This window comes from Phasianus colchicus, chromosome 15, assembly GCF_987193195.1.
Source record: "Phasianus colchicus chromosome 15, bPhaCol1.hap1.1, whole genome shotgun sequence".
Lineage (NCBI taxonomy): Eukaryota > Metazoa > Chordata > Aves > Galliformes > Phasianidae > Phasianus > Phasianus colchicus.
This window is the reverse complement of record NC_143450.1, coordinates 668,286-738,474: the sequence shown is the minus strand read 5'-3', so window position 1 is coordinate 738,474 and position 70,189 is coordinate 668,286. Positions and strand designations below refer to the sequence as shown.

Sequence of the window (70,189 nt, the reverse complement as noted above, 5' to 3'; positions counted from 1 at the left end):
TCCCGATATCCCTGTCCAGATTCATCTCTGATAGGGCTTTAGCTTTCCTTCATCCCTGGGTGCTCAGACAGTGTCTCAGTGTTCCTCCCAGGTTCCTCATTCTTTCTTCTATGACTCCTTGTTCATCTGTGTAGCCTTCCTGGCACTTCTGCCTGACTTCCTATTCTTAGGGATGGATCACTCTTGAGCTTGGAGGAGGTGACCCTCAAACATGAACCAGCTTTCTTGGGTCCCTCTTCCTTCTATGGCCTTTTCCAGGCGGACTCTTCTAAGCAGATCCTCAAAGAGACCAAAGTCTGCTATCCAGACATTCAGGGTTGTGAGCTCACTGTGTGCCCTCCTCTTTCCCCTTAGCATCTTAAAGTCCATGATCCATGTCTAACGCTCTTCTGACCTTCAAACTGAGGACTGAAAGACTTCCAACACCTTCCTCCATCTGTCCCTAGAATCCAGACAGTGTATCTCTTGTCCAGTCAGCACTGGACCCTCTACATCTTCTCCTCCCTTGACCCTGAGGATTGTTTTCAGACATCTCACTTCAAGTTGATTGGAACTGAGTTTTTCCTTCTGTTAACTAATCTGGAGACCAAGTATTTCACTTGGTCACATCCTGCAGCCTGTGCCTGCTGCTCCCCAGGTTATCTCTAGCTCTCTTTGAAGGAGGTTCTCAAAAGCAGACTTCACTGAGCTCCTTACAAACTGGGATGCGCCCCTGAAAGCAGCAAGCTGGTTTTGCCCTGCAGTGAAAGCTACAGAGAGCTGTTGTGGAGTGTGATCTTGGGTTATCAGGATGAGAACATACTGTAATTAAGGAGATCAGGGGAAGTCTGGTTAGGCAGAAGTTGCACATCAGTGTGAAGTGCTGCACTGACATTCCATTTCAAAGCTTGCTTTGTAGTTTTTCCACTCTGAGACAGACACTTGATTAGATCTGTCACTGCTAATGCACATATCTGTAGGGATCAGAATGCACAACACACAGCTGTTTTATAGCCTATAAAACCTGTTTAATGGGTGTCAGGTATGTAAACAATTGATCTTAAACTCTGCAGCTCCTGGCAAGCACCAAAGCTCGGCGACCTCCTTCAAGAAGATGTTTAAAAGACATTCATGCCCTGGGAGGCTCCCAGGTTCCCAAACCATATTCACCCACCAGCAGAAGCAGTGGCACAGCCACTACCCAGACTGATTTTCACTGTTCCTATCCTTGCCCAGAGTTACAGGTCCCCTGCACTATGGGGCTTTGGACAGGTTCAGCAGCCCATGTGTGGCACAACCATAGTCATTCAGAAAACAGGCTGGGGACAGCGTGGTTGGGCAGGAGCAAGAATGAGTCAGAAATTGTCACCATCTCCCAGAAGCCAGTGAGGTGGAAGTGATGGCTTGATCTTCCAGGGCTCTGGCTTTCACAAAGTCTCCTGTGCATTTGATGCTCCCCAAGTGAAGCCAAGCCCAATGAAGGGATGCATACTCCCATCTATGAGCTCTATGGATCTGTCACAGGGACCTATTGGCCTTTCCTCCCAGAGCTAGGGCACCGTGCTAAAGAGGTGACAGCAACTGTGGTCAGAGGTCAGAAGTCTGTCTGGCACTATATGGATTGGAAAGCTGGAGCACAAGGCCACAAGAATTATAAATATGCCCTTTCACAACAGAGCTTCTTTGGTCTGTGTTTTACACCTCTGCTCATTGCAAAGCAGTACGTGCCTTTCTCGAAAACTGAAATGAAACCATGGGCAGGTAATCAAAAGATTGCTTTTCTGGACTCCCTGCCACACTGCAGCTCCCAAGCAATGCATCTGTCTTTGTTGCTGTGCTCCTCTGAAGTTCTCTCCAACAAAATACTAGAGCTGTGTAGCTGATGAGGAGATGCCTGTGGGACTGCTGTTCCTCTCCGTGACTCCTTCATCATATGCTCTTTCTGCCAAGGTCAACAATGTCCCCCTGAACTTCATGTCTGGCCACAGATCCATTTTTCCCCATCCCTGAATTTTGATATTGTTTCCTCTGCTCATCCCCACAGGTCCCTCCTAAAGCCCCTGTGCTGTCACAGTAAAAATGCTGTTTTTATTTCCTCCCTTAGCTGTTAGACTTTTTTACATCAGCTCTTTCTTCATTCTTTTATATGCATTTTTTTTTTTTTTTAACATGTAGCAATGCTCTGTAAACCATTCTAAAACACTGCAGTTCAGGGAAAATGCAATGCTCCTGGAAAGAAGCTTGCATACTCACTGTTATTTTCCTCCTGAAATGCAATTTCAATGACTCATCCTGGTACCACACTGCAGTGTACAGCCATTGTGTGGATTTTCACCCAATCTCCAGCAGTCACAATTCACTGCTCTAGTTTTCAGGCCAACTAAATCATTAGGAAAATAAATGTAAAATAAAATCCTCCTGGTAAATAGCTGGCTGGCTGAGCACCACAGCCCCTTGGGATAACAAGGGAAGAAACAGGCATTCAGTGCTTTCAATGGCTATTTGTAACCAATGTGACTGAGCAAGTGGGAGCTCCTATATGAACACAGGTTTCTCTGAATGAGAGCTGAACCCTTCCCATCCCTATTTCCATCCCTTCTCTCTCCTCATCTTTATGTCATCAACAGTTCTTTCTCAATCACACTTCTGCTCCCACCTCTATCCTATCCCTTATCTCTTCACTCTTCATCTCTACATCAAACCCTTCCCCTCCACATCTAAATCCCACTGCAATCACCATCCCTATCCCATCTCACCCATATGCCATCTCATCCTATTCCCATCTCACTCACATTCCCACCCCTGTACCTCTTCCATACCCATTCTCATCCCATTCAATTCCTACACCATTTCCATCCCAACATATTCCCATCCTTCCGTTTTGTATGAAGACCCCAACTATCCACCACTGAAGGGAGAGGTGCCCTGGACTTTTCCAGGGCAGATGACAGTACCAGGCAGCCCCACAGGAGCTGCTGGGGAGCATGCACCAGGACATGGACCAGAGCTCATTTCCATGCTCTCTGCTGCCCCAGGATGAAAAGGCAGGCCCAGCCCAGGGCATCACTCAGAGAACTAAGCCTCAGCCTTGCTTGCACTGTTGCTTCACTGTTCCAGAAACTGTCAGCCCACGTGTATGAGAATGCACATCCCTGGTTTTTCCAGGGCCATTCCCCACTTCCTGCCCAGTGGAGAGAGGCAAGAGCTGCTGATTTTGATCATGACACTGGCAGGACAGCATGAGGGACATTCACTGCCAGTCCAGATATCCTAACTCAAACCCAGGGCACCAAAGTGCAGCATCATCCTAACACAACTTCCAGGAAAGGGCTGACCACAGCTGTGCACTAGGTGCCAAGGATGCTGCTCCCTGGGATGGCAGCCTCACCATCCTGGATCCATCTCACAGAGCAGGGCCAAATTCTGCCACAGTGAGTTTAATTTTGCTGGGCACTCAGAGCCAGGCTGTGGGTACCAGTGGGGCTGTGGGAGCAGACAGAAGACTTTGTCCCAGGTCCGTCTTCCCTGCTGCACTGCTCCAGAGCCTGTGTCATCCTGTGGACGTGCACTTGGCAGAAGCCATGCCCAAACACAATCCCCTTCTGCTGCTGCCTCTCTCAAGTCCCTATTGAGCCCAGGGAGCTGAAGCTGAGAGTCTGGAGCAGAGCAGGGCAGGAGAATAAAGCTTGTGGCTCTGCCTCACTGAAGCCAGTGAGCTGGACACCAGCCTGTGCCAGAACAGAACCAAGCACTTGGGCCAGCAACTCAGCCATCATGGTGCTCCCTGAATATATGTAACTGTGTCATTAGAGGGTGCCAGTGCACGGCCCTGCAGAGCAAGCTATCCCCCTCTCCTGTCCACTGAGTTCTCCCACAGCTGGCCAAGAGCTGGGCAGGGGTGTCTAGGGGCTGTGTGATGCTGCAAGCACAGCCCACCCTTGTAGGTTTCTCCAAAAGTAATGCCTCCTATTTATCCCCATGGGAACTACAACAGATACAAAGAGCACAGTACCACTATTTGTTAGACAAAACTCTCAGCTACAAAACAATATTTTTCAACATAGTCACCACTGTTAGCTTTGTATTTTTGCTAGAAATGAACAAGAGCCTGCGTGTCACACTCATAAAAATCTGTACCAGTAGAGGTGACACCATCCACTGTCTCACTGTGCTTACATTCACTGGTTTCCATAAATGTTCAGCAAGCATCAATGAGTGTCAATGGGTGTCAATTTTTTCAACATGGAGGTATTCAATTTCACACCTTTGCTTCATATGCACTTCCATGTCAGATGGCATTTTGTCAGACTGCCCTTCTACTGCCATCTGTCACAAGGCAACAGAATGTTACGGGATACTGGTGGAAGGTCCAACCTTTACTTCCATCCTACCCCTCTTCCATCCACCTCTTTCATCATGGGCCTGCCTAATGAAATAGGAGGCATTACTTTTGGAGCAACCCTCATATTTTCCTGCCTCAGAAGTCCAAATGCTAAAGTCATGCCAGCTGTGCAGGACTGGGAGCAGAGCCCACTATGACACAGGGATGTGCATGGAGCGGAGCTATGTCAAGGGCTCCAGCACCTGTTGCAGATGTTTCTCAGCCTACTCCATGATAAGATACTTGTGGCTACCAGCACAATAACGCAGAGACAACAGGAACAGTGTAACCCCACCTATTATGACCTGCAGCTATCTCCAGGCTTTCCACAGCAAGCGCAGGTCCGGTGAGCCCAATAAATCTCAACCAAAATGAAATAAATCTCAACTTAATGAAAGTTATGCACAGCTTTCAGGCTTCAGAAGTTCACCAGCAGGCCTCTGGATAGGGTCAAGGGTCACATATCCCACGGCTGTGCAGGATCCAGTCTGGCACTGTCTTGAGGATCTTTATATGTCAGGACCCCAATGGGAGATGTCTTCCAGAACCCCCAGCAAACACAAATCTGCATTAATTCCCCAGGAAGGGACCCCACGAGTTCCAAGATCAGCTCTCTAGAGCTGTGGGGCTCAGCTGGCTGACCAGGTGGTGAGCAGGTGGCCCTAAGCCTAGCCGAGTTTGGGGACCCTGGGGCCACACCAGCCTGGCCACGCAGCCTCATGCAGGTTGCTGCTGTGTGGGAAATGCAGGCTGCAGTGCCAGGGATGGAGGCCTGGCAGGCAGCTGGACAGTGCTTCCAGCATGGCAGGACCTACCCGTGCTCCATGTCCTTTTGGCCATGCTTTCACCACACTCTCCACCAGCCAATGCCCTGCTGGTCCAGGGATCTCTATGACCAAGGCCCGACCACCTGGGCAGCCTTCTGCCACCAGAGAGAAATGGTGGCCCTGTCTCCACCATGAACCATGAACAGCAGGATCATCTGATCCCCAGTACTCTTTGCTCCTGGGAATAGCTCTTTAGCACAAAGCTGTCAGAAGTGGGGACTGGGTATCCTCAAAGCCCAGAAGCTACAAGGTTCTGTCTGGAGCAGCCATGTTCCAGGAGAATGCCTATGGCAGCTGCAGTCTATTCCCACTCTGCTCTTCTGTTGAGCAGAGGCTGAGACCCAGGCTGTGCCAGCAGGCCCGATGGGGTGCTGGCTGAGCTGCTGGGAATGTGGGAGCAGCCAACCCTGCAGAGCTCCAGTCAGCTCCTCCACACACAAAAAACAGCTCAGCTGGCAGCCAAGGTCATCCAGACTGAGCCTTTTCTACCTCTGGGATTTTCCCCAGACTCACAGTACTTCCTAAAATGATTTCAGCCTTTGACTCCTTCCCTTTGATCCCTTTCTGTGCCAGCACCTTACCCAGTAGGAGGATTTCCTGGGCTGCACAGCAGACCAAAAGAATGGATTTTTCATGCAGAAGCTGCCACACCTCTCCAGCATGAACAAGGCTAAGATGATCTGGGTCCCACAGCCAGGCAGTGGAAAGTCAGTGCTGGAAACTAGCACAACACAGCCAGATGTGGGTTTTCCCTGTGCCTTCAAGCTGCTAAGTTGTTGCCGAGGTATCTGAAAGTAAGGTCAGACTGCAGAGAGCTGACATAGCTCTTTACTGGTAGACAGTGGTGCCTACGTGCTGTTCCATGTGATATAAATAGTGTGAGAATGAGATGTGCAAGAGGCCACAGCCAGGGAAACATTCTGGCAGGGTCTGATTTCAGCAGGTCCCGTGGGCCGTGGGGCAGCGCAGGCAGAAGGATTGCAGCAGATCACAACGCTGTGCTGTGAAAGCTGGGATTGCTTGAGTCAAAACCCTTTGGTTTAGTGGCACAGGGAGCTTCTAACATGAGTCACAGGGCTCCAAAGTCATGCAAACATGCAAAGATAAGAGCCCTTGGAGAGAGGAGGTCTGGTGTGGGCCATGCCCAGGTCTTCCATGACAGGGTCCAAAATCCATCATCTTTCCAGCTCTTAACAGAGAAACTCTGAGCAAAATCAAGACCTGTAGAGAACTGCTGCTGAGGCACAAGCTACAGTCTGGTAACTGTTGCGTGTCTCACAAATGGCCTTGCAGAACGGGGGGGTGTGCCAGAGACATCCCAGCTTAGTCTCTTAGCCACACAGCAGCTTAAGGAGGGAGACAAATATTTTTCTTATATGGTGCTGTTTTGAGTTTTGTCTTCCCTCTAACGCTCTTGTCCTGCACCCATAGCTGGCCTGCACCAAAGTGGGGTGCCTACTAATAGCAACCACTGAGTCATTGTTCCCTATAAAATCTCCTCTCTTCCCCTTTCACAGTCATCGTGCCATCAGCAGAACCTTAGGGAATCCAGCAGGATCCTAGGGAAACTCATGCTGAGGTCTTTCTTTGCTCAATCTCATCTTACACCACCTGTTTTCCCCAGATAACCTGATCTCAGAGCACTGTGTCCACATGGACATGTGCTGCCCTCCACACACATCCGTGTCCCAGTGGCAGGGACTGATCCAGGCTCTCCCAGGAACCTCCTGGTCTCCTGGCCAAGTGGGAATGGGTGACAGCCAGCCCACTCGTCACTCCCATAGGAGGTAGCAGGATCCATGCCCATGCTGGTCCTAACACAGCTGGGCCTGCTTAGAGGCTGATTTATGGCTGCTTTGAAGTTCTTTGCACCAGTGCAGCTGAGCAGAGCTGCTCTGCCCTAACATGCTCCAAACATTGTGCCACTGTCCACAGGCTGTGCAGGAGCCAGCATCAGAGTAATGATACAGGGTCCTGATGGAGATGAGCATCCTGATGCCCCATTGGCAGCACCCCCTGGCCCTGTGGCATGGGCCTAAAGCACAGCAATGGCAGAGCATCCCATCTCTGAGGCCCACAGGGACCTGGAGCACAGCGAGGACAGGGTATCCCATCCCTCATTCCCTCCACAGACCTTGTGGTGTTTGCTGCCTGGCCTTGCAGCAGCCAGCACATTCTGCAGGGCATCAATACCTCTGCTGCTGGGTACCCCCAAGGTGACAGTCCTGCATGGCCTGTGCCCACCAGCAAATTCCCCTTCAGATCTCATTCTGTCTGGCTCTGCTCTGCCCGCTCCAGGCCATATCTGCCCCCTCTCACTGCACTGCCCAGGCTTCCCACAGCCCCACACAGCCCGCAGGGCTCCCAGCATTGCTCCAGGCTCCTGGAGAAAACCACACAGCGGCCTTGTGGCCTAAATGCAGGCAAGGTTTCGCAGCCCACATCAGCTCTGCCAAACTGCCATTGATTTCTTGTGCTAGATCGGAGTCAAGCCAGTCCATGAATGAAGTACTGTTGCAGGTTTATTGCTGCTGGTGTCTTGGTTTCCCACAGCTTGAAAGCCTCTGAAGCAGAGTCAGCAAAACTGAAACGTGTGCTACCTCATACGTGCTACCTCACATGTGTGCTGCCCAGTACTCCCCAGGGTAAGAGGATTTCCTGGCCCTAGCAGCTGCAGGATGGCTGCACCATGCTCTTGGGGTGTGCCTGCCCAGCCCCCTATGAGGCAACACCTGGAATGCACTGACCAGAGAGCAAGGTGATCACATTACTTTTTGAATGCAGATTCATTAATGTGCTCTGCTGCATGCCTTCCCCAGTACAAATGATGTCCCTTCAACAGCATGAGTTTTGGTTTTCCTGACCTCCTATGCAAACACTGGTGAGTTGATACCTATGTTTTTGAGGGTGACCTCTGCTCAGCCTTTTCTTGCAGGAAGGAAGTCCGAGGTGCAGCAGAACTTCCAACAGACAGGCTGGGAGTGCAGGGAGCATTCAAGTGTTTGCGATAAAGCTCGAACATTTCTTACCTTGACAGAGGAAGAGAAGAGCTATGGCTATAGTTTTATCTTCCACTGATAGTCCTTGAGACTTGGGCCTTGCCAGGGGACCCACTTTCTTTGTTAGTGACAAGCCTGGCCCACGGTAGTGCTTTATTTCCATGCACCCAAGTAAAACAGCCTTTGTACCTTGCATTCCAGCATAAATCCTGCTTGACTGGGTGGTGAGGGAGCATAAAGCAGGACCAAAAGACACCAAGCAGGATGGAGCATAGAGACCTAGGTCTTCAGGGAGACCTGATCCCACCAAGCAGCTTGGGAAGGACCCAGAGTCCTAGAGCATGTGAGCAGCAGAGCAGATCAGAGCTGGATCAGGCTTTGAGGAAGGAGCTGTAGGTGTCCATTGTGTTCACTGCAGGCAAGTTGGACTATGTGACCTTAAAAGATCCCTTCCATCTCAAACAATTCTAGATATCTCCTTCTAAATCCTTGTGTCTCTCATGCAATGGTCCTGAACATTTAAACTGTCAGTCTTCAGCAGGCAAGGCAGAGAACTTTCCAGTTAGCACAGATGATGCATGAGACAGACCTTTGTCCGGGGCAGGCCCTGAGTTCCAGCACACACAGTGCAGACCTGCCAAGTGTACCCTGCACGGCAGCATTTTCATTCTGAGGTGTTTTATCAATCTGGGTCTGCTTGCCAAGTACACAGCACTGCTGTGTGGGAAGAGCAAAGAAGAGGGCAGGAGTGCTGGACCTGGATCTCTCCATCCGGCACTACTGCAGATAACGATGTCTCACTCCAGCCCTTCTGCCCTCCAGACACCTCCACCAAATCGGATAGCTGGCTGGCAAAGCTGCCTGGCCCTGCCTGCAGCCTCATATAACTGCTCTGCAAGCCAGCAGGGTGTTTCATAAGGCTTTTGCAAGAGGTTTCACCTAATGACTGTGTGGAAAGAGATGGGAAATGCAAAAAGAATGGGGGCAAGCAAACAGCAGCAAGTTCTCTGCACAATGGTCTTGCACTCTGTTTTTCCCATCTTACAACTCATTTTCTTTGCAGTGCTGTGTGAGCTCAGCTTCTGCACTTGTGCTCTACAAGGTCAAGCCATGCCCTCTGGGTTGTATCTCCTGGACAGTAAGATTGAACAAAGTAAACAACAAAGACAAAAGCTGTGATTATAAAGCCTCTGGATTTACCCAGGGTGGGGAGGGCTAGGGATGGTAAATCTTGCTCAACCACAGTTTGCAGGCAGCAGAGTTTGTCCAGCCAGTAAGCTGAATTCACATTTCCTTTCCCCTGTTCCCGAGTAACAGCAGCAGGGAAACGCAGTATACAAGAGAAATCCACTGGTAAAAGAAAGGGGCAGCAGGGGCTGTTTTGGTAGGAGCAAAAGCCTTTCTGTCCTCTAGCATCTCAGAGTGTTCAAGTGGTGACATCAGTGTGTCTCACGAGATTTCTGCCCTCAGCTGCAACTCAGTAGTGCTCACATTGCACGCACATGGGGCAGGAGCCAAACACTCCAGCTATGCCTGCAGGAGGCTCCTGCAGCACTCAGGTAACCTCTTGTGATGTGCCAACAGAGATAGAAACGGGGCAAGCAAACTGCATCTGTCCTGGTCCACCAGGAGTCCCATCTCTTCTGATCCCATGGAGAACTGGGTTGGAGGACCAAAATCCCAATCCGATGTGTGGGGTGAGATGGACAATGTGAAATCCAACCTCGTTTCCAGGGTATTCTCACCTATAAACACAGAATTTCTATTAGAGGGGTTACAGTAGCATTGAAGTCTGGAATTCACTATCTGAAGTGCATGCAAGCTGGGTAATTTAAAAGTAGATTTAAATATCGAGTGTCATCATTTTAATGAAGCTAGTGTTTTTCAAAATGCTTTCTAAGTTAATTTTTAACAAGACAATGGAGCGTGTCCAACGGCACTACGGATCGAGGTGAGTTTAACGTTAACCAGTGGAACAACGTACACTTGCTGAACTGCACAGGCCAGACAGGGCAGGTCGTTCACCAAGGCACACACAAACGCGCAGGGCAGCGCTGGGGGGATTTGCACAGCTTCTCCCAGGCTGAGCCCGTTAGGAGCGCGGCGCTGCAGCGGCCCGAGCGCCCAGGCGGCTGCGGATGGAACTCAGCCCCGCGCGGCGCAGCGCGGCCCCGTCCGCAGCTCCCAGCGCAGCACCGCTGTACCTCGCAGCCCGCGAGTCGCGCTCATGTGACGCTGACCCGTAGTCCTGACCCGCCGCGTTCCTGACCTCGTTTATTTTACACTGCTTTCCCTAGAGCTCCCACGCACGGTTTCCCGTCGGTACAGAAAGCCGTGACGCACTGCGCATTCCCGAGCCCCTGCTGCACGGAGGGAGCTCGGGGACAACGGCGGGCGGCCTGGCGCCGAGCTGCCTGCCGTCACACCGCGCTGCCCGTCCTCACGCCGCGCTCCGGGCCCCCCGCCCGGCGCCCCCCCGGCCGACGCCGCCGTCGCCCATCGGCCCCTCCCTCCGGGCCGCGCCCCCCACGGGGCGGTCTCGCTGCGTGGCACCGCCCCTCGGCAGCGCCCGGCTCCGCTCGGGGAGGGCGGGGGGCTCGCTCTGCTCTCGGTGCGTCACTGCCCGCGGCAGGTGCGGGGCGAGGCGGCGGCGCCGCAGGTACGGCGGGGAGCGGGGTGCGAGCGGCCGCGCGGGGTCCCGATGGCCGCGGTGCCGCCGCTGACCTCGGGCCGTCCCCGCTCCTCCGAGGCGCGGCCGGGCTCCGCGGCTCCGCGGGGGGCGGAGGGGTTGCGCCGCCGGGGGAAGGGCCGCGAGGTGCCGGCGGGCCCGGGGCGAGGGCGGCGCGCGCGGAGGCCGCCGTGGCCACGCCGGATCCGCGCCTCCCCTTCCCGTGGCTCCTCCGGGTAACGGAACGTCGCCGTGAAACGAGAGATGGGGGCGGGAGGCGCTCGGCCTCCCCCGGCCGCGGCCCCTCGGCGACCGTGACGGGAACGGCGTTGGGAGGGACCGCTCTCGCGGGGCCCGGCCCGGCCCGGCCCGATCCGGGGGGGAGAAGGCGGCTTACGGCGGGCGGGCGGCCGGGCTCCGTGCCCCGCAGCGTGCGGTACGGCGCCGTGCGGAGCTGCTCCTGTGCTGGGAAGCGCTTCTCTCAGCCGCGTGGGTTACTGATGGTCGGGGCGCTGCTGCTTGTGCACGGAGCGAACCTCGCGAAGTTGCGATGGGATCTCGGTGATTTTTGGGGGTGGTCGGGAATTGGTGCGTTCCGTACTAATCTGCGGTGCGCACAACGGTATTGTTTTTTTTTTTTTTTTTTTTTTTCCCCCCAAGTGCTGGAACTCGTGCAGCACTAACCGTTACGGACCGCCTCCTCCGTGCCCCGATAAAGGCCGTCTTTGTAAACTACGGGTTTCTCATTTCCCGAAAGGTTTGTGAGCAGAGTGCAGGCGCTGCTGGGTGCTGTCGTCATGGAGGAATGCCCTGGGAGGGAATGAGCTCTGTATGCAGCCTGACCGCGGCACCTTGCAGCCCCCTGGGCTCTGACGGGGCTGCCCCAGCACTGGGCAGTGTTGCACCAAAGCTTGGCTGCAGCATGTTGCTCACAGCCCGGGTGTGCGTGCTGACATGAGGTTCAGCATCTCTGCTTCTAGCATTGTTCTCGAGTGATGATGGGGAACCACCTGGAGGGCTTTGTGTGCAGTTAGCAGAGGAACTGCTTGTTTTCTGGGGTAATTCTTTGCATGTTCAGATTAGTGTTGTGTTTTGTAGCAGGGCAGAGCAAGTTTGTGTACCTCCAGGTTTTCAGCAAACAGGTTTGCCTTCCTCCAGTTACCTGTTGTCTGTGCCCAGGCTGTAAGGGGGCAGGATCATTTGTATAGTGACAGTGCTTGAGCAAGCAGAGCTCACGTATCCCCCTCTGATGTCAGTATTTTTTACTCAATCAGCTATGGGCTGTGCCTCTTCCTGTTTCTCAGCTGAAACCCTGTGGCTCAATGAGCAGAGAGGAGCACTCTGTCATTTTTGGGAAGAGGGGAAGATAGCGAGAAGCCTGAGTCATTCAGACATGCTCGTTACTGCAGCTCTGGCATCCTGCATTCTGCAGCCAGCACATGGGCTGTTGCCTGCCTCCAGCCTTCCAGATGAGGTGCCCTGGTACAGCAGGGTGCCTTTCCTGGCTTTGGGCACACTCCTGCTTCACAACTGCACTGCGTTAGGCTGGGTGCTGGCAGGGTGTGCTGGGAAGGCTCTAGCTTTGCCATAGATCTGGCTGGCTGCTGCCCTTACATCAGTCATTACTATTCCAGTTTCTTTTTGTTGTTTGTCAGAAAGATGTATTCTACATCAATATTATAATGCATTGTAAAGGCATTGTTTAGTGGGTTGTTGATGGCCCTGGGCTCTTACTCTATCATATATTGAGAAGAAGCTGTAAGGCAAAGGCTCTCTTGTGAAAGTGTTGCTTCAGAAGTGCTCGCTTATCCCCTGTGACCAGCAGCCATTAAAGAAGATTCTTGTATGTCCCTTGTAGGCTAAGTAAAGCATTGTGTTACAGCTGCATGTGTGATGTGGAAAAGCAGAAAAAGTGCAAGCAAGAAAGCCTGTGCTATCCAAATTTCCAGCCTGTTACGAAAAGCCATTTTTTGAGGAAGGAGATCAGAGATGTAGGAAATGTGTGCATGACCCTACTATGTTTAAGAAGCCATGTGCTGCCCTTCAGTGTGGTTACTTCTTCAGAAAATGGGATGTTGTCAGGCAGCCCGGGTAGCATCCTCCATCAAATCCACCAGCGTGTCGGTGCTGGGGACTGCTGCTTCATCGCCAGGCTGCTGCCAGGGCACCATCTGAATTGCACATGGGACTGTGTTATCTATCTTAGGTGCTTACTAATCTCCTTGCTGGTCAGGCTGTTTGCTTCTTGTTTTCTTTTTGGTTGGAGCAATAAAGTTTTTTTGTCTACTCTGTAGTCTGGTTTAACTTGACAATCAGATGTTCTCAGTGATTTTTGGTTTTGGTATTTGTTATGCCTTAAAAAAGTCTTAATACATCCCTTTCAGAGCAACATATATACTTACGTATTTCTGGAGGTGTCTCTGGTGTAGCACATTGCACAAGGACCTGAACAACTGCATTGCACAAGAAAGCTTTCAGAGTCTGAAACCAAAGTGCTAACACCTGTATCTGCTGCGTGTTCCATAAAAAGAGCTTTTCTTTTTCACGCATCTTGCCACAGCACAGGGCAGAGCTCAGCTGGTGTGTGAGCACTGAGTGCCTTGGCTTGTAAGGCTGGAGGATCTGTGCTGCACTACTTCTCATCTTCACAGCTGCTGGTCTGTGCTGTTACATCACATGTTCTCAAAACCTTTAATCACATGTCTGAAAAATGTGAAACTTTTTCCTTGTGAGGGTACAGTTCACATGATACCAGAAACAGAACGTTGGATTTGGTCTTCTTTTCCTTTAGCAGTTTCACTGTCAAAACTATACAAGCAGCTCTTCAGTCTCAAGCTGATACTTTTGCTGTGCAGAACATGTAGGTATACAGTGGGCAGCATTTTGGAAGAAGGAAAATTAGGGAGTAAGGGATGAATAGCTTCATTCAATAGATTCTGAAGAGCTTCAAAACAGTTATTGTTGTTCATAACAGGCAGTGAACAAGGCAGTGAAGCTTGTCAGCATAAACATGAAGTTTTGTGGAAGCCCGTGTGTTGCCACTGTGGTTTTGCTAAGAAAGTGTGAGGGGTAAAGGGACCGGAGAGGTGGGAGGGGTTGAAGCCCTCTGTTTGGAAGGGCATGGGAACAGCCTCACCTGTCCCTGGGCAGATCGGGTGCCCCAGTGGGCTTTGAGGGCTCTGCAGAATGCAGCACCCAGTTGGGCACTTGTGAGGGTTAATACTGTTTATCCAAGCCTGAGGGGGTTCAGCCAGCAGAGATGCCTGGTCTGGTGGCTTCTGCCCTTAGGAGTGGCCACAGAGTTGTTGTTTAGGGGAGTTCTGGCAGCTGTTTGGATAAAGATGAGGAAATCCACCTTTTCCTGTTGCACTTAGAGTATCCCCTACCCTCAGAGACCTTCTGAGGAAACTGATTTGAACAAAACAGTGTTTTGAAGCTCTTCTTTTGACAGCACAAAGCTGGGCTTTTCAGTTCTCCCTGTACCTGCGTTTGGGGAAGCAGCATGGTTCTGAGCAGGGCTGTGCAGTGCTGCCATCCTGTTACTGCTGCTGGAGCGGGCAGGAGCCTTGGGAGCGGCCAGGCGAGGAAGAACCGTGCCATTTATCCTTAATGTACCTTTGATGCGGTCACTCTGTGGAGCTTGCATAGAAGCTGGTAAGAGGGAAACACAGAACTAGTGCCATTTAAAAGCCACTTGTACTTTTTTTCATTTGGGTAACGTTCATGTGAAATATCGTTTAAATTCTAGGCTCGTTGCCAAGAGCTGCGTTGTTGATGTTCGATGTACTTTCCATTAGAGCTCTGTATTGGCAAACTGCTTCCTAGTGCTGCAGGCATCAGCAGGGTGGGTCATGCCAGGGTGCTGCGCTGCCCTGCTGGCGCTGTGCCACTCACTGTGCCCTCCATCTCGCTCTGCACGAAGCCTGGCTGGGTCGATACCCACCGCGTGCAGTGTGATTCCTCCTGACCCAAACGGCAGGCGGAGCGTGGTGCTTGTTCTGCTGTCACGAAAGCCAGCTCTTGCTTCTAAGCTTTCTGAAAGCTGGTAATAACTCTTCTTTCCCATACAGTGGAAGGCTTTTGGTCCTCCTTCAGTATGCAGGTCAGACTGCTGTGTCACCCCATTTATACTGCTTTTTACCTACTTGATCTGTTTTCATAGAAGATTGTTTGGAGACTCAGACCTCCAGATGCCCATAAGGATTGGTATTTCTTTGCAGGTGGGTTAGCACCTTTGATGTACCGTGCTGCTCACCTGTATCATGAAAATGCAGATTCTGTGCATACTGTTTTCAGTTTGGTAGAGATGTCAAAATGTCCTCACCACCAGTAATTAGAACATCCATGCTGGTCTCCTTTACAGGGCTAGAATTGTTTTGACTCCAAAAGAGGTCCCTGGAATACCAAGTCTGCTAAGGGGCCTTCTGGGGGAGCTGCAGGGCCTGCCCTGGCTGCTTGCTCTCTCAGGGAGATGGAGAAACCAGATTGGTAACAGATGAGCTCTGTAGCAGCTTTGCGGGGGTGCTGATCTCATAGGAGGCAGTAAGTTTAAAGCCACCAGAGGATATTGTTAAAAGCATAACAGTGATATTTGTTTCTCCAAAGTGTAGTGGTTGCCAAAATGGACAGGTTAAAAAAAATACTTGTCAGTACACAAAAGCATTATGCTTCTGTCTGCACCATTTGCCTGTGTTAGTCAAAGATTGCAGATGCAGAAGGACTTAAGATTTTAGGAAATGTGGTTCTTATGTATAAACCTTCCCTCCTACCCTGTGTTTGTGTTTGTATGTGGCTCTCTATATCACAGAATCGTTGAATGGCTCAGGTTGAAAGGGACCTTGAAGATGGCTGAGCTCCAGCCCCTTACTGTGGGAAGGGTTGGCCGTCACTGGATCAGGCTGCCCAGGGCAGTATGTGTTCATGTACGCACTGTATTCGTTACGTACAACACATTTTGGTGTTCAGCTTTATTTATTTATTTTTTTTCTCCCTTCTTCCCAGCCCTTAAGGGAGCCAGAATGCGGCCCTCCTGGGGCATGGTGTGCTGCCTGTTTACAAATCCTGCCCTTCTGTTAGGTTAGGGTAAGCAGTATTTGCTCAGCAGTATGGAACAAAAGTTCAAGGAGAGCTTAGGGAAATTTAATGGTACATTAGCAAGCTTATCTCTTAAAAAGTAGTGGGGAGGGGAGAAAGAATAGGGTTGTGTGCATCTGAAGAAAATGGTAAAACCAAGTGGTCTTGGTACAGCAACAGCAGGCAGGGCATGTGCTTAATGGCATCTGAGAGTTTGAGTTTGCTGGATTTAGTGCTTAACTCAAGTTTCACATCAGGCAAGGCTGCAGCACAGCCCTGGCTCTTCCTGCTGGGAGTTCCCGGTGTGCTGTGAACAACAGATGGCTTCACTTGACATGCTGGCCTCTTTCTTTAGAGCTTTGTCTTCAAAGTGCTTATTGGAAAACCTACAACTATGACTCCTGATGCAGGCTTTCAGTAGTTAATCCTGGTTGCAGCTTCCATGGAATTTAGGGTTGAGAGCCCACAGCAATGCATAATAATACGCTAGAGTAGGAGCTCAAGTATGTCTCTGAAAGGTATCTGCTTAATGATTTAAGGCCCTGCCTTGCTAACACATACCTTGGTGAGTGAATAGGGCTATTAGGCATGTAAATTTGTGTGTGGGTTCATATAAATGGAGGAAAAGTAAATATTATCGTGCAATTTGAAATGGGCAAATAGAGTAGAGTAACCAGTAATGGAAGTGGGGATGAGGAAAATGTATTCCAGAAAATGTACCTTGGGACAAATTCCCTTGCAGGAATGTGACTGCCGGAGCTTGGTAGTGATGGCTACAGCCAGCTGGGCCCTGGGGGCAGCGTGGTCTGAGCACTACCGCAGAGTGCTGCATGTGTTTACAGGGTGCCAGGCTGCATGTAGGGAGTGAGCTGTAGGGCTGTGGGCTACAGCAGGCTTCCCCTGAGCCTCTGCTGCTGTTGCAAACACACAAAGCCACGAGGGCAGCTGCCTTCCTGTTTCGTGCAGCCACAGAGCTGCAGGCCCTTGCTCTGAGCTCGGAGGCAGCTCTGTGTTCCCATGGTTGGCTTGGGCATGGGGCACCAAGTGGCGCCATGCTGGTATCTGCCTGCTTATACTCACACATACTCGCTCCAGCCTCATTCTTCCACTGGAACTTTTGTTTGGCCACTCCTTTGGGCTGTCTCTAAGTTAGATGGACATTAGTGGTCTTTGGTGAACCAATTCTCCAGTGTGTTGTACCTGAGTGAGCTGTAGGATGTGCTGCCTGCCTTTGGCCTGGTTTGTGAAGGGAGAACTTCCTTGCAGCATGCCTGGGGGAGCTGCTGAAACCAGGAAGGCTCCTTAGCACAGGGCATTGGGGTCACTTATGTTTCTCAAGCAGAGAGAAGTATGAGGAACCTTGCGTAAGGGATGTCTTGCTCAGTCAAGCTATTTGGAGGCTAACTGGAGTTGCATCATTGTGGTGGCAGTCTTGTCTTCTGATGGCTGTGACTTGAGTAATGCAATAGATAGGTTTTATGAACTTCAAGTCCCTGAAGTGTTTTTAATATTGCTTTTTGAATGAGAGTGAGCCCATGGCCCTGGTTGTTTGTGACTGTTTAATGGATTGGTTGCATAGAGCTGGAAGGAGCAGGTGATGTGCTGGGTTACACAGTCATCAGGAAACTCCTCATGCACAGCCTTGTTCCAGAGCGAGTCTGGATGATGGTAACAGTTAGCAGACATGTAATGTTCTGTTCCCGAATGAAGCGCTCTTCTGCTGGAGATGAGGCTACCTGGTGTGTGTCCTGGATGGGCCGCTTTTCTGTACGCTTTTCTGTTTTACTATTGACAGAAACATGAAGTAATCGCTTTTAAATATCTCTTAAAAGCAGTTTAGTCATGAGGGGAAGCAGAAGGCATTTTCTTCGTAGTGCAGATTTCTTTGTGTGACTGGCTAATGTTTGACTGGAAATGGGCAAGCTGCTCACCTTGCAGCTGTGAACTGATGTCACTTAAAAGAAACCTCTTCATCTCAGGCTCTGTCCCTGTGATGGGGTTAAAAATCAGTTTGCTGCTTGAGCAGGTACTCTCAGGCCTCTTATGTCAAACTCTGGTCCACTGGAGAGCAGTCTGAAGTGGAGTATGTATGCTGGGGTGAAAGCAAACCAACTCTTCTGTTTGTTTTCCTTTTTCTACAGGACAGATTCTGCATCCCAAATGAACTACGAAAATCCTCCACCTTACCCTGGCCCGGGCCCGTCGGCCCCTTACCCACCCTATGCCCCACAGCCAGGTGGCCCTCCTGGCCCCTACCCCGGCTATCCACCCGGACCCGCAGGGCCGTACCCGCCAGGCCAGCCAGGCTATCAAGGTTATCCGCAGTACGGATGGCAAAATGCACCTCCGCCTCCAGGACCAGTGTATGCAGATGGGCCTAAAAACACAGGTATGCTTAGCAGCAGTCGTGCAGGGTGATTGTGACCCTTTCTGTCTTACAGATGCATGACCTTGAAGTAGTGTAGTTACCAGCTTCTGGTGGAGGTGGAGACCTGTTTGAGGGAGGTGTTCTGATTATATCTTGTTTTACTGCCATCTTTTGCTGCCAAGCCTCTGATAGTTCTCTGATTCTTTGAAGATATTGCTGAAGGTTCTTTATGCTGATCCCTCCAGGGAATCGTTGCACTGACATTGGTGTACACACATTTTGCTGGCTCTAGGTTTCCCACAACTCTTCTGCCTGTCTTTGGGTTGATAAAAGTTCAGCTAAAGGCTATAAAGCTAGAGCTGTTGATATTCATATGTGCAGTACTTAATCAGTTAACGTCTGTCCATTTTCTTGAGCCTAGACATAGCTGTCCAGGTGATCTTGTATGCCATTGGGATAATTCCTGGATTTCTGTGTGTTTTGCTGAATTTTTGTTGTTGTTGTTTTCCCTTTTTGGGGGGCGGAGAACAAAACCAGCAGGTTTCTAGAGAAGGGAAGGAGGACAGTGTAACTCACCTTGGTAGGTAGCCAGTCCTTCTGTGTGCCACTTCCTCTCAATACAGTATGCTGACTTAATGTGGACGCTCATAGCTCTCTTGGGGCTTGCTGCAGTGCCTGGTGCAGGCGTGAATTGTCAGAGTAGAGCCACAGAGACAAGGAAGGGACTGCATCATCTTTTGTATGAGGAGAGGCTGGAGCAGCTGGGACCCTTCAACCTGGGGAAGAGAAGGCTCAGGGAGATCTCTTCAGTGCCAGTAAATTTCTGAAGGGAGGTGCTGAGAGGATGAGTCTAGACTCTGTCATACCAACTCCACTGTCTGGTTTCAGGTTTCCTCAGTGATAATGGTACTAATCCAGGCACCATCCATACCTTTGCTGCAGTGAATATTACAGACAGGCCTGAGCTGTTGAGAAGAGCCTTAAGTACCTAGGCTGCCTTGGGGTGCTAGAGGATGTGGTGAGAGCTGCTGACATGGCTGCTATGTGGGAATGGGTGTGGACATCACAGAATGCTGTCCAGACAGCTACGGTTGAGGTGGGAGCTGCCCTCAGGAAGAATAGACAGAGGCTGTGTGTGTGCTGGAGGTGTCTGTTGTGGTCACAGGAGGTCTAACTCAGGAGTGGAAAGAAAACTAACTCTTATGTCAAACCTAAGTCAGTGCTTCACTGCTAAGCAGTTCAAGTACTGCTGTTGCTGTAAAGACTGGGGCTGATAGAGTGGGAATTGGAGCTGATGTCACCTGGTAGGTTGTCAGGACTCAGAAGATTCCTCTGTGGCCTTCTCTGCTGTCCTTAGCTCTAACTTACTGAGCTCATTCTCCGTATATTGTCCTACATCACTGGGGCTGTGTGTGCTACTACTTGAAGTCTTCTCAGGTCTGGAGTTGATATGCTTCTGCTGTGTTTTTGAGATAACTGTCTTCTCTGCCCTGCCACTTTACCACTGTGTGATACTCTGACCGAACAGTGCACTGCAACAAAGTATGTTCAAGGTCCTTGTTATATGGGAAACTGGAATTTGAGATAGTTTGAAGAAGTTTTTCCACTGTGGTGAATCCAGAGTTGACACACATGGGTAGACAGACTGAACAGTGAAGGGATATTTTCAAGAACCTGTTTTTTCAGTGTTCTTGATTACTGGCCTCAGTGACAACAGCATGTGTAATGCAAAGCATGTGCTCAGCTTCCTCTACAAAAGTTTCCTTCTTCAAGGAAAGACTTGAAAGACAGCAGCGTGGAGATGCTTCCCACTGCTGCTGCCACATGTACTTGAAGTGTAACCAGGATTTTCCCTGGTAGATGCACCTTGTTTGCAGAGGCTAACAGCTATGCCTGGATGTGTTCTTAGGGAAAAACTTCCTGGTCTCCCAAACAGAAAACTTGCTTTGCTTACTGCAAGTAGCACTTTGCTGCTATAGTAACAGAGGGATGCTCCCAGAAGGGAGAGGTGTCCTGTTGCTTTGGCGGATCTGCTGCTTTGAATGCCGAAAGGATCCTGTATCAGACTCAGTCAGGAAACTGCACTGAAAGCTATTTTGTTCAGATCTCTCTCTGACTGAGGCACCTTTTGACCAACACAAAAAACTGTTGGGAAGTTGCGAAAAACCAGTAGTGAAATATTTGTCCAGTGACAGCCAAGGCTTATGCTGCAGAAGGCACAGTTTTGTGTTAAACCTCAGCAAACACAGCTGCTGTTCTGCATGTTAACCCACAAATCTAGGAGATCTTGTTTCAGAATTGGCTTCCTGTAGCCATGTGGTCTCTAGGATAAACTTGGGAGTTGGTGTCTTTTGCTTTTGCTGAATTAAATGTAATCACGTAATGGCTGAGACCTCTGGAGGTCATCAGGTCCCTTGTACTAGGTTTGGCTGAGACAGAGTTATCAGCCTTTGTGGTGGAAACTCACAATGCTGTGCTTTGGGTATGTGAGAAAAGTAATGGTGATAGCACAGTAATGCAGCTGGTGCAGAGCAGTGCTTGCACTGAGTCAAGGGCAGGTCTGCTCCTTGAGCCACCCTGTCAGCATGGTGCTGGGAGGCAGTGCTGACCTAAACTGGCCGAAGGGAAGTTCCATGCCTTATGGCGTTGCCATCAGTAATAAAAGCTGGGAAGAGGCAAGGAGAGGGGGCTGTTTGGAGTGCTGGTGCTTTTTTCCTAAGAAACAGTTGCATATGAGGAGTCCTGCTTCACTGGCAGTGGTGAATCTCTGCCTGCTATTGGAAGCAGTGAGTGAGTTCTTTTTGCCCCACTCGTGCATGCAGCTATTGCTTTACCCAGCAAACTGCCTGTATCTACACCAGGAGTTCTCACCTGTACCTTTGCAGTTCTCTCCCCCACCCCACCTGGGGACAGTGAGCAAGCAGCCGTGTGCTCCTGAGCTGCTGCTGGCTGATACATAGCAGCTCTGCTTGAGCAGTGTGTCCTATGGCAAGGTATAAAGATGTTGCAATTAAAAGGCTTTAATGACAACAAGCTGGAAAAGTGTAAGGCTGCTACCCTCCATTAAATTCTTGTTGCTGACTCATGACAACTGACATTAAATAAAAGCAGGACTAAATGTGTTTTGCATCCAGAGTTTTCCATACAATGCTTAGCACCTGTGTGCATGCTGCCTGTGTCTCCTGCAATGTGTTAACCTCCCATATTATAAGGAAGGAGCATGTCATTTTGTACCTGGAGGTGATATCCAGATGTCAAAAAGGCAGACTTCACAGTAACAACTGCTATGGTCACTATGAGTACTTTGCTGAGTTACCAAATTAAAACAAAAACAAATTGTAGAAGAGATGACAAGAGTGAGGATGAAACTTTCAGACAAGATTGTACAAAAAAGAGTAATGGTGGGGAGGAGGGTTTTGTTTTTATGCCTGCTGCATAGGTAAGCCTGTGCACAGAGCTGGGTTAGAGAACCTTCTAAGCTGAGGAGCTCACAGTTCAGATTGCATCTCAACAGGAGAATTTATCAGTAGGTTTGTGAAGGTAAGAGGAGCTTCTGGGTTTGTTGCTCCTGAAGCGGTAAACATGCCTGAAGAAGTGATTCTGAAAAAGTCTTTAAGGTTGAACACGTGAGAGAGAAGTTTCACTGGGGCCTTCACTGGGGCCTATTTTTAATCACTTGTAAATATAAATATAAACCCCACAAACTAAGTTCATGTCAATGGGGGTTTTTTAAATAAGAATAAGCCTTTTACTTGTAACTAGGAGCCAAGTATTTCTAGCATGTGGGATGCGTGTGTGCTCTTCAGCATATTTTTGTTTCCCTAAAACATGCACTTTGATGCACGTTGGTTTCTGGACCAAAGCAGTCATGCTGTGTATCACAGTACTGATGCTGATGTATTTTTTTGCTTGATCTTTGCTTCTTCGGGAGGTTGGACTCGATGATCTCTGGAGTCCCTTCCAACCCCTACAATTCTGTGATTCTTCCTGGCACTGCCTTCATCAAGGTGTGGTTTTATTGCATGTGACCCTGGTTCTGTGTGTTCCACAGAGCAAGCAAAAAATAAATAAAATGAAGGGTCACTTCTCAGTGGAATAATTGTTTGCTTATGTAAAAGAGCATTTATGAATGTGTAAAATGAAATCAAGGCTATAACTTTTTTTTCTGCCAAATCTTCTCTTCCTTGATTCCTCCCCTGAGCCCCTGTTGTTCTCCTTCCCAACCAGCCCATCAAACACAAAGCAGAACTGTGTTCTATGACAGCTTCATAGAAGTCTTCTGAGAGCGCTCTTGGTGGGGCTTCCCTTAATGACCGCTTCCAGCAGCATCTCATATAGAACTGATAGCCTGAAAAAAGCCGATTTTTAAAGATCCATTATACTGATGCTGTAAATCTGAACCTCTTACGGTAAAAACTGTTACTGTAACTGAATCAAGTAGTTGCAGGCTGGCCTGGTGTGGTGTGATGTGGCTGCTCAGCTCCAGCAGTTCTCAAGAAGGTCTCAGGAGGGCTGCTGTGTGCTGTTTTGCCACCTGAGTGCACATTCTGCTCCCCTACCTGAGTTTTCTTAATGTTATGGTTTAAGCTACTCCAAGTCATATGCTAGGATTTATTTATTTACACTGAGAACTAGGAAACATGTTCTGTTTGTTGTTCATGCTTAAAGGTATTGTACTGTGTGAGTGGGCTCTTCTGCTGTGCTGATCTGGAGAAACAGTCAATTATCCAGCTTCAGTGGCTCCACAGGTAGAAATAATAACTGTCGAGGCACTTTGGATCTGGATGTTTTCCTTCTGGTATTTATATGTGGGCCATCATATATACACGCTGTCAGAATCGGATGGTAAAGCAGCATTTCTGGGGTGGCAGTCTTCTGTGTACCACCTGTGTCTCTCAAGGGCTAATGGCTGGCTTGGCTTTTGGAGGGAGCTACACAACTTGATTTCTAGCTGTAGAGGTGCATTACTTTTGGAGCAGCCTTCCTATCCCATTTCCCCACCAGTATTTTAATTACAGCATTAATCCCATGTCAGCCAGTGCATGGGAACAGGTGATGACCAGCAGGTGCTTCTTTCTCACTCTCAGTTACAAATGTGGTGTAGTACTGTTATTGATGATGTATTTTAAAAAGTACAAAGTACGAATGACATCCTTTGTTAATAGCTGTGAAGGCAGTGTTTGATCTTAGCCTTTTGTCCAGATCTCATCATTTTACTTGTTTTCCCCATTGATCCATAATGCTGTGCTGGGTGTGAGAGCCAGGCTCTGGCAGCAGCCCACCTTCCTGGTGGCAAACAGAGCTCAGCACTGCGTTTCACCTATTGCATACACAGGGAGATAGGATTTCTGCAAGTTGATGAGCAGCAGCGATGCTTGGGGCGAGAAGAGCAGCAGGCTCAGTGATGCAGCCTGCCTCCTAATGTTTGGCCAGCTGCAAGAGTGTACAGGCCAAAGTATGTGTTCTTCCTCTTTGTGGGACTCAGTGCTGAGAAGAAGGAGCTGCAGCTTCTCCAGCTCACCCTCCAGATGCCTTTCGCTTCTGTCATCCCCAGAATAAGTTTCCTTAGAAGGCAATGTGAGCAGCTCCTCAGGCTCTCTCTCTGCATGTCCATCGTAGAATGGCTTGGGTTGAAAAGGACTGCAATGCTCACCCAGCTCCAACTCCCTGCTATGTGCAGGGTTGCCAAGCATGAGACCAGGCTGCACAGAGCCACATCCAGCCTGGCCTGGAATGCCTCCAGGGATGGGGCATCCACAACCTCCTTGGGCAGCCTGTTCCAATGTGTCACCACCCTCTGTGTGGAAAAACTGCCTCCTAATATCTAACCGAAACCTCCCCTGTCTCAGTTTAAAACTGTTCCCCCTTGTCCTATCACCATCCACCCTTGTAAACAGCTGTTCCCCTTCCACTTTATACGCTTCCTTCAAGAACTGGAAGGCTGCAATGAGGTCTCCCTGGAGCCTTCTGTTCTCCAAGCTAAACAAGCCAAGTTCCCTCAACCTTTCCTCATAGGAGAGGTGCTCCAGCCCTCCGCTGGACCTATTCCAAGGGCTCCATGTCCTTCCTGTATTGGGGGCCCCAAGCTTGCATGCAGTACTGTAGATGGGACCTCACAAGAGCCAAGTAGAGGGGGACAATCACCTCCCTCTCCTTGCTGGCCACCCCTTTTTTAATGCAGCCCAAAACACAGTTGACTTTCTGGGCTGCAAGCACACGCTGCTGGCTCATGTCCAGCTTCTTGTCCACTGGGACCCCCAAGTCCTTCTCCACAGGGCTGCTCTTAAGGAGGTCTTCCCCCAGTTTGCATAAATACCTGCGATTGCCCTGACTTAAGTGCAGCACCCTGCACTTGGCCTTATTGGGCCCATGAAAACCTAATGAGGTTCACTTCTCCAGCCTGTCTGGGTCCCTCTGGATGGCTTCCCTTGTGCTCTCAGAAGGGTGTCCTAAAGCCAGCTCTGCTCTGTGCCCATGCCCTTAAGAACAGTTTCCCAAGGGATCCCACTCAGCAGTTCCTTAAGCAGCCAGAAGCTTGCTCTCCTAAAGCACAGGGTCCTAACTCTGCTTTTTGCCAGGCCTGCATTCCTCAAGATCACAAACTCCACCAAGACTTGGTCACTACAGCCCAGGCTGCCTCCGATCTTAACCTTTCTGATGCTCTCCTGTGCATTAGTGAGCACCAGGTCCAGTAAGGCTTCACCTCGGGTTGGTCCATCTACTACCTGGACCAGGAAGTTGTCCTCAACAGACTCTCCAGGAATCTCCTGGATTGTCTGCCACCTGCCACGCTGCTATCCCAGCAGGTATCCGGGTGGTTGAAATCTTCTATCAGGACAAGAGCCCACGAGCACAACACCTCCTGCAGCTGAAGCAAGAAGGTCTCATCAACAGGCTCCTCCTGATCAGGTAGCCTGTAGCAGAACCCAACCACTACATGCCCTCAGCTGGAACCGATCCTTGATTTTTACCCACAAGCTCTCGACCTGATCCTGGCTGTTCCTCAGACACAGCCTTTTGCAATCTATCCGCTTCCTAACATAGAGGGCAACTCTGCCACCCCTCCTACCATCCCTTCTATCCCATCCAAGCAGGCTGCTGTGGTTCTCAGTTTAACTATTGCTGTGCCTTCCAGCCCTGCCTCCAGACAGATGGTGTCCTGGCAAAAAATGGTCAGTTGCGATCTGTTGGCAGATGTTCTGGTCTCTGTTTTTCTTACTGCAGTGTGCTTTGAAAGTCTGTGTCCTCTCTCCCCCAGACCTGCTGTGTGATGCCTCTTCCAAGTGCCCATAACACTGCTGGCACGGGCTGCTTGCTGGCATGCAGTGCTGTCCTGGGACTGATGGCTGAGCTGCCCCAGCCTGAACCGCAGCTCCAGGCCAGAACTTGGTTAAACCTGGGACTGAGGATGGTTTTCAGTGGCAGTGCTAGCCACAGGAACGTGCTGTTCTTACCCCTGCAGTTGATGTGCTGGAAAATTCATCCTGGCTTTGACTACGTTAGGATTTCTCAATGAAAATAAATGTTAGAGGGAGTTCTCAACTTCTGTAGGTGTGGGAGACGTCTCTGTGTCAGTATTTATCGGAATCTGGAAGAAAACGGCAGGGTCTGAAGCCCAGATTTGTTGTACCTTTGAACTGGGGGTGGAGGGGAAAGCTGGTTTGTTTGTTTTTTGTTTTTAATATTTATGTTATTTTTATCTGAATGTCCTGAGTGCATTCTGTGTGACAAGTCTGTGCTTTGAGGAGCTGGTTGGTGCCTGCTGGCCTCCTGCAGAGCCTGGATACCTGCTGCCAAAGCAATACTCTGCTCCTGGGCGGTACCTGTAGCCCTGCTTGTCAGAGCTGTGGAACCCTTCCTGGTGCACAGTGTGGCTCCAGTGGGTTCTTGCTTGGTGTGCTGTGTAGTCATTGTCTACAGCATGCAGCGTGTGGCCTGTGCAGCTCCCTGACAGCTCAACCAGCACTCTCAGGGTGCCTGCAAGGAGTTTTTAGGCTTGCAGAAACGAGGAGAGACTTTCCTGTTCTGGTGGATGTGGTCACCTGATGGGGTGAGCTTGCAGTGATGTGGGGACGTGTCACTGTGCTCACTGTTGACATCTGCTCAAGGAGTAGAGATGCTTGTGCTCAGAGCTGGGGTCTGGGAAACTTTCTTGAGCATTCTGCAACTTTGGAAGCTTTTTGCTTGAAAATTGTATTTCCATCTGACTCTGACAGATATTGAGTCTGCTAAGGCATTGCCTGAAATCTGAATATGATGTAGGTAAAGAGAGCACATATACAGTGAAAGCCTGGCCAGGATGGAGCTCGGGGAGCAGGGAATGTGATGTGACAGGCACAGAGCTGTTGAGCACGTGTCCACAGAAAAGGAGCACAGAAAGAAGGAGAATGCTGAAAGGTGCTCTGTGCCCAGGGAGCTGCTGGACATCATCTTATGTGCCCCAGCTCTGCCCAGGAGGCCTTGTGGGCATGGGAGGAAGTGTGGGATGGAATGCAGCCCTGGTGTGAGCCACATGCCAGTTCCGACTGTAGGCCTAGGATCCCTGTTTCCCAGGGGTCCCTTCTTCTGTGCCAACATGGGATTTTCTGCAGGATATGCTGCAGTCTGGGAGCTTTGGTTGGGTCTTCCTTCCTATGGAGCGCGCATCCTAAGGGGTGGCCCAAGAACATGGGATTTCAGATCACTGGCCCCTCTGCCTCCCTGGCTGCTGGTAATGCCCTTGCGCTAACTTCCTCTGTTCTGTCTCCATCTGGAATGGAAGGACTTTGAGAAGATTTCAGTACCAATGTGCTGAAGGCTTATGCAGATGCATAGACAGTAACGATGAGCTGCAGCCAGTGATTAACCATCAGAAATCACTGTTAAAATAGTGTTGCTTTTCACTGAGTGTCTGAACAATCAAAAATAAAGCTCCTGGTGCAGAGGAGAAAACAGTGGCATTAATGAACGCTTCTGCTCTGAGCAGCTGTCGCTATGGCAAGCAGCTGTGCAGATAGTGTAGGAGATTTGAAGTCTGCAGCAGCAGTGGTTGGTAGCCGCTGGTTGCCACTTCCTCTTGGAGCACTCCCGGCATCGCCTGACGCGTGCAGCAGTGCAGTGCTGAGCTGGTCTATGTTGCAGCCATGGCTGGAGCTGAAGAAGCAGCGCCTCACTTCTCCCTGGCCCTGCTCGTGGTTGCCTGAAGTGGGGTTTGCTGAGTGCCTGGGTGCCATGCCTGAAATACCTCAACAAGAGCCGGGGCCTCAGGGGCATGTGGCAGCGTTTGGAAGGGCTCATGGTCCTCCCAGCTCTCCAAGGGGCTCTCCCTGCTGGGAAGTTGGCACCTTAGCAGAGCAGCAGTGTCTGTGGCAGCGTGGTGTGGGTGTGTTAGCAGAGCTTGTGTCACCGCTCCTCAGTCCATGTAAGTCCCCTGAAGCGCTGGGGTAAGGAGCACCAGAGCTTAAGGTCACGGTTTTGGTTTATGCCAAACTGGGTGAAAAGCACTGCTGGCACCTTTCCGTTCTGGAGCTAATGATTAACGTATCAATGAGGTATGAGCAGAAAGAAAATGTGTGTGCTTAAGATAAAGGAGACTGTACATGAAATAACAAGGTATTGTAGTATTTGTTCTAAAAACAAAGTGGGAGGTATTTGCATTGGGCTGCCCAGACTGGTACTGCATGATTACAGGGAGCGCTGCCACTTCGGGCAAGCATGATTCTTCGTGATCTGCAGTCGCTGAGGTTGATTAGAAGATGGGAGGTTCTGCTCAGTTCTTACCCTGTCCCATCCCGTTCTACAGAGAGCGGTAGAAGTGGAAAAATTGTAGCCTTTGAAAATCAGACAACCCCCTAGAAAACAACAATGGAAAAAAAGCAACTTGAGTGCCTCTCAAAACAGTTGCTTCTGTTTGTGCTGTCAGTTGGACCTCCTGTCCCAGAGCACTCATGGGCTTATGTTTATAGTGGGAAGGACTTTGGTGCTGTGTGGGAGATCCTCAGGTGTCTGACCTTGGGCAATTATTATTGGGCATGAAGGGGCTCGTGAAGTCCCCATAAGGTGTGCCGCAGCCAGCTGGCTGCAGCTGGGAGGCATTCCGCTTTCTGATACAAAGCATATAGAAACAGCTGGTCCCTCGCTGACATTTTTGGGGTTTGATTTTTGTCAGCAGTTCTTGCAGCAGCAGACCTGCTCCCTGCTAAGAGGAGGCTGCTGAGCAGTAAGAGTGCTGGGAAGCCACTGGCTGATGTCATTCGGGAGGGCATCGAATGGCTTGTGTCACTAACGTGGTGATTTGGGTATGGGTTTGTTACACTGCCTTGTGAGTGCCCTGCTTATAGGGGATCCTATGCATTGAAAGTGGCACCAGTGCACAGTCCTGGAGGAGCGAGGCTACGAGGCATGTTTCTGCCTTCCTTGGGTTCTGCTCCAGCTGGTTGCTGAGAAGAAGCTCCTTAACATCAGTGCATACAGCAGCATGGTTGAAGTCTCTCCAGCTTCCTGCCTGCTGCCAGCTTTATGCCCACTGCTCCAGCAGCTGCCAGCACTGACTTGCAGGGTTGGGAGCAGAGAGGTACTGACCTACTTGTGCTGAGCAACAGTGTCCATCCATCTATGATCCAGCCCAAACCACCTGGGCAGCCATGCAGCAGGAGTGGGAAGCTGCCATTGTATGGGCCCAGATCCGCGAAAGCCATTGTGTTTAATATTTCAGCAAACGTTTCATAAGAGCACTTTATGCATGCTTTGAACATGCTTTGTCACTGTGTCCTCAATGCTTGGCTGTAGTTTAAAATTTCTGACGGATTAAACATAAATACTTCAGGCAAACTCTCCTTGTATGCCTGCAGTCCCAGGCAGCTTGCTGTATATGAACCGCCCCAAGCAGCCATTTCAGCTCTGCTTCAAGGCGGGGATGGTTATGCAGAACTATCCTCCAGTGAAACTGCATACAGTGGATACTTTGTGAGTTATAAACACACCAATAAACCCTTTATTGGTTTGAGTGCTGCAACAGAGGAGTTGTCAAATGATACGCTAACAATGTGCATTTTTTGCATCCTCACACTGAAGCAACTGAATGTGGAGCGGCCGTGCAGACAGCCCGGTGTGCTCAGAACAGGCATGGCAGATGTCCTGCCTGGCATGGCAGTGTGGGGCCGTGGCCTCCTGCCTGCAGGTGCTGTGCAGGGTGGCTGGTGAGAGGAGCCTGCCCTTGCTCAGGGTGAAGCACCAGCCCTGCGGTGTGCAGGGAGGAAGCACAGCTGTGTGCTCCCAGCCTGGAAGCCCCATCCATCCTCGGTGCTCCAGCACCCAGCTGAAGGGATGCAAGGCAGTGCCTTCAAAGCACTGTAAGCTTACACCAATCAGATTTGGAAGTGTCATGTGCTACAGAGCTTTTTCTGGAGCACAAGAGGATGTGCTGTGCTTGCTGGTGTTTTCCAGAGGATGGTCAGCTTGCTGCCTTCAAGTTGCCAGAACCCCAGGGTTGCCAACACTTCCTCCTGCCCCATGCGCAGTGCAGATCTGGTTGCCTCGGGGCAGCATGGCCCTCAGCTCTGGGTACGTCACCCATCCTGCTCTGAAGCAGGAGAGCTTGAGCTGCATCGTGCAGCAAGCACTGCCTCTGCTCGCAGCACCGGGAGCTGCTTCAGGTGCTTCATGAGCAGCTGTGGGAGACGTGGCTGCAGGCTCTGAGGGAAGGCAGGAGCTGAGGACTGTCCTTTTCTATGGAGGTTTTCCATTCTGGCAAGGAGCTCTTGCCCTTCCTATGTGCCCTTCAGCAGGCAGTGTGTGCTGCTCAAAAACCGCATGTCATCTTTTTGTACTGAGGTGCTTGATAAGTGTTTTGTCTTTGCTCATTGTAATGGAACCCTTCTCAGAGGAAACAAAGGCACCAAAAGGTTCAGACCTTGTGGATCTGCCACGGGCAAAAAAAAAAAAGAAATAAAGAAATAAAGAAGCTTGAAGGCTTTTCCCAGCGTGAAACTCAGCTCCTTCCTTCAGTCCTTCCAAGCTGAACTTGTTCAGCTGCTCTTCTTACTGAATGGCTTGGTCCTGAGGCAGTGTCAGTACAAAGGCACTGTGTGGGGCAGGGTCCACCGCCCATCACAGCTCTTAGGCCACGCCTTTAGAGGGGGTGTGCGTGTGGTCCACTCTTTCAAAGGAGTGGAAGAGGGTCCCTGGACAAGGCCCGGGGTGCTCGGCTTAGGCGTCGTTGCCCTGGTTCTGCTCTGTGCTGCAGTGGAGGGGGCTGCCTACCTCTGGCAGCACAGCCCCAGCCCCACATGCAGCCTCCCCTCGCTGGCCCCACGGCTGCGTGTTGCCTGGGTACCTCACTCTGAGGGACAGAAGGTGTGTGTGTGAGCTCTGTAGGGGTGGCCATGGTCACAGGCAGGCACTGCTCCTGGAGGAGTACGGCACTTGGCACATCTGTGTCAGCACAGCACGTGGCTGCCTGCTTCCAGAGCTGCCTGGAGAAGAAACGTGCTTTCACCCTACCATTGCTGGGCCAAGGGCACCTTTCAGTGAAACTGGGTGTACATACGTAGCTGTAAAGTCATGGAGAGAGGAGCAGAATGGACCGTAGTGCTTTGGCTGAGACGTGTGGGGGCTGTGCTGGAGCTCAGCTGTGCTCTGTCTGCGTGGCAGGAGATGCTTCCTCTGTTATTGCATCTGGTGAGAGGGGGGCTGCCTGAGGCTGGGGATGCAGACTGTAGCCTGAGGGTACATATCTGGGTTTTTTTTACTCTGCTGCTCTGTGCCCCACCTGTGAAGTACAGTGGTAACAGGATGGAGTATCACCAGGCTGACAAGGCGCACCTTTTCCTGCGCAGACCTCTGCTTGTCAGCCCCATGCGTTCAGCCACCTGGAGTGCTGGCTGCCTGTGTGTCTCATGCAGAGCATAACAAACAGACCCAAGAAATGTTATGTGCCTGCCTTCAAATTGTGCTGTGGTTTCAGGTGTGATCTCCAAGCTCAGCGAAGAGGAAGCAAAAGGAAACAACCTGACTTAGTGTTTCCAGTAAAGACAAATGCAAGTGCACTATAGCTATGCAAGTTGGTGTCCTCTGGTCCTTGTCAACTTGTACTAAAATTGTATTTTAAATTTCTTTTTAAAAAATTTCTGCTTGTGTATGAAAGTGACCCAGTGGCAAGGAACCCACCAGCACTTTTTTCGAAGTCTTCTTACTCCATTCTTGGGGCTTTTGCCTCCTTGTATGAGTGGAGGTGGCAAAGTTCTCTGATGGATTCACTGCAGGGCACAGCTGAGTGCATCAGTGCAGCTGGTGGCACCTCTGGGAAAATGCATTTAAGGCAGCTCCTGCTGCTCTCAGCACTGTTTGCTGGGAGCACTGACAGAGCCACCTGCTCCATCCCTCCTTCATAACCACCGATACGGAAATGAACGGGACCAGAGCACTTCAAGTGCATGTAGGATGGGGAATGAGCAAGAAGCCAAGTTCAGAGTGCAGTTACAGGGCTACAATCTTGTTGGCATGCAGTGATTTAACTCTGATGGGCAGCTAAGAACCACCATACAACTCCACTCCGACTCCCCCTCTTCAGAAGGTGGAAAATATAATGGAAAAAAGGCTCATAGGTTGAGATTAGGACAGGGAGTTCACTCACCAGTTATTGTCATAGGAAAAACACACTCAGCATAAGGGAGATTAATGTAATTATTGCCTACTGATAACAGACTAGAGCAGTATGAACTAAAAGCAAACTGAAACACCTTACTCCCATCCACAATCTTCTACCTCCTCTTCTGAGGAGTGGGGGTTGTGGACAGCCCAGAACACTTAAGTCTCTACCAATTTCTCTGCCCCTGCTGCACATGGACGTCTGCTCTGCACAGTGCCTGTGGGCTGCAGGGGACAGCCTGCTCTGCCATGGCCTCTCTGGGGCTGCAGGGAACCTCTGCTCCATGCCCTGCAGCACATCCTGCCCTCCTCCTATCCTGACCTGGATGTCTGCAGGGCTGTTTACCTCACATTTCCCATTCCCTCTTCCTCAAATGCCACTGCTCAGAAGTCTTTTTCTCTTCCTTGTCTGCCTTCCCCAGCGTCGCTCATGCTGCAGCTCTGGCAGCATCTGGTCCCTTTGGGAGCAGCAGGAGCTTTGCTCTGACATGGGGCAGTGCTGGGCTCTGCTCACAGAGGGCACTCTGCAGCCCCCCCACTACCAAACATTGCCGTGGTGCTCACGGGACGTGGTGGTGTGGCTGCTGTGGCTGTGGCTGGAGTGTTGCCATAGAAGGACAAGGACTCTTTAGGAAGGACAGGCAGCAAAAGTGGAAGTTTCCCTTTATGTGAGAGAACAGCTGAAGTGCATGGAGGTCTGCCTGGACATGGATGAACAGCCAGCCAAGAGTTTATGGGTTAGGACTAAGGGAAAAGTAGAGATAGGTGACATTATAGTGGGTGTCAACTATGAGTCACCTGACTGCATAAAACAAGCAGATGAGGCCCTCTATTGACAGATAGGAGCAGCCTCAAGTTCACCAGCTCTGGTCCTTGTGGGGACTTTAACCACTCCAATATCTGTTGGAGGAATAGCGCAGCAGGAAGCAAGCAATCTGGTTCCTGAAATACGCTAATATTAAGATCCTTCTCCAGATGACAGGAGCCGATGGAGTGAGGTGCTCTGCTGGATGGTGGCTGCCAGCAGAGCGGGTTTTGTTAGGAACATAAAGATCAAACACAGCCTTGGTTGCAGTGACTGTGAGATGGTGGAGTTCATGTTCCTTAGATCAGGGAAAGTGGTGCATAGTGAGCTCACAACCCTGAATGTCTGGATAGCAGACTTTGGTCTCTTTGAGGATCTGCTTAGAAGAGTCCGCCTGGAAAAGGCCATAGAAGGAAGAGGGACCCAAGAAAGCTGGTTCATGTTTGAGGGTCACCTCCTCCAAGCTCAAGAGTGATCCATCCCTAAGAATAGGAAGTCAGGCAGAAGTGCCAGGAAGGCTACACAGATGAACAAGGAGTCATAGAAGAAAGAATGAGGAACCTGGGAGGAACACTGAGACACTGTCTGAGCACCCAGGGATGAAGGAAAGCTAAAGCCCTATCAGAGATGAATCTGGACAGGGATATCGAGAAGGGCTACTCCAAGAATATCATAATGAAAGGAAGACTGAGGAAAGTATCGTGTCCCCATCCAGAGAGCCCTGGGCAGGTTGGAGCCATGGGCTGCCATGAACCTCCTGCAGCTCAGGGGGGAGGGCAGAGCCCTGCCCTGGGGGGAACAAGCCCAGGCCGCAGGACACGGTGGGGCGCCCTGCTGGAAGCAGCCTGGCAGGAAAGGCCTGGGGGTGCGGGGGGACCCTGAGGTGAATACGAGTCAATAATGTGCCTGTGCTGCAAAGGCCAACGGTGTCCTGGGCTGCGTTAGGCCTGGTGTTGCCAGCAGGGGAGGGAGGTGGTCCTGCCCCTCTGCTCAGCTCTTGTGAGGCCACAGCTGGAGAGCTGGCTCCAGTTCTGGGCTCCCCAGGACAGATGTGGGACTACTGGAGAGAGGCTAACAAAGGGCCGTGAGGGTGATGAAGGGGCTGGAGCACTTCCCCTACAAGGAAAGGCTGAGAGATGGGACGGTTGATCTTGGAAAAGAGATGGCTTGATGGCTCAGAGGGATCTCATCACTGTCTATAAACACCTGAAGGCAGGTGCAGAGAGGACAGAGCCAGGACAAGAGGCAGTGGGCACAAACAGGAGGTTCCTTCTGGCTACTGTAATACACTTTTGTACTGCACAGGCAACCGGCAAAACAGGCAACCGGCACTGGCACAGGTTGGCCAGAGAGGCTGCAGTGTTCTCCTTGGAGCTATGCAGAAGCTGCCTATTTGTGGCCCTGGGCACCTGACCAGGGTTTCCTTGCCTGAGCCGGCAATGGAGCAGATGGAGCTGGAGGTCCCTGCTGGCCACAGCCACCTGTGGCTCTGTAGGGACAGGGAAGCACCCCAGCTCCCCATTTGCACAAGCAGTTACACAGCTTGCACCTCCTGGCAAGAGCAGGGGAAGGTGCACGGAGGCTGAAGAGCAAAGTGAAGGGGGAACTGCTATGTGCTGACAGCAGCTGCCCTTCACCATCGGTGTCTCTGAGCAGGGAAGAGGAGACAGAGGAGTCAGTGATGCTGAGCTGGGGAGAAGGAAGAAAGGTGTTGTGTTTATGTTTGTCTTTCTCACTTCCCAGATTTACTTTAATTGATGTTCAATTACATTTTCCCATTCCTGCTTCTGAGCTGGAAGCTCCACCCAAGCCTTGGCTCCCTGCCACAGAACGATGTGGGCCACCTCTGGGCGCCAGGGCCATTTGGGCACTGACTGATGGCTCTTCTGTCCCTGCAGTGTACGTCGTGGAAGAGAGGCGGAGGGATGACTCGGGCGAGAGTGCCTGCCTGACGGCATGCTGGACCGCACTCTGCTGCTGCTGCCTCTGGGACATGCTGACCTGAGCCACCAGAGCTGCCGTACCTCTCACGAGTGCTATGCAGTCCCCCCACTCCTTTCCTGACTCCTTTCTGTTACTGTAATCAACGCTCTGCTTTGCACAGCCAAGAGTTCCTGTCTGTCAGTCCTAGCGCCTTGTTGGGGTGGGGGGGGGTGCACTCCTTTATTTTAGTAAAGGAAAATCCCTTTTTAACATTTCTAAAACTTTTGTTGTAACTTTGAAGAATGTGCTCGTGGTGTATTTCAGCCAAAGGCATTTTGATGAAATGTGTATTTATCGGTTGAAATTTTCCTAGTCCTAGAAATGAAGATATACGCAATAATTAAAGCCAACAGTTGATTTTATTCGCTAAGTCCCAATTGTTTCAATAAATCTGTCCCGTAGAGGGTGTGCTTTCCCCATCGCTGTCTCTTCTCAGCCTCCTGCGTGCTCTGACTGCAGTGCAGCAATGCTGGACTCGGCTTCAAGCAGTTCTGCTGCAGAAATATGTGCCTCTGCCCCTTGCTGGGGCCTGGCATACGGTGTCTGGCACTGCTGCTCCCAGCATCTGTGGGGTTTCTGCAGAAATCTCTTGCATAAGCTGTGGCAGCGCAGTGAAAAGCAGCCAGGGTGGGAAGGAGGAGGATGGAGTGCCTGCTTCTGACAGCACTTCTCCAGCACTGACCACTGCCCTGCTGGGGGTGCTCCATCAAGCCCTCTGCTTCCTCAGGGCCACTCCTGCTATGGGATGCTAAGAGGGTGAAGATAATTTTGGGAGGGCCCATGCTGGGACCTGGGACTGCTGGACAGGTCCTGGAAAGACAGAGAGCTGAGAGGAGGCAGCACCAGCAGCTCCTGGCTGTGTGCTGATCCATCATGTGCTCCATCGTGGCACTGCTGTAGAGCCTTGGCTGCAGTGGGGGTAAATATGTGGGTAAGAAACAATGGATTAATGTAGTGCTAAGAAGCTGCCTGACATGATGGGGAGAAATTGGGCTGACAGTGCTGGAGAAGAGAGGGCTTCATCAGGACTGCAGCAAGGAGGTCAGAGCCTTCCCTTGTGTTGTGCTGGGCCAGCACTGGGCCTGGACACAGGGAAGAAGCTCAACCCCAGCTCTGTGCAGAGCTTCCCTGCCCAGACCAGGTCTGCTCTGTGCCCACGGTCAACAGAGATGAGCACCTGAACAAGGGTGCTCATGATGCACCCACGCCATCACATCTGTGTGGGGCTGCCAGGGAGTACACCAGTAGCCAGCTGGTGCCAGCGGGCAGCAGTGCTGGACGTGGGCTGGAGGTGGGATGCAGCAGACACAAATCAACATACATAATATGTGCACAGACACCAACAGGAGTGGCCCATACCACACAAGTGCCAGTAGCAGCACTGGGCTGTCTCACGCTTACTACACAGGGTGGATGACCAGTGCCCAGCCATGGTGCTAAGGCAGGCAGCATCATGCTGCCCAGTGCAGCTCAGCCACTGTGACATCCCAACAAGCTGCTGGTGGGAAACCACTGAAAAATCCCATTAACAGCAGTCAGGAATAGGGAGAAGTGGGAGGCCCCAGTGCAAGCTTGCTTTGATCACAGTGTCCACCAATGAGGGAGCAAGGAAAGCAGGATGTCCCCAAGGGCACCCACCCCAAGTCCTGCCCCTCCTTTATTCCTCAAAGCTCAGCAAGGAAGGCAGCTGCCACATGACAGAGGCAGCCAGCAGACACAACGAGCCAACATGGGCTTTGCAGCAGGGTTTATTAGATCTGTCAGGTAACAGCCATCACAGCAGAGCAGTCAGCATCGCCCAGAGAGTAGCACACGTCCATCCGTGGCCCAATGGGAACTCACATCTACTGTGCCCTCCGGGCCATCAGCATCTCCCTAATGTTATCTTCTGCTTCCTTCACGCTCCGCTCCAGGTAGGACTTCTTCTGCTGCAAGGCAGAAACCCAGGGGAGAGTTAATGTCTGGCCTGGCATCAGCAACAGTGAGAATGTCCAGGGCAGAGCCCCACCACTGCTGAGGGCGCAGGACACGGTGCTTCCCCAGGAGGGAAGTCATTCCCAGACCCATCCTGGAAGTGTCAGCATTTTGCCTTTCTGGCTGGGCAGTGGTCACATAGACTGAATTATGTTCCCTCTGAAACCTCCTCAGAGTTGCTGGGCTGCATCAACAGCAGGGGTACAAAGGATCTGCTAAATTAACTGCAGCAATAAAGAAAAGGAAATGAGATCCCATCATGTTTGGAGCCCAGAGATAAATTTATGCACCACAACATGCTTGTGCTACCATCAGTGGCACTGAAACCCCTTCACACTCGGGTTAAGAAGGTTCTTTCCCAGCTGGGTATCCTCAGAAACCAGACCCTCCTTTCTATCTGCTGCGTGTTCAGAAATCCCCTGGTGTCACCACAGAACGTGTGTATTTCTTTAATCATCTCTCATTATCCCAGGCTTGGCAGGGAAGCAGACTGAAGCTGTGCATCCTAAGATAGGAATTCAACAGGCAGCATTTTTTCCTGCTAGTCTGGGTTCTCCTAGGTGACTGGAAAATCTGCACTTGGCTCTCCTAACTATTTTCTCTGGGTTTCCAAACGACAGACACAACAGTCCCTCATGGGTGCCAGGCCTGCAGAACGCATTTCTGTCCCCACGGAGTCCCAGAGCTGCCCCTGATGCAGGGCATGCCAGTGCCTGGTGTTTCAGCAGAGCCCACTGGAACCACTGCAGGCCATGCTCCCAAGGCAGCCCTGCCCTGGCTCAACGGCTGTCCCCATGAACGCAGTGCAGCCCCATGCTGGAGGGCACCAGCAGGGTGATCCTTAATACCACAGGAGGTGGGCCTCAGCCTGGGGCATCACAGAACCGTTTGTGTTGGAAGGGACCCCCAAAGGCCATCCAGTTCATCCCCTGCAGTGCACAGGGACAACCACAACTCCATCAGTGCTCAAAGCCTATCTAGTCTGACCTTGCTGTCTGCAAGGACAGAGCACCGCCACCTCTCTGGGTACCCTGTGCCAGTGCCTCCCTGCCCATAGTGTAAAGAACTTTTTCCTTATATCTGTCTAAATCTTCTAGTTTGAAACCACATCCCCTGCTCTTGTGAGGCCCCATCTGGAGTACTGTGTTCAGGTGTGGAGCCCTCAGTACAAAAAAGACATGGAGATTTTGGAAAGGGTCCAGAGGAGGGCCACGAAGATGATCAGGGGGCTGGAGCACCTCCCCTATGAGGACAGGCTGAGGGAGTTGGGTTTGTTCAGCCTGGAGAAGAGAAGGTTGCGGGGCGACCTCATTGCAGCCTTTCAATATCTGAAGGGAACTTACTCCCAGGAGGGGAGTAAACTCTTCATAAGGGCTGATAATAGCAGGACACGGGGAAATGGTTTTAAGTTAAAAGAGGGAAGATTTAGGTTGGATGTTAGGGGGAAGTTTTTTACTAGGAGGGTGGTTAGGTCCTGGAACAGGCTGCCCAGGGATGTTGTGGATGCCCCGTCCTTGGAGGTGTTCAAGACCAGGTTGGACGAGGCTCTGGGCAACCTGATCTAGTAAAGGTGTATGTTTGGTGGCCCTGCTAGGCAGGGGGGTTGGAACTACATGATCCTTGAGGTCCCCTCCAACCCAGGTCATTCTGTGATTCTGTGATTCTGTGATTGTCCTAACACAGCAGTCCCTGCTAAAGAGTCTGTCCCCTTCCTTCTTACAGCCCCTTCAGACACTGAAAGGCCGCTTTCAGCTCCCCCAGAGCCTTCTTTTCTCCATCTGCACAGCCCCAACTCTCTCAGCTTATCCTCCTAGGGAGGTGTTCCACCCCTCCTTTGGACGTGCTCCAACAGCTCCATGTCTCTCCTGTGCTGAGGACTCCCTGACTGGATGCAGCACTCCAGGTGAGGTCTCACAGTGCAGAGCAGAGGGGCAGATCCCCTCCCTCGCCCTGCTGGCCACACTGGTTTGGACACACCCAGGGCATGGTTTGCTCCCTAGACTGCAAGGGCACATCTCCATTGAACCACTTCCCAACCATAGGCAGAGGAACCCAGTACAACGTGAATGACCTCCAAATTCCACTGGCACTAAGAAAAGCTGCACTGCTCCCAGCACTGCCCAGGTACAGGAGGGTGCTGTTAGGGGCACTCACCCCCAGCATCACCTCACTGGAGCAGAGCAGCAGCAGAGTTCAAGTATGGTGTAGGAACTGGGTGATGTGGCTACCAGAAGCTGGTGCTGGCCTGTGCTCATGGCACCTAGCTGCTGGTGGAAGGCCAGGTGTGCTGGGCATGTGCCAAGGAACAGTGACTGTCAGAAGCAAAGAGTGACAAAAAATGCCAGGTGGGTGCTCTGCTGATGGTCTCAACACTGTGAGAATGCAGCATGCTGGGGTGTGTGACACAGAAGCAAATCCATTCACACGGTGCAGTCCTGCTGCCATCCACACTCCCATAGCTGACCCACTGCAACTCTTCCATACACCCGCCTGAAATTCCCATACCGTGAGGACATCCCTTCTGCTCCCATTTCTAAACACTGAAGAACTTTCATTTAAACAGTAAAGGTTGTTAACAACAGCTAGGGCTGGGGGGTACAGTAAAGGGCTCCTTGTCTCCCTGATGTGGTCCCAGACACGTGGGATGCCTCTTGCTACAAGAGCTGCTTTTCAGGAAGCTGCTGGGAGGCGGCCCAGCGTGGGTCCCTGCTTGGATGCCTTGCTGGCACTGATGCACAAGCAGGGCAGGACGTCCCCAGCCACCGCTGTTCTCACGCTGTTCTGGATGATGCTGAGGGACTTCACGTCTGGGGACAGGAACTCCAGCTCCTCCTCCCCAAGCATGAGGGGCTCAGGCAGGGACCAGGCTTGGCACAGTGCTGCCATGAGGACGGCGCCCACGTGGATTGTTACACAGCGTTGTGCTGCTGGGGACACTGGCAGCCCTGAGCAGGCCAGGATTTGTATTTCCAAGATGTGTGGCAGAAGCAAAGTGTTCCTTCCTGTGGAGCTGTAGCATGGCTTCTGCTTAGGTAAGCACAGGAGAGGGAGCAGGAACTTGTACCGATCCCCTTCCCACCACAATTACTGGGGTCTAGACAGGAAACTCAGTGTCTCTGATGCTCTTTCATGGGGAGCACTGCTGCGAGCCAGCAGGGCTGACACATCCCCACCCATCCAGGCTGCTGTGTGGGGCTGGCAGCAAGGCTCTGAAGTCATCCTTGAGCCCGTTCCAGCCTGGCCGGCCCTGCTGGGTTGCTGGTAGCCACTAGCTGTGCAAGGAATACCCTCTGCGGTCTCCCAGACTTCATCTCTGCAATTCCTGCACCCGATACTGCCTGGCATTAAAGGAATGATGGAACTGCACACTTGGAGGCATTAAATGCACTGGCTTATTGGAAGCACTTTCTCCAGCTCTGCTCTCTGTCAGCTGCTCTCTGCTCCCAAAGATTCAGAACACTGCCTTGCTGCTGTGATCACCATTTCTAGCATTTCTCACACAGGGAGGAATGACCTGAGGCTACAGCCTCAGAAGAAGACTTCACTGCAGGAGGAGCAGGAGGCAGCCTAGAAGGCAACTGAATGCACTCATAGACATAACAGGATTTGCAGCAACAAATTTTCAAGAGGGCAGCATGCTCAATACACATACAGAAATCCAACCAGCTGCCTTGCTCCTGAACAGGACAAACTCCTGCACCTGCACTGTCACAGGCTGTCATCCATCAGATTCCATCTCAGCCACTCCTAGAAGAGAGAACCACTTCAACTCCTACTCAGCTGCTCCCCTGCACAGGAAGGGCACTGCCACCCACGCTGGAACATGTGAGACAGCCACTGCTGCCACTGCAGCTAGCAAGGCCTAGGCTATGTGGAGAGCAGTTGATAGAGAGCAGAGTTGGAGAAAGTGCTCCGAAAAAGCCAGTGCAGTTAATGCTTTCAAGTGTTCAGTTTCATAATTTCTTTACACTAATTCTGTAGCCAACAAGTTCTCTTTCCCAATCAGGAAACTGGCAGCAAAGCAAACCACAGACTTGCTGATGTCTCCAAAAGCTAGCCCTAAAAAATATTTTTACTTAAATCTGCCTTCTGGTACAACTAACAGCTCCCTGGCACCAAGAAAGTGGGTCAGGAGCCATAGCCAAGACCTGCTCTCTAGACAGCAGAGCACATCCCTCCTGCTCGTGAAGCTGTTTGCAGGGTCAGTCCTCCCCACACCTCTCAGTGCCCCTGCAGCCATGCTGGGGCTCTCCAGGGCTGCCTCCAGGCCTGGGCCTGCTCACCCCAACCCTCCAGTTCTTGGGAGCCTTCCCCATCTCAAGGCACTCCTGCAGCCCTCCTAGACCCTATGTATGGGGCAAGGGGCAGGAATGGCACGTGTCAACCTGGTGCAAAGCACCCAGTGCCCAGAGCATCAGAATGCCCAGCCTCGGTTGAGGGTTGGAGGAGACAGCACCCTCAAGGCTCCACTCACTGCACCACAGGGGCAGGTCTGTGCCCAGGTGCTTGTGCACACAATGAAAGCAATGCCCTAAGTACTTCCAGTTGTCACTACCCTGTGTCACAGCTTGAACTTTGCTCCCTGTTGCAGGTAAACTCCCACAATCTGCTCCCTGATCAGCTCCATGCTACATGCTCTCAGCAGCTACTGCGGAAATTCCGGATTTAGTGCAAATACACCTGCAGGTCACAGCCCTGAGAAACAGCCACTGTGGTTAGCAGATGTAGGCAGTGACCTCCTGACACTGCATAAACCTCCCACCTCCGCTGCTATTACATCACGCTGAGAGCAGCAGCCAGGCTTTGTCCACAATGACACATGCAGACTGCGCATTCCTGTCAGATTAAAGAGCCAGCATCCACAGATTCCACAGCAAGAAAAAAAAACATTCATCAGCTCCTTGTGGATCAGATTCAGATGATCAAAGTGCCATATTCACACAGCACCATCTTCGGGGCATATCTGCCTTCAGAGTGCTGCCCAGGGCTGTCAGCTCCATGCAGGGGTTTGGGGCCAGGATGCTCAGCTCCAACAGCCACACTGTGCTCAGCAAGAACCTGAAGGACAGCAGCTAGTATTTATTTGGACTGCACTATGCCTAGAACTCACAAGTGCTACCCTTTTTCAAACAGCAGCTTATCATTCAATTTCTGCTTTTTTTGCTCTTTAAATTTTACTTCTGTCTCCTTACCTCAGCTTGTAAATTAGTGGCCTGCAACCAGAAGTATGAGGTGCCTAAACTCAAATAAAAACATCTCCCAGCAAATCGAAGGATCTAGCAATGGAATGATATTGGACAATCCAAAACTCAAAGCAGTGGGTGACACACCAGAAGGCTGCGCTGCCATGCAGTGAGATCTGGACGGGCTGAGAGTTGGGTGGGGAGAAAAATTATGAGGTTCACCAAGGGCAAGTATGGCCCTACACCTGGGGAGGAATAACTGCATGCATAAGTACAGTTTAGGGGCTGAGCTGTTGCAGAGGAGCTCTACAGAGAAGGATCCAGTGTTCTGGTGGCCAACAGGTGGCCATGAGCCAGCAGTGTGCCCTTGTGACCAAGAAGGCCAATGGTATCCTGGAGTACATTAGAAACAGCATGGCAGGCAGGACAAGGGAGGTGATCCTCCCCCTCTACTCTGCCCTGGGGAGGCCACATCTGGAGCACTGTGTCCAGTTCTGGACTCTCCAGTTGAAAAGAGATGGGGAGCTGCTGGAGAAAGCCCATCTCAGAGGGCCACAATAATGATCAGAGCTTCAGCAAAAAGAGGAGGCTGAGGAGGGATCTTATCAGAGCTTATAAACATCTACAGGGCAGGACCAGGCTCTTTCCAGTGGTGCCCATCAACAGAACAAGGGGCAACAGGCTCAAACTGAAAGGCAGAAGTTCCATCTGGACAGGAGAAAGAACTTATTTGAGAATGACAGAGCTCTGGGACAGGCTGTCCAGAGCAGTGATGGAATCTCCTCTGGAGATACTCAGAACCACTGGATGCTTTCCTGTATAACCCACTGTCAGAAGCCTGCTTTAGGGGACGGGGGATGGTCAGACGATGAGCTCCAGAGGCCTTTTCCAACACACATGGCTCTGTGGATGTGCATTCTCACATTGTTTTTTTTTTTTTTTTTTTTTTTATGCTCCTTTCCTACAACTCCCAGTGTGTGAGGATGATACATGCTCAGGTCCCTACCAGAGCCCTCCCTGGCACACCCCTCCCACACACAGAAGATGACTGCTGTGGAAGAATGCCCTGGAGTCTTCAGGCATGATGCAGTGCCTCAAATAGGTGCCCTGATATAACTCATCTTGTGACAGTCTCAATAAACGTGCTAGCTTAGTTTCACTATCCCTAAAGTTAAATCAGGTAATTTTTGGCATTCCTTGCAGTCTCTGTGTGCACACTCTTTGGGAAAGTGATAAGCAGATCCCATGATAGAGCAGGGAACGCACCCTCAGCTGCAGAGAGTTCTTCTCCAGAGGAACATGGGCCATCGTGGGGTCAGGACACAGCACACAGCTCTCCTGCCCAGGGTCTCACTGTGCCCAAGAGATGCACTGTGCCCAATGAGATTTCCACTTGAAATTCCTCCATGGTAAGGAGGATCTCCTGAACAGCACTCAGCCATCCTGCAGCAGGAGACACAAACAGCCCATGGGCAGCACAGGGGGCAGCCCTATGCCCCCCCAGGCTCAACCTGCAGCATGGTGCGGCATACTGACACCGGGAATGACACAGCAACCACCAAATATTTAGATGCACTTCAGACTTTCCAAGCAGCAGGGTTATTGCTCTCAGGAAGCTGCCTGTAGTTTGCTTACGAGTGAACTGCAATAGGAAAGGACCACAGCTGGTTCCTGACGACAGCCACTGACAGCAGCGTGATGATGCCACCCCCCAAGGAGGAGAAGCAATGATTCATGTCCTTGGGTTTTCCCTCACTTACTCTTTCCACAAGGCAATAGGGACACTCAATCGCTTTCAAGCCATCTGAACTAGAGAGAGGCAGCACAGTCTGCCTCAGTTACAAAGGAGATCTAGAATGATAGAACTGTTAGTGTTGAAAGGGACCCCCAAAGGCCATGCAGTCCAAGCCCCTGCAGTGCACAGGGACACCCACAGCTCCATCAGTGCTCACAGCCCATCCGGTCTGAGCTTGGCTGCCTGCAGGGACGGAGCACCGCCACCTCTCTGTGCACCCCATGCCAGTGCCTCACTGCCCTCAGTATAAAAAACTGCTTCCTTATATCTAATCTAAGTCTCCCCTCTTTTAGTTTGAAACCATTTCTCTCACCTTCTCATAGCAGCCCCTGCTAAGGAGTCTGTCCCCTTCCTTCTTACAGCCCCTTCAGATACTGAAAGGCCACTTTCACCTTCCCTTCTCCATCTGTACAACCCCAGTTCTCTCAGCCTGTCCTCACAGGGAGGTGTTTCATCCCTGGGAGCATTTTTGGGCCATCCTCTGGATGTGCTCCAACAGCTCCATGTCTCTCCTGTGCTGAGCACTCCCTGTCCGGATGCAGCACTCCAGGTGAGGTCTCACAGCACAGAACAGAGGAGCAGATCCTCTCCCTCATCCTGCTGGCTGCTGCTTTGGGTGCACCCAGGGTATGGTTTGCTCTCTGGGTTGCAAGGGCACAGTGGTGGCTCATGTCCAGCTGCCATCCAGCAGTACCCCAAAGTCCTTCTTAGCAGGGCTGTGCTCTATCCTTTTGTCCCCCAACTTGTACTGATAGCAAAGGTCGCTGGCACCAAGGTGCAGATTGTGCACTCAGTTTTGTTGAGCTTTGTGAGGTTCACCTGGACCCACTGCTCAGCTTAAGAAATCCTGGTGCAAACCTGCCCCTATCCTGTGCTGGTCCTACCTACTGCACTGCCAGCAGGGCTTCCAACATCATCTCTGCAGTGCTTTGAGGTGCATGTGCTCTGGGAAAGCATTCACCATTTCCCAGTGTGGTAGCAAGGGAGGTAGCTCTCCAAAAGAAGTGGCAAGGTAACAGGCAGGGGAACGAATGTGCCAAGGAGCCTTCTGCAACAGAGCCCAGGCACGCCACACATAACTGTCATGTCAGCCACATGGCAGAACGTTAATTAGAGGTGGAGATAGGTGCTTTCCGTGACTGGGAAATGATGGACTGTTCCAGTGAACTTGTGCACCCTACTCCAGTGGTGGCTACCAGGGAAAGCTGATGAGAACGTTTCAGTAGGTGGCAGCAGAAATATACTTGCAGTGCAGACTCCTGTTGGGACACTCCTTGGAAAAATCACCCTTCTAAAGGACAGCTCTCAGACACGTTGCTCCAAGCCCGATACCACACTCCTGGCAGCCTCATGACAACAATCATGTCATATACAGAGAACTTGGGAGGAAACTCATCCAGAGCTGAAATCCCCACATTCTGCCTGGGAGGAAATGTGCCCCTTGCAAAACATAGTAAGTTCCTTCACTCAGTGCTTCAGTTTCTACATTCCTGCAGAGCCAGCATGGCAGATGAGAGTACCTGCTAGCACCACGGCTGTTGTAAAAACCAAAACACATCTCCATCTAGCTCTTACAGTTTGGGCCAGAAGAGGCTATTTTTGAAGAACTACTACTTCTGTAAAGGTAGAAGACTCAGAAAGTCAGCAACCAGAAGAAATGAATGCCTAACTAGCTATCACTCCCCCAGCCAATGCCTGTGGGCTCATGGGCAGAAGGGAGAACACTGCCACGTCTTCCCAGGAGCATGCTTTTGGGCAGAGCAGTGCAGCAACCTGATGCAGCACAGGGCCAGCAGGAAGTCGTGACAAGCCTCCCGCATACCTGGTGAGCAAGGTGTGGCTCCACAAAGCTGACTCAGGGCTGGGTCAGGCCTCCCACACGCAGCAGCACGCTTTCCAAATAATCGCTTCCTGTTCTCCCCGGGCGAGACAGAGGAGATGGGGGCGGCAGGTACGTGTAATCCCCCTGCCCAGAGCTCTGGAATCACCAGGCACAAAGGGCAGCAAGGAGCGACCGCTTAGGGCCGGGTGACTCAGGCAGGCACAGCGGTGCTGGTTTTGTGACTAACCATTACTCATGCAAGGAGGAATTTGGAGAGGGACCCACATCCAGCTCTGCTCGTTGCTTTGGGTATTTCCACAGCCCTAAGTACAAAGAACAGCTTTGACAATGAATCAGACCCTGGTTTAAAATGACAAAGAAAGACTTATCTATCAGTTTGGTGTTCAAATGATTTCAACGTATTTGTAAGAACTTAGCTCAATGCTAAGCAGAGGAAATAAGCAACATTTTCAGACCCTGATGACAAAATGCATGCCCCCAGATGGACAAAACCATTTAGACAGCAGAAGTGTTTTTTTTATTAGCGCATAATGTTCTTCACTTTCCCCTGACTGACAAAGGAATGCCAAAGCACTGGCACAGTTTGCTTTGAAAAGCTTTTTCCATTAGATTTGTGTGTCAGATCAAAACCAAAAATCCCAAAGTAAGCTCTGGGATAAAACTTATTTTGAAAGTGTCTCCATAACAAAGTTCTGAATCAACTTAATCAACATAAATATTAATTATTATCCTGCCTTTATAATCTACAATTATTCAACAAAAAATAAAGGCAGGAATAGCAGGGAGAAAAAAAAAGCTGTCAAATCCCAGTTCCCCCTTCGCGAGGCCTTTGCCCTTTCATCTAGTTTGTGTGCTTACTTTGCAGTAATGTCGCACAATGAAGGGTAACACGATTACTAATTAACTCGTTCCTTGCAAAATTTGGAAAGGTTGAAAACTTTGTGCTGTGAATGACTGCTGTAAATGAAAACTCCAGCCCCGTGCGCATCATACACATGACACTATAAATTCAGGTCATTCTACCCAAATGAGCATCACCTACAATCATGCTTCACAGAAATGGGATGCGGAGTTTTCACAAGCCATTCTGCATCTGAACTGGTGGGAGATCCTTTCTGAGAGCTGGGAATTCCCCTTAAATGTGATTATTTTCCTTCTCCTCATCTGTGAGGTTACAACTTGGCATTTTGCAACTGGTGACTTCTGCACTACTTAACATATGACCAACTTGTTAAGCAAGTTTCAGAGCAGAGCACATATCTATTTGATTTTTATCTAACAAATCTAGCATAGGGATGTGGACCACTATAAAAAAATATAACTTATTCCTTGCAATTACTGAAGAGTATTTGTTCCCTTGTAAAGCTACAGGACATGAACTGCACACAACCAACTTTAATTTACCTGAGAGTGAAATTATGGTATCTCAATAGAAGGAAAACAGAAAAAATACATGTGATGTAGGCTGTAAGAAAGCAACCCTCTTACTGCCTTCTTCACTTTTCACAAGCAACCTTTAAGACAGACTGTGAGGCTTTAAAGAAAGAAGTCATCAGATCCATCCAGAGCCTTGGAAGCAAGGGGTAAGCATGCTGCTCAGGCTCCTGCCAGCAGAGTCAGTCCAAGGGACAGAAAGAACTAGAGCAGCATTACACATACCCAATATTTACCTTAAATTTGTATGGCACCAGTCCAGCATCAGAGGACTTCTCCATTAAGAAGGTTCTGTCCCAAGAGCATTAGCTCCAACACTCTCAACCTTTTCATCATTACATTACATTTAAGGTTTGTTTTGTCCATTGTTCAGGGTATTTCCCTTTTCAAGAAAAAGAAGAAAAATTAACCTCCGCTATAAGACAGCCAGACCTACAGGAAAAAAACCAAATGAGCTTCATACTGCCTTCTTCACAACAAGCCTGCTGGTGGAGAACAGATGCATGCCCACAGCTCTGCCCATGCTCTGCTCTCCTATGGAAGCAGCTGTGGATGCCCCCATGCTGATAGCAAGCTACCTCTGGAAGCTTTCATCCTGGACCCAAGGCCTCCTCATGACCAGGGAGAGCTAATGAAGCTCCCAAGCATAAATTCAGACTGCCGGATGAGCAACAAGAAGCATGACAGCCTTCCTTGGAGGAGTTGAGACTATAATGCCAAAAGGACTGAGACCAAGCCAGAGTCTGACATCTTCTATATGCATACTTAGGGCTGTCCTTAGAAGCCAGGGGCTGCTGTGACAACACATTTAAATCATGTCCTGAACATGTGGATTGAGTCAGCAATGCAATAGAGAAAAACACACTCTTCCGAAGTAAAATCTGCTCTAGGCTAAATCATAGAGGGCTGTTCTTGAAGCTTCCCCCTACAAGCCAAATACAAGCATTCTTTATTTTCCCCTGTTTATTTAAGAAGCGCACCACACATTCCTGGGCGCTGGCCTATCCATTCCAACTATGGGATGAGAGCTCCTGTGCTGCAAATCTCAGGAAGAACGTGGCCAAACAACTGCTACCTTCTGGTGGTCGCCAGTGGTCTGCAGGACCACACATCTCAAGAGACTTGTTTGCACATCATTAAAGCTACCCTCTGAATTGGCCTCCACATGGACAGTTTCAGCATAAAAAAACAAAGGCTTGTCCAGAGAACTGCCACAGAGCAGGCCATGCCTACACTGAGAGTACAAAGCACCAGCTCTCACACTCTGACACTGCTCCCCAGACACACCTCACTCACTTCAGCCTTAGCTGCCCCAGGAAAGAAAAACTGCGCTATGGCAGCCAGCAGACACCCTGCTTGCTCAGCAAGAACAGGGGCGCAGCCACTGCACCACAGAGCTGCAGTGTGGCCATTCCAAAGCCCCCAGAAAGTATCACAGAACAGACAGGTGGAGTGCAAGCAGGTTTGTGTGCAGGCAAACCAGGGAAGACCCACTGCTACATCTGACATCCAGACACCTCAAAGTATCACAATTTAGTGGCATCTTAGCTTCAGCACAATGCAGCCCTACCAAACCTGACCAGTTTTTAAACAAGAGGCAGTTTTTTTTCCAATCATGAACAAGAGTTAAGAAGCTTTCTGCATGGGATGGGATGGCTGGACACTGCACTTAGACTCAAAAATTCTTTTTGGGGTCCCTAGCACTTGGGTATGCCTTCCCTCATGTTATTTTCAACTTCAGACAGAAAAAGAAGAAACCAACCAACCCTTTTGCCCTACAGCATTAAACGTTCAGACTCCATACAAGTGCATAAAGAAGTGCATGGGATGTAGGTGTGCAGCAGTGCCGTGGGCAGAGCTTTAAATCCAAATCCAATTCCCCAGGAAAGCTGCAGGTTACTTTTGTCCTTTGCAAGAAGGGGCTAAATTCAGCAGCACAATCAACAACATGGCCCAGCACAGCCTCCCTCTTATTTGTTATTTTTAGAAATTTAGTCTGACAACGCCTGACGACTAAACATGCTGAATATAGCAGGAGAGAGAGGGATTATCAGATATTATCAGAGAAAACACACAGCAATAATCACTTTCTCCACCCCTAACGAAGAATCAATTTTCCATGTCTTTGTAATATCAGAGTTTGTTCTTTTTAAAATGCCACATTTAAAAACAGAATCCATCTAGCCCTACAATGGAAACGGATAACATTTCCTGAAACAAAGCATTGTTCCACCCCTCACATATCATGTTTCCTTAAAAACAAGGGAAGAAAAACATTACTTGGTTTTTCTCTTAATACTGCACAAACATTGCTGAGCTAAAAAGAGTCAGTGCTCATCCCTTTAGAATGCTTTCAAAATAGATTTACACATACCCTTTGCACTGTGAAACACAACAAGAATTTGATATTATCAGGACTGGAAAAATCCAATAGCTACGCTTAGGCAGGAAGCTTCCCATGTGATGGCATGGACTCATACACTCAGCCTCTGTAAGAGCCAAGAAGGTTTTGGTAAGCTTCACTGACACAGCCTGTAAGCAAACATGCATTGTGTAAGCAAGCCTAGACAGTCTCTTTGGATTCCAAAGGATTATAAACAAAGTGTGAAGTTAAGTTTGCTAAACACGTGCATATACACATTCGTATCTCCTTTAAAAGAAGGATAAAACTACTTTGTGTGCTGACTGACAGACTATGTCTGCCCCCTTGTTTGTTTGTACGTATCTTACACCCCTTTGGGTTTTCAGAGCCATGCTCACACAGTTCCACTCACAGAGGACATGGAGTGCATATTCCAGCAAAGCTTTATTTTCACAGCTCTTTACAAAGGCTGTCCTCACTGCTTTGCTGTGTGGTGAGCAGCAGGGACAACCAGGTCAGCAGTGTCACAGCCCTCTCCTGATTCTGTGAAAGAAACAAATGAAGAAACAAAAGAAACAATGCAGGTCTTCAACAACAGGCAAACCCAACAAAGGGGAGTAAAGGAAAGAGAATAACTGCAATCACTGTCAGAGGAGAGAGAAACAAACCTCTGAAAGAAGAGGCAAAACCTCTTCCTGCTTTCAAAGTTCATTTTGACAGCTGTGTCAGGAAACCCAGCTCACACCTCCAAAGCAGATGAAAGCCCACATTTTCACAAACTGCCAGTGCTCAGGAGTTCCCCTTGCTATACAGCTGAGAAGAAGAGTTCAGCTGTGAACCCAAACTTTATGCTGCACTCTTCTAGAATTAAACTGAGCTACCAGTGACAGCATTTCTGAAATTCAGGTTTGTATCAAAAATACACATTTCACAGTACCTTGGGAAAAGCTCTGTAACTGCAGCATGCAATTGTCTCCAGCTCATGCTGTGAGAGCAACCAGATGAGGCGCACTGCATCAATACCAGAGGGTTACTCTGGTCAGCTTAATTCAACTGTGCAAAGTGTAGTAAGATATTACTTATGATGAATAATAAGGTAGTTAATGTGAAAAATAGCTTTAATTTTTTTTTCCAGTTTTAACAACTGATGAAGGGATATTTTAACCTGGTTATCTTGGTCTTACATTTATTTTACAACGATGTAGTGGGAGCACAAGGTCACAAAGTTTCACATTCTTTTCTCCTGTCACAACTTGTTTTCAGAAGGGCAAAATCCTCTACTCCCATGATAAGTGGGCTCAGGTATTTCCCTTGAAATCTTACTTTTCAGCAACTGTCAATCTAATCCTCTTCCTTAGGGAATCCCAAGTCCAAGGAATATCCTTCACACGAAACTGCCAGACATCTGGAAACCAGTTAAAAGGTGGACTTGAATGTTCATTTAAAAGAAACTGTCAAATGTTTCAGCAATCCGAGACTTACTTTCTATAGTTAAAACAGAAAAACAATCTACACGGCAACCACCTCCCCAGTCCTACTACCTTTTGAGACAATTGCTGGGAACTGCAATTCAGTGGCCATAACCATAGACCCAAGGCAAGAGGGAGCTACAAAACAGTAAAAACACATCCGTGAAGCAACCACCTCCAAGGCTGAGTGCAAGAATGGCAAAGGTTATAATCTGGGGGGGGTGAATTCCATCCATTCTGCTGAAGTCAGCGATCTGAAAGTTCAGGAGGTAAGATTATTCTCCATCAGGAACAGGAAGAAACTGAGATGCACAGCTGAAGGTTACAGTAGCCAAAACTGTCAAACACACTCCAATCAGTTCCAAATGCAGGCACACTGCAATGAAGATCTATAATTTCAGTGACAGTGCTGGTTTTGCTCAAGGCCACTGTTTTCAGGGACGGTTCCAGAGTAGCCAGGATACAATCACATTTAATCACGTAAGCATAAAAAAGACTGTGCCCTGTCTGCATGAATACTAGCTGACATATACAGCCTATCCATGGAGTACTTACTTTCCCTGCGTAGAAAAGGTTCTGGTGGCCAGGTACGCAAAGCCCCCTTAATTATCTGATACGGAAAACATGGCAGGTAACACAACCTGCAAGTTCCCATGGCAAAATGTGTTTTAAGAAGAAATTTAAAAAACACGACTTTTGCTGTAGTGTAAGTGGGAAACAAAAGAGACTGCACAGTTCTATCTGAGCACCTACTTCCTATTGCTGCTTGTCCCTGCTGCTCTGCACACTCACCTTCTCCAAAACACTAACAGATTAGACAAGCAGCTTGACTAAATTCAACCTTTCCTTGTTATCATTCCCAAAAGGTAAGGAACATGGTTACGTATTAATTCTATTTCAGGAGCATTAAGAAAAAAATACTAATGGCCTTGGAAGAAGTCCAAGAAGTCTAAACACCCTCTCCAAAGAACTGTAAAGTGTACATGGGGCCACTAGAATATACTCAAGATTCAGACGATAGCTTATTCAAACAGCTGGAACTTGCATGGACACTACTTTGTGTGTCTCAGGTATTCTTCTCTGCCTCCATTAGAACACAAGAGTACTCCGATTACATCATTACAGTCCAACCTCTCTAGGATCCAGCCTTCAACAGCAGCCATAAGTAGATGTCTAGGGCAGAGTTAAGAACAGGGTAAGCGTATATGGTACTTCCTCCTAATACTTTCCCAGACTCCAGACATTTTTAGCTCACAGGCTTCCTGAATAGGATGCAATTTCTACATATTTGGAAATGCTCGATGGATTTCTCTTCCTTGAATTTGTGCAATTATCCTGCCCCAACAAACTTTTAATACTCACAGCAAAGAGCTTCCCATCATTTATCTGCTGCAAGTAACCTCTAAACATCCTCTAAATACTTTTAAAGCTAGCTCCTACTAATTTCACTTGAACACCACACATCCAGTTTTCATATCAGGACACAGAACAATCAGTCCCTACCTGCTTTCTTAACACTCATGAAGTTTGTAGACCTAGCAAAGAAACCAAGGCACACAAATTACTTTTAGGTTATTTGCAACAGCCCTCACGTTCCCCTGCAGTTACAATCCTTGAGAATGTATCACATAAAAATAAGTGATGTAATAAACAGTACCTTGTTGACTTTCAATGTTCTATTTTCATCACCTTTACTGGCCAAAAACTTACCTCTAATTCCTTAATTTTCTCTTCTGCTATTCTCTGCTTCTCTAAAAGCTGATTATGAATGACTCCTTTAGACTGAAGAATAAACCTACAAGCAAAAGAGACAAAACCTGTTGGATTTTGCTTTAAAAAAAAATCTAGCCATTGTACACTTAGCTGCACACCAAGTTAAACTGCAATGACCTCTGAGAAATATTCATTCTCATCCATGTTCTAGACAGAGACAGAAGAACAAACTATGATGGATTCCCCAAGAGGCTCAGAAAAATCAGCTGGAAAACACTTGCTACCCGCTACTAAAAATTCATTGTTATTTAATGCCCTCAAATAAAAATTTCCACTGTTAAAGACTCCACATTTTCTTTCTGTTCATCAACTCCGAAATGATTACCAATCTTCCACCTTTAGATCTATCTTAACATTCAAAAAAATACATACAGAAGGCCATTGAAATACTAAGCCGGATGGCAAACAACACAACAGCAGAACTGCCATGTCACCAGGCTGGCCTCCCAAGTTTGCTTGCTGATTTCACCCATTATTCTGCAGAAAGAAAATAATTGCTCACAGGTTGCCCTCTACAATTCAGTGTCTTGGAAATTCCAAAAGCAGTTCTGGAACACACCTAGCAAGGGAAGTCCTTCTTATCAAATAACATTCAAAGAGATCTTCAGCAATGACAGCATTATAGTATGGAAATGCAGTCAAGGAGGATTCTTTCAACAGTTAAAAGTCACCATCACTGTAAGCTAAGCAAACCTGTACCATAGAAACAGAGGCCACGTGCACGCTACACTACGGGGCCAAGTGCCAGAGGATACAGAGAGCCATGCCCACCTGCCTTTCAGTTTTCACAGCTCCTGCTGCTCAGGGCTTAGCTTTAACATGTACCCTCACTGAACTCCAAATTCCCTTGTTTTCTAAATTCAGAGTTGTTTGCTTTGTTTTTTAAACAGGGTAGGAAACTGTTGTTTAACTGAAATTGCAGCCATCGGTTTCCATTTTTCTGTTTGTTTGGGTTTTTTAAATGCACAAGGACTTTGAAAAATGCCTCTATAAAATCTTGGTGTTCTGTAAGCCAGCATGTAAAAGCCACCAACCTGCTCAGAAGAATCAAGACCAACCAAAGCAGCTCACAAAGCACGTGGCACTGGAATCCCACAAAGAAGTAAAGAACAACTAAGCTCAGACAAATTTTAGGAACCTTCCATAGTTGCCTCTCATCCTTCCAGACATAAGGAACGCAAAGACACAGATCAGCCCCTTCCCTACTTAGAAAGTCCCCCAGGGGATTTAGAAGGAGTCTCCGTGTGTCATACCAATGAGGTCAAGGTCTGCCCCAGCACTACAGAGCGTCTGGGACAACGCCATGCTGCCAGGTGACAGGAGCAAGTGCTTGGACAGTTACCGTGAACAGCTTCAGACAGTGCAGAATCAGAATGCATTCCTCGCCTACTGCAACGAAGCCTGCAATCAACGTGCAGTGCCATCTCCAATGACAAATGATATTATTAACAGGTTTGCTCAGGGCCTGCAAGATGTTCTTTGAGCATAAATGGCATCCACTCCGCTTGGCTTGAAATTCAGCCTACTCTGCACCAGCAACACAACAGACGAAAGGAAAACTATGTGCCACATCCATTCCTGAAATGCATTGCAGTGGAACTGTGGTTAATTACAGCAGACTGTAAATTAAAACTCTTCGGTGCTGCTATTAGCTGTGCTTAGCAAACACTTCCTCCTCCTCTCCTTCCTCCCCCTTGTTCACTCCACCTTATCTTTTCTACAGGACTTTCTGCTAGGTCTTCTACTTTGGAGTTCTCTCAAATCTTTCCTCATTCTTTTGCAGTCTCTCTACTAGAATCACCTTGGCTGTCATACTCTTCGCTATTCTTTACAACACAGCACACTCGTGCTCTCTCCCCATCAGCTCCCCATTTCAGGCAGTGATCGCATTTCCAGCTCCCAGCACACACCATCCTGCAGACAGAACATGAGCATCTTGTTCACACCTGTGGAAGTCCCATCCACAACCACCCTTCTGTCAGATGCAAACCCTGCAGCCAGGCAGATGGGAGATGCTTTTCAGAATAATCACCTGCATCATCACAATGATGCTCCTACACTGCATCTACATACTGGATAAAAGAAACGTGGAAAGAAATATGAGATTTCACATTCCCCATGTGTTTTGGAATAAAGAGAACATTGTGCTTTGCTCTTGCAGATTAGTGAAAAAAGCAAAGCTGCAAGGTGTGTCCTCAGAATTTCCTGCCACAAGGTCATCAAGCCCTCAAAATAATGCTCACAGGTACTGCCCTACATCTGTCCAAGGCCACATTCTCAAAGCTGAAGCTGCAAAGCCTTATCCACAATTAAACATTTAAGTCTATGGCTTCACTTTTCAATGTAGTAAAGACTGAAAAGCTTTAAGCTTGGGATACACACCTCACAAACACCTCAGCCAAAGTTTTTACCTTAGGAAGTAACACGGCTTAAGAAGTAACTGAAATAGCATGGAATTTCTGTTCAGTAGGTAAGAATTGCCACAGGGCACTTGTAATAAAGTGAGCTACATCACTGGAAGGCTTCCTGCACAAACTGCTCTGCCAGGTCCATCTAAAGAGGCTCCACACTCATACCTCGGGCACAAACTTTTAAGTATGGGCATTCAGAAGACAACTAGCACAACTCTTGCAGATAGCTGCAGCCAGCTGTGTCCTGCAGAAATTAAGCTCTTCTTGCTTACATACAAACACTTGGCAGCACACACCAGCAGGCCTGTCAAACATGATACCTATGCTATCGAACGTGAAATACTGATTCAGAATGACACAGTGTCACTGAATGCTTTAATTACAAAACTTAACAAATAAACACTTTATGTGAGCTTTTTTGCTGCTGTTAAAAAATACCAGAAATGCCCTATCACTGGATGGGGCCCTGGGCAGCCTGCTCTGGTGGTTGGCAACCCTGCCCGTGGCAGAGGAGTTGAAAACCAATGATCTTTAAGGCCTTTCCAACCCAAGCCATTCTATGCTTCAGCTCAAAACAGATAGATTTGCCCAGTCTAAGTTGCTCATTCATTTAAAAGGAACAGCAAGTAACATAGAGCAGAATATGACTTATTCCAGATGCTTAGTAGTTTACCCAGTACTTACATACACAAAATTACAAAAGAAAGTGACGGAGGACTGGGGTCCTTGAGGACAGCAATGATCAGCCAGCTTTGGGCTGCCAACAAGAACAGCTCTAGAACACAGCCATGTATTTTTAAACTGGCAGCATCTACATGGCCTGGCATCCCAGCGACTGCTGGTTCTTAAAGAGCAACATGAGGAACAGAAATAGAGCATAAGGGAACTGAAAGAGAAACCTCATTTTAAATATTCCCACATGCTTCTATTCTTTTCCCTGCAGTTCTCTGCTATCTCCACAACAGTTTTTTGTTTCTCTTAGGCAGAGCAAGTGATTTATAATACTACAGGATGAGTTGCTTGCTTCCTTATGAAGAGATCTTTTCCTCCAATTTTGAATTTCTAAATCTCATGCCCCACTTGGTCATTATTTACATAGCACTCGCTCACACCCTGGCCAAAATGGTCTTCGGGCTCCAGTTACACTGTTCAGTGATGCTGTTAACTTCATCTGCCACACGTACACACCCACCAAGGGATGTTCATACTATGTAAGTAATTCCATAACTCAGTTTGTTTGCACCAAAAAGCACTGTTTACTTGACTTTAAAACACAGTATTAGATATTGAAATATTCATCTGTTAATGAATGAGGTTATGGAGATGTTTATTCAGCACACGCCAACCTTCACTATGACACAGAACTTATTAAAGTTATTAGAGGTGGAGTTACAGTGATATTCATGGCAAAGGTTTTCCGTTAACAACATTTCCAATTACTTGCAAACTTAGTCAGCTTCAGCTTTCATGTCTGGAACTCCTGGTGGTGGGCACCTGGCCCAACGGTGAGCACTTCCCCTTTCTGCTCTGCTTAGGTAACAGTTCAGGTATTTCTGAGGGAGGACAGGAGCTGGCAGTCCACAAGTGCGAGTTTTTGGAGAGGCATTTTTAAAGGTAGGAAAGCTCCAAAACTATTTTAATTAATGGCAGATCCAGAGTCCACTTGTTCTGGCTTCCAGCTACAGACAGGGTGATTACACCACCAGCTTTAAAGCCCCCTTTGGATTTGGGAAACTCTTTGTATCTTAACGTAAGTTTAATGCAGAAAACTGTCAACTTTGTACAAAGTCATAGTATTATTTAACCATACTTGTTGTATTTCTAGAGGAATCTAACATGCCTTGTTGTAGCACAGCGCAGTTGTTTGTACATAATACCCTTCTCCTTGAAGCCAAGCATTCTCATTAGACTACTCCTTGAGAAAAGTTGGACTAAGCCCAGTCATGCCCTTATCTATTTAAAGATGCTTTTTAATTCTGAACTTGCACTGCTGTTCAAGCTCTGAGCGTACTCAGTAAGGGATTAATGCATTTTAAGTACTGTTCAAAGCCAATGGAATAGAGGCTTCCAATGAGCTGATCCCAAGCAATCTAGCTTGATTGAACAGGAGCCGGCTGTTCACAATTGCAAGCACCCAGAAGTCTCCTTTTGCTCTTCCAGGGTCTGCATCTGCTTCTACAAACAATTCCTTACTTCACAATAACATGCAGCTCATAACAGGCACTGATAGACCCCAGCAAATTCCACTTTAGCCATCCTAGATGAGCTAGCCAGTTCCAAACAAGACAAGCAATATTAAAAAAGGAAAACTATGACTAATTATAGTCTGTGCTGCCACCCTTCACATCCAAGGGTTTTGGATTTTTCAGTCTGATTTTGAATTTCCCATTCACCATATCATAACCTTTAAGCAGAGCTCACGTGGGTCGAGGTGGTTGAGGCTTTTCCTCCATTTGCTGTTATTTCAGCAGCCCCTCATTTCACTGGGTCACCCAATATAGCTCAGCGTAACTGCCCCCCTCCTCCCTGCCAGAGCAGTACATACCTTACAGCAAAACAAATCCTGCAGCTTATATTGGGAGGGTTATATATGAACACATTCTAGAAGCAGCCATTTATAGTTCACGTGTCATTTTACCACTGCACCCAGAGCAGTGCACCCACGCGAGCCCGGTGGCATGGTGAGGGGGATTAGCAACATGGGCAGCATGCCAAAAGCGGTCTTATGTAGGCCACAACAAGGGGAACTTTTACTCAGATGAACATTGGTAAGCCATAAACCTATTTACCTTAAGGAGCTAAAGGAAAAGAAGAGCAACGCCAAGCTGTGGCTGCCTCTGAGCTGCTGCAGCCTGCCCAGCGCTCACAGCCACCCTGCTGCAAGATGATGCTTCTGCTCTGGTCCCTGGGCTGTATGCTCATGCAAACTGCACTTTTTTTTTTGGGGGGGGGGGGGGGGAGTGGGGAAGGGGGTGGGATCTGTCAATAGTTACAGGGTATTACATTACCTCAAACAAAGATAGTAACATAGCTTGCAAGCAGCAGTTTCTGCATTGCCAGACACTTAACTAGATGGTAGAATTATACCATTGTTCATACTTGGTTCTTTTAAAAAACTGAAATTGGGAATATATCTTTGAGTGTGTATTAAATATAACACAACCCAAAATAACAAACCAGTATCACGGTCAGCTTTTAAAGGACTTCATCCATTCTTTTCAAAGGCTCAAGAGAGAAGTGGAATTAAGGGGAAAAAAAAAGAAAGCAACCAACTCCTTCTTATTATACAGGAATGAAGAACATCTGAGATTCAAATCATGCGTGGAAAACAGTACGAGCATGAAGGACTGCAGCTTGTGGAGGTGAAAGCTCCAGCAACAGTTTTCCCTCATTACAATCCTGGTTTAGTGACTTTATCCTCTAGGTTTGTTTCATAGTCATTTTTTGTTTGTTTGTTTTGCTATGCAACAATGATGCCCTGTAGATTGTTGAAGCAAAAGAAGCTCAAACTAGTACAGAATTTCAAACAAGTTTTTCTGCAGTGTATTTTCCACTAATCTTCAAAAAGTTGGAAACTGCAGAAAATAGAAACAATTCCCCTGGTCAACCAATCCTAAATACGTTTCTATTAAAAAAAAAAAAAGTTCTTCTGCTGGTAAAACTTCAGTGATCTGAGAAGTGAGGCTTGTATTAGTAAATAAATAAATAAATAAATAAATAAATAGATAGATAAATAAATAAATAAAGTGACATGGACATACTGCTATATTCTGACATGCAAACTTCTGCTCAGTAGCAGCTCTTCATAAAGAGCCTTCACAGGAAAACAAGGAAGTCAAGATGCATCTCTCTTGAAAAGCAAATTCATCCTCAGATACAGGGGAAAAAAATCTCTCTCTCCTCCTTGCCTACCCAAACCAGAAGTGAAAACATGGGCAGAAATAGAATAAACCACTGAAATGCTGGAGTGAGAAGGAAGACCCAACTATCAATTCATGGTTCTTAAATAACACAGCCTTCGCTCCTGCACGCCATGAATCCCACTATAAAAACAACAGAACATCAAAGAAACCAATACAGCAAGCATCACAGAAGTGATGATAACTGTTTCAGTCAGAAGAGATCAAGTATTACATTCACACAGAGATATTTCTGGTGCTAGATTTAAATTAGTTAGCACTAAATCAACCCCACTCACTGTTTTCTCCTAATCATCAGAACAAACTTTTTTGAATTAATTCTGTCTTTTTTTGGCCCAGAAATGCTGTTTTGGAAAAATCTTTCCTTCCCAGAAAGCCTTTCACTCCTTCCCTCCCCCTGCTCCAGCTCCAACTAGCTGAAACATTCTGTCAATTCAGCAAATAGTTCTGCAGAAAACAAGAATAAAAATTCAAGACTGTATTTACAGAATTTCTGAGTTAAGGACTTTGCTTTGTAGCACTGCAGAATGATGGGTGGGGAGGGCCTTTACAGCCCCCCAGCTCAGGACCCATCCGTCAGGGCCTCGGGCACCTCCAGGGCTGGGGCAGCACAGCTGCAACACACACTGCTGCCTCAACCTCACATCCAGCTTCTCACCCACCAGAACTCTAAGTCCCTCTGTGCAGGGCTGCTCTCAAGGAGTTATCCCAGTAGCAGTTCTTGATGCGTCTCTGTACTAAACTTATGTAAAATACAATCTCACTGCACATCAGTGGCTCCCTACTAGTTTACTTCCCTGTTTTAATGTAGGGGACATGAATTTAAGCCTCCTCGTCTCCAACGTTAAGCAAGACTAGACACGTAGGTCAGAGCACATTCAGACCTCAACTTCCTGTGTGTATTAAGACAACTGCAAACAAATTTTATAAGCAATATCAGACTGGGAAGTGGTTCTGGGCATCTCCACCCACCAGCTGTGGGCCCAAAATGTTAGGCTACAGTCGGTGATAACATATTCAGAATGGCATTCCCAGGTACACAGGGATATGACATGGACTCTTTGGTCTACTACTTTGGCCATTCTCACCTGCCAGAGGAAAGCCAAGTTCAAGTCCATGCACTAGAACAGAGAAACAGTGCTACAGTCTAAAAGAAAGGCTATAATGCTGAGTATTTTCCCTGGGCATCCAGCCTTTGATTTCATTGCTTCCCATAGGGAATGGAGGAAAAGGCTCAGAGTGCAGTACTTGAAATCCACTTGATGTTAATGTTCCTTCGTACATCAAAATACCAAGCTGACATTTTATGTGCAAAAGTAAGATAGTCAAGATCCATGACTTCTGAAGCCATCTGGCACAGCACACAACAAAAGCTTTCACCTGGATAACTCCCTCAATAACAGGCACTAACTTTTGGTAGCCCCTCAGTGGTCAGGCAGTTGGACTTGATGAGCTTTGTAGGCCCCTTCCAACCATAGTAAACCATTCTATTCCCCAAAACATTTCATACTTCTGTAGTATGTATTCAAAGATAACTCCGTAGCATTGAAGCAACAGACTGATGGCATCTTCCAAGAGACCCAGGATTTCACCTTTTTGGAGGTGCTCTTCTACAGCTCTTGCTCTCCACAGCAGTCTGACATCCAAATTGTTGACCTGCAAATACAGAAATGCTTGAAAGCCCTGGCACTTGTATTACAGAACATTGCCACTGGACCATAGCAGATTGAACTGTCTGTTCTTAGTTATGACGGCACTCTGTACAAGCTGTTTGTCTCAGTTCCAACTCTTACATTCTAAGTTTAGATTTCATCCCCTTTAAGGTAGCCTATTCCTCTGTACTGCACTGGTAGAAGACCAGGAAAACGCTAGGGATAGAGAAGAAACAAACTAAACTAATTTGTTTGAAAGCCATATCCAGGACCCAAAGCAAACATGTGCTTAAAGAGAGTTAGAAATTCCCAGATGAAGGAGACAAACATCACATAAAAACCGCATCAATTGGCTCACCAACCTTCTATCACAGTGCTCGCAGGGTAGGTGGGAGCGTGCAACAAACACGTTCATTTCCAAGCAGGGCTGAGTAAAACATACTTTAAGATAGCTACTATTTTTATGATTTTTTTTTCTGTTGATTATGATTTGACAAACACTGACTTATCTGACACGTCCACTGCACACCTGTTTTCTGTTTAAAGCTGATTTATTTGAAGAAATACAGCTACTTCCCAGAACTAAGCAGACATACATCTTGCATGCAAGTCACGGAAATCTTTTCTTCTTTGAAGTTTTAGTATTTCATGGAGAAATTAAACAGAGCAGTAGGGCAGGAGAGCTATAACTGGACCAAGATATCTAGGAGACTGCATGTGAGCAGCCCACGGCAGTAGGCACAGATCAAGAACCAAATGGGAGAGTGGGAAAGAAGAGAGTGTTCAAGACACCAAGAGATGCCAAGCTACAATGGGAGTCTGTGCTCACCTGAACACGCTCCCTTTCTGATCCTGAACAGAATTCAGCAATACAAAGTTCCCAGGATCCCACTATTGCCAGCAGTTAACTATGAGAACCACTGACCAAGTACACCCTTCTCCGCACTACACATCAGCCAACAAGAGGATGACAAACAACTGCTGCCACTCACTGCACTGCTCAAGCCACAGACACCTGTAAAGGCTCAGACCAGATTACCTGGCACCTCATTTTGATTTCTGCTCTCTGTGACAGTTCCCAAAAGACAGCCTACAATTACTATACCCACATTCACCCATAACATGGTAAAGAGCACTGTTCAGACTGCAACAATATGAAAAAGTGCAAAAAAAAAAAAAATCAGGACAAAGCTACAGTGAAACTAAGGGAGTGGCATAGAACCCACCCACTTATGGTGCCCTGTAGCCTTTTGTTTCACATGAACACACGTCTTGTTCAACACACCACAAAAATAGTGGTCCAACTGCAAGCAGCTGGACACAAATTCTGTTTTCTTCTACTTCACTGGTTCCACCAGACTTTATGTGGAAAATGAAACCTTCACTTTTTCAATAGCGAGATAAGTGAGCTTCATACTTACGATGTACATATAAGCCAGAGGTGGACAGCAACACACGCTTGTCCTGGGGATCCATTTAAGTATCACAGCACCTGTCAGCTTCTCAGCAGCTGGGGTTCAGCGCTGAACCTGCGCAAAGCCTTACAAAGGTGATGGGTAATAGAGACCACTTGGATTTCACAGGCTGACCTATAGATAGTAACCGAACCACAAATACAAAGCCTTGCCTGTCCTTCAGTTCAGTTGAGTTTTGGAAATGTGAGCGGGAAGCAGAGGATGGCTACCACATTCTGCAGTGATCTGTCTTCAGAGAATCAAACATCCACAGAGCAAAACAAAACAAACAAAAATCAGCTCTTGCTGCTGTATCCAAAAATACACCATTGGAAAATCTTCATTATTTGTGATGTCTTATTTAGAAGTAAAATCCAGAATCACACTAAAAAACAGGAGTGCATTTAAACCCAAGAAATGCTCAAAAACCTTTAATCCTCTCACAGCTTTCACTCACACATGGTTCTGCCAAAAAATCTGAGTTGCTTTAAAAAAAAAAATCTGTTATTACAGCCATCTCCACAGAAATAGTATACACATTTATGTTCAAGGTTTTCTGTGAGTGCTACAGTGTTTGCTCGATTTTTACTTCTACAACAAATGAGAGAACACTAATGATAAAGCAACACAAAACAAAATGGAACATCTACTTTGGCATGCCGTGAAAAACTGCAGCAGTCTCCTCACTGTGCCTAGCAAAAGCCCCTGATGTTTTTCTTTGGTAAATAAGAAGCTGGTCCAGGTCATCATTCAAAGGAACATGAAGGGAAAGGTCTGAAGTATTCAGACAAAATTCTGAAGCTTAAGCTTTCAGCATAGTTCTCAAAGCAGCATGATGATATCAGCTCACAAGTAGCTTAAGCAGGAGTCCACCACAGTGGTAGTTGTCTCAGGCTACGTAACAAGCCTTTCAAAGAGCATGAAGTAAGAAAAGAAAAATGTATTTGGCACGATGCCACTACTCAGATGATATCCTAGTCTAACAGATATATACAGTACATAGCAATTCATCATCTCATACTATGTGGCACTGACGATTCTTGTGTTAAACCAAAATTAGCTACAGTAAATGTTTAGGAACAACAAATGGACTTCCAAACTTGCCAGTGGTGCAGGGAAAGCCTCTCAGGCAGGAAGCAAGCTCAGGGCTCAGAGCAGAAACTACATCATTCTTTTCAAGTAGTGCAGAAGCAAGTACGGAACTAGATAGACTTCTTCCCAGGATGCATCACACCATCACATTTCTCAAACATTACAATTTCATGAAGTCCTGGAGTAGCTTAGTCTACAGAGTTTTATGCACTGCTCCCATTAACACAGCATGTATTGGAATCATGGAATGGTTTGGGTTGGAAGAGACCTCAAAGATCACCTAGTTCTAGCCCCCATGCTGCAGGCAGCATTGTCAACCACTACATCAAGCACTAGATCAGGCTACCTAGGTCCTCATCTAATCTGGCCTTCAACACCTCCAGGGACAGAGTATCCACAGCCTCTGTGAGAGCCTGTGCCAGCACCTCACCATCCTCTCTATGAAAAACTTTCCCTTGACATCTAACCTAGATATCTCCTCCTTTAGTTTAAAACCATCTCCCCTTGTCCTATCACTATCTAACCACATAAAAATTTTATTTTCCTCCTATTTACAATTTCCCTTTAAATACTGGAGTGGTCATAATGGGGTTCCTGCTCTTTTCCTCAACCTGAACAACCCTAGATTTCTCAGTCATCTTCACAGGAGAGGTGCTCCAGTCCGTTGAGTATCTTTATGGCTCTCCTCTGGACCGTCTCCAAAAGCTCCACATCTGTCCTAGTAGGGAGCGCCAGGCCTGGACACAGCAGTCCACGTGGGGCCTCATGAGGGCAGAGCAGAGGGGGATAATCACCTCTCTAAAAATGTAGAAGTTGAGTGCAGGAATAGAAGCACCAAACCCACTTTAAATAATTCAGCTATTCAAACAAGCTGTCAGAACATCACCAGTCATCAGAGCTAACACTGATGCAGACACTTATCTTTTCTGGATGGCTGAAACCCACTAGAGCTCCAACAGTATTTACAGAAAACACCTGTATCTCTTTTGGTCACATGAGATAATGGTAAACTACACAACAGAGACACATCATAACATCCCTTTGGTGGCTGAAATCTCCTATCTCTACAAGCCAATTATACCAACAAATTAAAAATTCCACTCCAGCAAACAAAAATTACGCAGACAGAATAACTGTAATGGCCACTCTCTTTGGTCTCTACGGGAATATAAGATGCCAAACTGCCTTCGGATTTTAATTCCTGCACAAGCACAGCTTCAGCCAACTTTACCAAGTGCCCAGATTTCAGCCAGAAATTCGGGTTGGTGTGGGCTCTGGTAAGAGCCTTGTGTCCCTGGTGTGAATTCACTATGCTGGTGAATGATACTGAGCATACCCAAATGCAACTACCAATTTGCAAGGCAGACCTAAGCCCCACGGCCAGAACAGGCACAGCTCACAGAAATGCTGCATCAGCTAATGAAGAAGAAGGAAAAAAAAAAAGTAAAACAAATCAATGAATTAGTAGTATGGAGAGCACAAGCACTCTTAACCTGAGTTTGCATAGTGACTAGCACAACAAAACCCACAAAGAGTACAGACTTCAAAAATTTGAACACTAATATCATGCAGATAGTATTTTTCTGATGGCAGTTCCACCATCACTGAGGAACAGAGGTCTGAACCACCTGCCTGGTCACGTGAAGGTAAGCAAGAGAACAATCCCAAAAAGACTGCAATCCAGCAGCTGGGCTAAAAGTAGGACAGTACTTTTCAGCTAGCACAAAAACACAATCTCATTCACAAGCAACATTATTTTACCATGGGAGCCAATACACACATACTTTCAAGGAATCTTGAGGAATTATTTCATACTGAACAAGTATACCCTGCTTTAAGATAAAAAAAAAAAGAACAAACAAAAGACTCTAAAGAAAAATTATTGATTCCAGAATCTACTCTTAGTTTGTCTTTTCTGTGAACAAAACAACCAGCTTACAGCCTGCCTGGGTTACATCAGCTATCTCCTGCAAGAGATCAAAATCTATTTCCTTTCAGCATCGCCAGCATCTCCACACAAACCCAAGTTTACCTGCTTGGAAAAGCTTAACTGGAACCACACCACACTGGTCCAAAGAAGACTGACACAGAACACCCCCATCAGAATCACAGAACAGCTTCAGTTGAAAAGGACCTAGCCGACCGTTGAGATCCAACCCTCTGCTGCAGGCAGGGCTGCCAACTACTACATCAGTCTGCACAGGGCAAACCCAGGCTCAGCTTCATTTTCCCATTGGTCTCACCTGACAAATGCCAGTGAAGTGCAGTCCACACACCACTCCTGGCTTCCCAGTCTACCAGCTCCATAAGACTTACCCTACAGATCGTGTGATGACACAAATCAGGTCTGGGAACTCACTGCATCAGCAGGCCAAACCAGCTACAGGTCTGCTGCAGCACAAAGGAGAGTGGGGGCAGGGAGATGCAATCACCTCTGTGGGCAGCAATCAGACCAGATTCATCCTTTTACAAGACCACATCCCTGAATAAGCGTAATCATTGCCGCTGCCCAAATCACAACACAAGAGAAAAAACGCACATAGGAGGTCAGCGTGCCACGCAGCGAGTCAGCACACACGTCAGACTGGAAACCAGTCTGCACGCCGCTCTTCACGAGGCTGCTGCAGTCAGAGCTGCGCTGCCAAACTTAACCAAAGCACCTTGCTGCAGGCGCACGGCGTGCGACAACAGCGCCGGGACGGGCCGCTACTCACATCCTGCCCACGCCCTCGTACATGCGGGTCTCGTCCACCAGCGTCATGATCTCGGTGTCGGTGAGGTGCGCGTGCTTTTTGGTCTTGCTCAGCTGCTCGATCTGGATGTCGGCCAGCTTCACCTTCTGCTGCGTGTCGATCACCTTGGCCTGCAGCTCCGTGAAGGCCTGCGGGGGCAGAGCGGCACATCGAGGGGCCGCGGCCGGGCCGGGTGCCGAAGGGCGGGTGGGGCCGGGCCGAGCCAGCGCAGACCGCGGGGAGAGGGTGAAGAGGGGGCCGGGAGGGGGCGGAGAGGGGAGCGGCGGCCCGAGAGACCCGTCGGACAGAACCGGGCGCCCGTTACCTTCTTCAGCTCCAAGTCCACGGGCGCCGCCATCTTCCCCTCGCTCGGCGCCTGCGCGGTGGGAGCGCGGGGAGGGGCGGGAGGAAATGCGGCCGGATCGCAGAAGCGCGGAATGGCTCGGGTTGGAAGGGACCCCGGGGACCATCGAGCTCCAACACCCCGCCACACGCAGGGCCACCAACCTGCACGTTGTAATACCAGCCCAGGACGCCCAGCGCCCCATCCAGCCTGGCCTTGAACACCTCCAGGGATGGAGGGGCATCCACAGCCTCTCTGTGCAGCCGTGCCAGCACCTCGCCGCTCTGTGTGAAGAGCATCCAATCTAAACCTCCCCTCCTGGAGCTTAAAACCATTCCCCCTTGTCCTATCGCTATCCACCCGAGTAGAAAGTTGATTTCCTTCCTGTTTATAATCCCCTTTTAAATACTGGAAGGCCGCAAGGAGGTCTCTTCACAGCCTTCTCTTCTCCAGGCTGAACAAGCCCAGCTCCCCCTACTTCATAGGAGAGGTGCTCAGCCCTCAGAGCATCCCACGAATGGTCCTCCTCTGGAAGGAACGGAACCGCTTCTGGGGCTATGGCTACTCCCAAAGGAGAAAGCAAGGACCGCTTTTGGTGTTTCTCCTTGGCTGCCTCCCTCGGAAGCGCAGGCTGAGCCGTGCTCCTGCAGTACCGCAGCTCTTCTGCTCTCACCTGCTGGTGCTGCCAGGGCGGTGGTGCAGACTGCAGCTGTGAGGTGCTCTGTGCAGGCAGTGGCACTTGGTTATATAAACAGGCTGCTGCAACACCCTGTGTTGGTTTGGGTTTGTTTTTTCTTGTTTAGTTTTGAATTAAATCCAAAGCTGAGATTTTGCTTGCCTGTGAGCCTCACTCTGGAGAAGAGCCAGTGCTCATGGGGGAGAAGGTGTGCTGCAGGTCGCAGGGCTCTGTGCTGGGGCATAAAGAGTGCCAGCAGTAGGATGGAGCACCTGAGGGAGGCAGGCTGGGTGACAGGGCTCAGTGCCTTGCTCCAGGCTCCTGCCTGGGTCCAGGGCTGGGGGAACAGGGACAGGCACCCAGAGGCCTTGATGTGACCTCACCACTGAGCCCTTGTATGGGAATACTGTTGTGCAGCCAGGGCAAGGCTCAGCTGCTGAAGTAAGAGGCCTGGGTGATCACAAGGCTCCTGAAGAATTGCCTACAGGCCTCTACTGCATGGCTCACCTTCCCTGCACCGTGTCTGGGGCTCAGCAGGACCCAATGGTAGGGTTAACGTAGAGGGCAGCAGGACTCTGGGCAGAATAGCAATGATGACATGACCCCATGGCTCTCAGAGCTAACACCACAGGGAGCACCTCCTCTACTCCCAGTCTCATCCACATGAGGCAGGTCCAGGTCTGGGACATTGTCCCTCAGATTTCTGCCCCTAGACAGTGACTGCCTTGGCCCCATCACAGACAGGACCGCAGTCATGCATCCCTTGTGCTTCCCTCCTCCCTGTGCAGAGCACTCTGAGCCTGCCCACCCCCAGTCAGCAATTTCTGCTGTTCATCTGGGGTTTGCAAAGGCTTTCACCCACACTCCTGCACCTCCTCCTCACGCCTTCCCATACAGAGCAAAAATCATCACAAAAATTCCAGCCATATACAGAAAAACATTCCAGCTAGGCTATTTTCAATGCTGCCAGCCTGGGTCAAGCAGAGCTGCCCACAAGGAGTAGCAGGACAGTGCTCTGGGCTGCAGCCAGGACGCAAGAGCAGTGCAGGGAGGCTGAAGCATAACAAAAGGGCCTCCTGCTCAATAACTGAAGATGTTAGTTATTTAACAGACGTTGAAAAGGTCCAAAGTTAGGAATCTCATGAAATCAGCATTAAAGTTTGTACAAGGCAGAGCTAGTAACTTAGCCTCCTGCAGCTGCCAGGGGCTTTTGCTCTCCGGGTGATAATGCACACAGATACATCCTGTTAAAAACCCACTTCCCATCTGCCACAACTGTGTACTTTAATCCCCCTGTCCTGGGGAGCTCTGCAGAGCCCAAGTATTACTTAATTCCTCCTGCCCATATTCAGGTTTTGCCTTACCAGCTGCACGAGAGATTTGAACTTGTAAAGGATTTGAACTTGTAAAGTCACTTCCTAAGCAACCCACAGTCCCTTCCCCAGGCAGCAGCTGAGCATAGATATTATTCCATGCATTGCCAGAGCTAAGTTTGGGCTAAACTTGTCCAAAACACAAACCTTTTGCAGACTACTTACCACCCTTGCTTTAGCACATGTTGGAGGGGCATGAACAGAAAGACATAACTTAGCATTCCCTTTTGGAAATTAAAGTTTGATATCTTCAAAAGCAAAATGGCCTGGAGAAAGCAAATTTTCTGCAGTGGAATAGCCATTTTTGCCTGCTTCATGTCTCTCTGCTTCCCCCATACAAGGCCAAGGAAGAGGACACACAATAAATTTGGGAGTCACTTATTCAGCAGAATCAGAAATGGGCTCTGAATCACAATCCGAAATGCTATGAGTGACTACAGCCCTCAGTTCACCCAGCAGCTCCTGCAGAGCAGCTATGACTTCCAACTCAGATCTCCAGCCAAACGCTGGCTAAAAACTACTAACAATTCCTGCCTCACTGAATTTAGATTCGAGTGGCTGAACTCAATGAGGCTTTGCTTCATCTGCAGGTACCCAAGAATCATACCCATTCATGAGCCAGCCAAGATTCAAGAACACACGAGAGGCTGACACAGCTGCAGGCTCCAAGGGGCAGGGCAGACCACACTCCTCATAACCCACCCCCTCTGGGGGGTAACCTAGCAGGAGCTGCCTTGCTGCACGCCAAGGCCAGCAGGCTTGAGATCTGTGCCACTGTTCCACAAGTGCTCCTGGGTGGTTTTAATTCCCCACCAGAATAGGCAAGTTGTTACCTGCAGCCTTTGGAGACCTGACTCCTTCCCACATCTCTTAAATCAAGAACTCAAGTGTTTGTTACAAAGTTATTTATTAGAATATTACATTGCACTTAAAAAATAAAGGAGGTCTGACCCACACGAGGGTCATCTTGACTTACACAAAGGGTGCAGAGACAGACCTCCAATAAATATAAATAGTATGTACAATTTATCTAAAATAAATATATAATTTAAAAGGAACATTCTCTTGTTAAATAGTTGTTACCCTCCCACCCCTCCTGCACCTACGGAAGCCTCGAGCCTGCTCTCCAAGCCTTTCACAGTTTGTTCCCCTGCATGCACTGCAGCGGGCAGCCCCAAGCCGCTGGAGAGCCCCACGCGGCCGGCTCGGCTCAGAGCCTGCCCGGGAGCATTGCTCCCAGCCTCCTCCACCTGGAGGTGGCCGAAGCTCCCTGCAGTGGCACCGCTGCCTGGCAAGCCCCAAAGCGGCTCCGTCCTGCTGTGCTGCAGGGTCCCAGGGACGGCACTGGCTCTGCGGCTCGCATCTTCCAGGAGGTAGAACTGCATTAGTGCTGAGCCCTGAAACACAGCATCAAGGAAATGGTCATTGCCTAGCTATGCACTTAGTGCATCATCTAACACGTAGGATTTGGAGCAGAGCTGAGGCAGGCTGGTGGCACCCCAGCACCCGGTGTCCACTGCCACATGGGAAGAGCACACCCAGCCAGTGGCAGAGAAACACATGGGGCACTCCCATGCCCAGCTGCAAGGCATTACATTGGAACAAGTAATAAGCAAAGAACTAGTGGGAGGGAAAAGGAAGCTTTTTATATATGTATATAAATAGAGACAATATCTAAGGAGGGGAAATGACTCAATGGATCAGACAGAGGGTACAGAACAAATTGTGGGGGGGGCAGCAGGGAAGGCAGCGAAAGCAGTTTCACTACTGCTAAACGTCCCCAAACCATGCAGCAACAGGCCCAAGGAGGAATGTAAAGAAGGCGGCAATAGAATCATAGAACCCTTAGAATTGGAAGGAACCTCTGAAGGCCATCTAATGCACAGGGACATCCACAGCTCCATCAGTTTGCCCAGGGTCTGATCCAGCCTTGCCTTGAAAGTCTCCAGGGATGGGGCATCAACTACATCACTGGGCACCACCATCACTGTAAA

At 48.9% G+C, this 70,189-nt stretch overlaps 3 protein-coding genes across 8 annotated transcripts in view; 1 reads left to right on the top strand and 2 right to left on the bottom strand.

The window, feature by feature from the left end:
• Nucleotides 1-9,688: 9,688 nt before the first annotated feature.
• CYSTM1 (cysteine rich transmembrane module containing 1) lies at nucleotides 9,689-35,071 on the top strand. Its single transcript, XM_031607084.2, has 4 exons — nucleotides 9,689-9,745; nucleotides 10,484-10,845; nucleotides 18,069-18,316; nucleotides 34,625-35,071. Exons 1-4 carry the CDS (start codon nucleotides 9,689-9,691, stop codon nucleotides 34,729-34,731), a joined length of 774 nt encoding a protein of 257 aa, XP_031462944.2. The 3' UTR covers nucleotides 34,732-35,071.
• A 1,368-nt stretch (nucleotides 35,072-36,439) lies between these two features.
• On the bottom strand, nucleotides 36,440-66,262 carry PFDN1 (prefoldin subunit 1). 6 transcript variants are annotated; one of them, XR_016471402.1, is made up of 7 exons: nucleotides 66,129-66,262; nucleotides 65,786-65,952; nucleotides 52,480-52,564; nucleotides 50,842-52,304; nucleotides 50,624-50,705; nucleotides 49,713-49,843; nucleotides 42,791-49,427 (listed from the first exon to the last, which is right to left on the bottom strand). XR_016471402.1 is itself a non-coding variant. In XM_031607082.2 (4 exons), the coding sequence occupies exons 1-4, from the start codon at nucleotides 66,159-66,161 to the stop codon at nucleotides 36,554-36,556; spliced, it is 369 nt and encodes a 122-aa protein (XP_031462942.1). In that variant the 5' UTR covers nucleotides 66,162-66,262; the 3' UTR covers nucleotides 36,440-36,553. The 6 variants fall into 6 exon arrangements, 1 of the variants encoding a protein (XP_031462942.1); XR_016471401.1 differs by having other exon boundaries at nucleotides 42,791-49,843; nucleotides 50,842-50,907; nucleotides 52,273-52,304; XR_016471399.1 differs by having other exon boundaries at nucleotides 42,791-49,843.
• A 2,823-nt stretch (nucleotides 66,263-69,085) lies between these two features.
• The window catches only part of HBEGF (heparin binding EGF like growth factor), a 6,441-nt gene continuing 5,337 nt past the window's right edge, over nucleotides 69,086-70,189 (bottom strand). Inside the window, exon 6 of the mRNA XM_031607088.2 lies at nucleotides 69,086-69,592. The gene's annotated coding sequence lies outside the window, so the exon portion shown is untranslated. The remainder of the gene's footprint in view (nucleotides 69,593-70,189) is intronic.

What these genes read in the sequence shown, in the direction of transcription:
- CYSTM1 (XM_031607084.2), top strand. Translation starts at nt 9,689, where the DNA reads ATGGGGCAGGAGCCAAACACTCCAGCTATGCCTGCAGGAGGCTCCTGC. An exon ending in GAGGCTCCTGCAGCACTCAG is followed by an intron (nt 9,746 to 10,483) that starts GTAACCTCTTGT and finishes TGCTTTCCCTAG; the next exon opens with AGCTCCCACGCACGGTTTCC. An exon ending in GCGAGGCGGCGGCGCCGCAG is followed by an intron (nt 10,846 to 18,068) that starts GTACGGCGGGGA and finishes CTTTTTCTACAG; the next exon opens with GACAGATTCTGCATCCCAAA.
- PFDN1 (XM_031607082.2), bottom strand. Translation starts at nt 66,161, where the DNA reads ATGGCGGCGCCCGTGGACTTGGAGCTGAAGAAG. An exon ending in TGGACTTGGAGCTGAAGAAG is followed by an intron (nt 65,953 to 66,128) that starts GTAACGGGCGCC and finishes CTGCCCCCGCAG; the next exon opens with GCCTTCACGGAGCTGCAGGC. An exon ending in AGAAAATTAAGGAATTAGAG is followed by an intron (nt 36,638 to 52,479) that starts GTAAGTTTTTGG and finishes TCTGCCTTGCAG; the next exon opens with CAGAAGAAGTCCTACCTGGA.